Genomic DNA, 72,089 nt, shown 5'->3' with positions numbered 1-72,089 from the left:
TGATTTTCGTTTCGTATATCGATTTAATTTATTTGACTCATTGTCTGGATTGTTGAAACCAAAATAATACTCAACACAGATGCTTGTATACTATCTTTAGTAGGTCAAAAGGAACAACAGAACAAGGTACCACAATCACAAAACACGACTTACAACGGTTTGTCGACAAAATTCTCACGTTCAACTTGCACACAGAGACACGACTTTCGTCCAAGCAGGCCTGGAAAGAATATCCTCAGCCCACGTGCTGACACGCGGCCGAGCGTCAAACAAACTCTTCACCTTCGTCCCCATCAAGATATACGTATTCGGCAGATGATGCAAATCCGCCAACGAGAACCTATCTCCACCCAAATACTTACTCTCAGTCAGCCGTTGTTCGTACACGTCAAGCAAATCCGCCAGTTTCTTCTCAAACTCTGTCACAACTGCCTCGTCAGTCGTCAACCCAAACATCGACTTGAAAAACAGCTCCCACGTCAGCTTCGAAGTAGTCGGCTCAAACTTCTGAGCTTCCACCTCCATCCACACCGTCTGGATCGCTGATTTCTTCGGATCCTTAAATACCATATCCGTCCCAGCATCTGCATAAGCCTCGGATACATACTTCGTAATCGCCCTTGATTCTGCAACAAAACAATTATAATAAAGAGGCAGGTAAACAGGCAACAAGCTGCGCATGGCTCAGGTAATTAGTAATTATTACCGAATAGCTTGAAATCACCGTCCTCGAATACTGGAACTTGACCGAATGGCTGCATATACATATATATGAATATTTGTCAGATCTAGAGAAACTTGGAGCAATCGATAGATTTATAATTAAAAAGATAAAAGATACCGTACGTTGCGAGCGAGGAAGTGAGGTGACTTGTGTTCCTGGGTTGCTAAATTGACAGTAATGAAGTCAAAGTGGAGATCCTTCTCGTAGAGAGCAGCCAAAGCACGAAAGGTTGCGGGTGAACCATTGGCCCCGTGTAATTTGAGAGTCGAGGCGGAGCAGTTTGTGATCTGCTGAAATAAGGGATAGAAGAAGATGATGATGCTGATTGGACAAATATGAAATTTGAGAGCCATGGCTGAAATCAGGGTTAGAAGGTGATTGAAAAGATATGTTGTGGAAATTGGAAAAGGATTGTATAAATAAAATTGCGATGGTGGAGGTAGGTGGTGGTTTGAATTGAATAATATTTAATTAGTATAAATATGTATTTTAATTTTATGGTTATTGTAGCCGTGTGATACGTCTATTCTAGAAAAAACTTAAGTCTCTGATTTGGTAATTTTCGCTAAATTTGGTGTTTGTTAGAAACTAGTATTTTTTCCCACGCATTGTGTCGGACAGGTTGGTAAAACTCAGGCGTTGGTAAAACCCAAGCATTGTAGGTCTCTGCTTTGAGGCGGTAAGTCGACACGAATTCGGTCAATTTTGGTTATATGCGTTATGGCATCAGAATTAAAACGAAAACAATTTAAAAACTGAGGCGTCGGTCAGTAAAGCTCGGGCTTTGGTAACACGAGTGTTGTCGATCCCGGGCGATTAGTCTACACAAATTTGGTCGGTGTCCGTCACGTTCGTTACCATACCAGAACTAAAAAAACAAAAATAAAAACAAAATTGGTATCATGTCAGTTTTCGTTACCATACCGATGCTAAAACAAAATGCGGTGATTGTACACAAACTTAGTCGATTTCACTTAACAACACAACTATCCGGTCCACGTTAAAGTAAATGTTGAAAGACAAACCATTCTACCATGCACAAAAACATAAATAACATAATAAAAAGAATAAAAATAAATAACTAGCTACAACTGGGTTTCAAACCTAGGTTGGAACTAGCACAAAGAGTTTCACTTATCAACACAACCACCCAACCAACACCAACACATGTGCTATCTTTAAAAACATTAATACATATAAAAAACAAAAAAGAATTCACTTTTTTTTGGCATAAAGTTCAAATTTGGTATTTGCTAGAAATGTGTATGGTACTGTAAAGTAATACTTTGACACATCACGTTAGGCCTGGTTACTTCTAGGAATTTTCCTTCATTTGTTAATCCTTTAAAAAGGAGTCCTTGTTAACGGATAAAGTTCTGGTATTCGGGTAAAAAGCGACCTTATACGTCCTCGATAGACAGTGTTGGATGGCCAAAGCCCATCATCTCATGTTCGGGGGGAAATCCCGCCGCTCGAATGTCCATTGCGATAAAACCCAGTTGAGATCGGATTCGAGCTTGAAAAACTTGTGAATTTCATTTGTAATTTTAATATAGATATGTTGGTTTTTATCAGTCTAATTATTGCCTTTTCATCATTGTCGGTCCCAACTAATGAACTGGCTACTGACGGTCCCAACTTTTAACGTATTTGTTCCTAATTGTCCGCGACTAACAGAATCCTAACGCCATTAGTTTTAGGTCGTCGGAAAAACGTTTTTGGCCGGAAAAGTCAAATTTGTTGCCGGAAAACACCACCTGAACACCGTAACCACCACCAATTGACTCACCGCCAACCAACTACTACCACTTGAGCACCATCAACCGATTCCGACGATGGTTCTAGGATTTCCGGCAACCTCAATAATTGGGGCTTTTACTAGAAAAAGGTACCTAAAGTTCCGATACAAAGTTACCAAGATGTTTGGGACAAAATTGTTGAGTTTTCTGGAAAAAAAATGAGTTTTCCGGCCAAAACCATTTTTCCGGCGACCTGAAACTAACGACGTTAGGATTCTGTTAGTCGCGGACCGTTAGGAACAAATACGTTAAAAGTTGGACCGACATCACCCAATTCGTTAGTTGAAACCAGTATGACCAAATGACGATAGTTTGGATTAATAAAAACCAATACACCTTTAATATAATACTTTGATATTTTTGGTGTTAAAATGCATGTTGAACGGAATTTACTTATGTTCTGCCCTTAAACTAAATACGGTACTTTTGTTCCAAGTTTTGGGGTTAATCCATAGAATATGTTGGCACAATTGTTGTTTGGCCTATGTGTAAAGCCCAACCCAAGAATTGTTAGGGTTTTTATATTTGGTAATGTCTAGACTAGCAAGTTTGGTTAGTCTATATAAGCCGATATATGGTTAGACATTAGGATAAGAGAAGTTAGGTAACCAAGTTAGGGTTCATCAAGAGTCAAACCGAGTTAGGGTTTGAGGGTTTGTAATTAGTTTTTTGAGTTATATTTTCTAATTAATATAAACGAGAGTTAGTCATTTAATTCGTGTTGATTATCGATCTGGGACTTGAATTGGTATCAGAGTCAAGTTCAAGAAATTGATAATCGGTCGACGACGCGGTGGCTTGAGGAGTAGCTATCGTTAGCGCATGGTTTTCAAATCGGGGCTTACTTGTTACGGTCAGCTGGACCTTAACAATCTGCGTTTTTTTGTGGTCCTACACAACAATAGGAGAGCAGGTGGAGTTCGTTTGGGTTGTTCTCAACTTCTCTGTGTTGGCGGTTAGTCAAAGAAAAGGAGTTATTGAGTCATTTTATTAAAAGAAAGGTGTTGAATTTCTTTTCTTGTTTTGAATCGGAACTAAGCAGGAGTTCTTTAATATTTATTTGTTGCCTTAAAGAAAATATTCAAAAGAAGTTTTTGGTGCCGACGTAACGTAGAGTTCAACGAAGAAAACAAGTTGTTTCGTTTTTTCTTCTTTATTGTTTTAACAAGTTTGGTTTAACTTGAGTTTTTTTATTTGGGTTGAACAAGACGGTTCAATTCAGAGTTTGTATTTATTGGGTTAAACGAGTTAGGTTTTAACCAAGGTTTGATACGAGCAAGTTGGTTTGGTTCTGAAAAGTTGTTCGGAATTTATTGGTTTGTATTTGATCCAACGAAGTGGAGCAAAGGGGTTCGACGTCAATGGCAGGTGATAAAGAAAGACCGGTAATCCAACCCAAAGCGAGTGGGGGGATATCGTTACATGTTCCAAAGCTAAATGGAACTAATTACATCACATGGGCGATTGTAGTGGAAGCGATATTGGATGATCAAGACCTATGGAAAGTTGTTCTACCAGAAGAGGGTGCGGTTATTGATGCGAAGAAGAATAAAACGGCAAGATCGTTTTTTTCAAGTGGTGGATGGTGATATTCTTCTTCAGATTTCTCAATTTAAGAATGTCTGGGATATATGGACGGCTTTGAAGGCACGGTATGTTGGGGCCGAGCGAGTTCAAAAGGCTCGACTGCTAACTTTGAAAAGTGAATTTGAGAAACTCAAGATGGCGGAAAACGAGACGGTTGACGAATTTGTGGGAAAAATAACGAGTATGGTTTCAAAGGCAACGACTCTAGGTTACGTTTTCGAGCAAGATGCCTTGGTGAAGAAGTTGTTGGATGCGGTTCCATATAAGTACTTTCAACTCGTAGCCTCAATCGAGCAAAGTGTTGATCTCGATAGTTTGATGTTTGAAGATGCTATTGGAAGACTTAAGGCGTTTGAGGAGCGTCTACGAGTGTTGGGCTACAATAAATGGTTTATGCTTTTATATATGTTGTTGGGCTTTCTTTTGTAAACCGAAAATGGTTTTCGGTGGGCTTGTGATTGTGTTCGGCTTAGGTATGGTATATGTCTATAAATACCATGCATTTCACCTTGTAAATGGTTGGTCATTTGTTAGTATTGAAGCCGTGACATTGTGTAACTCTTAAGGGATTAAGCACCCGACTATTATATAATAGTGTGTTTTGAAGCCTCTCTTGTGTGTTCTTATTGCTATTATCATTCACGTATTGAATCAACACGTTGTTATTTTTCACATTTCATCGTGCATTTGGTATCACATTGCAAGATCCTCCAACACGGGACTTACAATTGGTATCAGAGCCTATAGACCTATTCTAGGCTCGGTTGTGATATCAAGATTCAATTATTGGGTTCTTGGTTGATGTTTTGGTGTGTTTTCTGGAATTACAAGTGTGGTGGCTGTTGAAGTTGTGTTCATCGGAATTCTTTTGACTATTTTGAACACAAGATTGACCAAAATCAAAACTGGAATTCAAATCCCTGATTTTTAGGGATTTGAGGGTGTTTCCTTATCTAAAAACATTTCAAAAGTGGTTCTCGGGAAGACTTTGATCGTTTTTGGCCAATTTTGAACGTTTTTCGTAGGTAAAGTGAGTTATCGGCCAAGATTGAGGGTTCTCGGGATAGTTTACTGGTGCAGTGGTTCTCTGGTTCTCTGGTTGACTCAGCAGTTCTCGGGTCATTATTTGGGTTCTCGGGTAACTAATTGGGTTGTCGGATAGACGGGTTAGTTCTTGGATCATCAATTTGGTTCTCGGGTCAAGTATCTGGTTCTCAGGTCAGTCTTTGGGTTCTCTGTTTACACTTGGGTTCTATGTTGGGCCTACTGTTCATCTGGGCATGTTTGGATTGGGCTGTTTAAAGACTTTGGGTTTGTTTTGGGTTTATAATCATCATGGATCAATCCATCAATGCATCCATTAACTCAGCACTTCACCAGGAGCTAGACTCCATTATGGGTACTGCTACCCGTGTGCCCCGTCTGCTGAAGCACGAAGGCTTCTATGAATGGAAATTCAGGTTCGAAAAGTATGTCAAGATGAAAGATGCTAAGGTGTGGAGGAGCATAGTTAGAGGTCCTCAACTGATCACATATGAGACAGCCAAAGGAGAGATTGCTGTCAAGCCTATCGAATTGTATGTTGATGCTGACTATGACAAGGTAAAAGAAGATGAGAGGGCACTTGCCACTCTTACTATGGCCCTGTCACCTGAGATTGCTCAAGGATTCCGCAAGTTGCAATCAGCAAAGGCCTTATGGCAGGCACTGATAGAGGTCTATGAGGGAAACGAAGACATGAAGCGCAGTCGTCAGGACTTGCTGCGCCAAAAGTTTAATATGTTCAATCATGTTCTGGGTGAGTCCTTGGAAAGTCAGCTGCAAAGATTCGTCACACTTGTAACCGAGATGAGATCAGCCAACATACTCTTAACTCTCATTGAAACCAACAACAAGTTGATCAACTCTCTGCCACAAGGATGGGATATGAACATTGCTGTTATCAAGAAGACAAAGGATCTTTCTAGACTAACCCTATCTGAGGTGACCGCTATCATCAAGTCATGTGATATAGATGACAAACAACGAGCAATCAACCATGCAAATTCGTATACTGCTGTTGGATACGCCGTGTCATCAAACAACGCACTTATATCACAAGACAACTTCTCCATGTTCAAGTCCTCTCAGGGTGTGTACTCGCAGCCGCAGCAGCCAAATGGAAGTTTTTCCATGTTCAGATCAACTCAAAGCCAATTCACTCCACCTACACCTCAGCCACAGCCGCCTGCTTCCATATTCTATCCACAGCCATCTCCACAGTCTCAACCCCAACCCAGTGTTGCTTCTTCCAGCAAGTCTCCTGCCCAAGGACCTGCCATCTCAAAAGAAACTCAAGAGAATATTGCTCTCATGGCAGGCTTCATGAACTACTATAATGCTTTTCTTGCTGGAGACCTTGTTCAACCAGTCGGTTCTACTGAACTGGATCAGATCCATCCTGATGACGTGGAAGAGATGAACATCTCCTGGAAAATTGCCATGGCTGTATTCAGAGCGAAGAAGTTCACCAAAAGGACTGGCAGGAACAATTGGAACTTACCTGCAAACAAAAAGGTGGGTTTCAACAAGGAGAACCTCAGGTGCTACAACTGTCATGAACCAGGACACTTTGCTAGAGAATGCACAAATCCAACAAAGGAGGGAAATACTGAAAGGGCTCTGGTTCCTGTGAATGGTGCAAGGGGAGATAATGCTGTTGCTGGAAGAAACGAGCAAGGATTAGTTGCACAACAGCTTGATTGGGCTGATCAGATGGAGGCGCTCACTATTCTGGGTCAGACTGCAAACCTCACTCAAGTTGATGATGTTGAAGAAGGACATGAGACTGAAGATCAGGTGAAGAGTCTCCAATTTGCTTTCATGGCTTCTACTCCTGCTGGTTCATCTGAGGTAAACTCTAATTTATGTTCTCAAGCATGCGTCAGAAAGGTAGAGCTATGTCGTGTGCATAATAGTAATCTTGTTAGGGAAATGGAAAATATAAAACACGAAAAATATACACTTAAGAAACTTGAGAAGGGTCTTACAGAAAAACTAGAAGCATCAAACAAAGACTTTTCAAAACTGCAAAGTGATTTCAGTGTCAAGTGTTGTCACATCTTAGATGTCAATAAGAAAATTGCTGATCTAACCGCCAAACTTGAAGCATCTATTTTGGAAAACGCTAAATTAACGAATAAATTTGAAAACGCTGAGTTCAATTTTAAAAAGTTTGATGTTTCTAGTGCGGTCGTTGAGTCAATGATTGAAAAGCAATTAAGATGGAAAGAAAAGAAGGGTGAGGCAATTGGGTATAATGAGGTTCCACCTCCATACAATGATAATTATACTCCCTCTCCTTTTGTTATTGAGGAAGATAAAGATAAATCTTTGAAATATGGCAAACCTGAAATTAATGAAAAGATAATACCTGGGTTTGTCACACCAGCTCAATCAGTTGTGAAAGTGAATGATACTAATGTTTCTACTTCGCGTGCAGATGAAGTAATCATTGAGGATTGGGTGGACGATGAGGAAGATTTACTTGTTTTGCCAAATAAAGACAATTTTAATAATGCTTATTTTGAATTGTGTGATTTATCTTATGTTAAGACTAATGCTTGTGTGGGCTCTGTTTTTAAGAGCATAAACAATTGTGTGGTTGAATGTTCTAGTAGTATTAATAAGTGTGATGTATCTTTAAATACTGATGTTAAACAGGAAAATGCTAGTAAATACATACCACCAAAACCTGTTAAAGAAGTAAACACAGGCATGAAAAGTGCAAGTAACTCAACCACTAAGGTCGATGCGAGACAGCAAAATTTGCAAAGTAGATCGAGACCAGGAATTGGCCACCCAGATTTACATGTGAAGCGACAAACTTGCTTCAACTGTGGCATTCCTGGTCACATTGCTAGAAACTGCCCGCATCGTCCTTATGTCCCATATTATGGACACCGTCAGAGGAGCGTGCCTCGGAATACTTTCAACAAATCACATTCAAATAAATCAAAGTATTTCAAGGCAAGTCCTTCTGATGGAAATTGGATTTGAGACAAGGCCGATCGTGCCAAAGTTAGACAAGCAACTCCTGCCATGTCTCGAAAACACATCGGAAAACCGAGTTTGGTTTCGAGACCTTCACACGTTTCGGGCTCGAAATTAAAAAACAAATCAAATCTTTCACGGTCTTCCGATCGTAAACCCGAGACAAAGCAAATCATTTGTGTGAGCCACAAAATTTTAAAACCGAAATACAAATAGTTACCTAAGTCTCTGGTTTCCAAACCTCAGAACTCCTCATGTAGAATTCTAGATAATCGGGAAGACATTTCTTGGTTACCCGTATCTAAAATTGATAAACTTGGTGTGCTCAGAGTGACTATGGACTGGGTACCAAAATCTAACTGATCTCGCATATGTTGCAAGAATGGCTATGGAGGAATATCATCAGACCGTGGTTTGTTGATAGTGGCTGTTCCAGACACATGACAGGGGACATATCTCAACTGAACGACATTCAGGTCGTTAATGGAGGCTATGTTTCCTTTGCGGGATGGGAGAAAGGTAAAATCACGCAGAAGGGTACAGTAAGTAATGGAGTATTGAGATTCGAAAAGGTAAACTTTGTTCCTGAACTAAAACGAAGTCTGCTCAGTGTTTCGCATATCTGTGATAAAGACTTTTCAACTCATTTCACGAACAAAGAGTGCTTGATTTTAAAACCTGGTATAATTATACCAGAGGGCTGGGTTCTTGTTCGATCACAAAGAAAAGATAATGCTTACGTGATCGACATGAACAGAAATGTTCCAGAAGAAATTACATGTCTATTTTCGAAAGTATCGGAACATAATGCCATGTTGTGGCATCGTCGTCTTGGACATGCAAATGTCAAAAACTTGAACCATATTTCTAAAAACAACATTGTCCGAGGTTTGCCAATCAAAGATTTTATAACAATTGAAAAATGTGTTGCTTGCGCTTTGGGCAAACATCACCGCAAACCTCACAAGCCGAAAGTGTTTAATTCCATCTCATTTGTGTTTCAATTGCTTCACATAGATCTGTTTGGTCCAGTACACGTACTGAGTCTTTCACGTAGCTCTTATTGTTTAGTTATTACTCATGTTTTACTTGGGAATTTTTCTTGTCAAATAAGAGTGAAACTGCAGAGCTGATCAAGAGGTTCGTGGTACTAATGGAAAATCAGCTGAATCTGAAGCTCAAGAGTATTCGTTGCGACAATGGAACTGAGTTCAAGAACTCCGTGTTGAATCACTTCTGTGCTGAAAGGGGTGTGCTCAGACAATACAGTTCAGCTCGCACACCGCAACAAAATGGAGTTGCTGAGAAAATAAACCGAACTCTTATCGAGGCAGCAAGAACTATGTTGTGTGACTCAAAACTACCGCTGTTTTTCTGGGCTGAAGCTGTTAACACTGCATGTTACGTGCAGAATCGGGTTCTGATCAACAAAAGCCAGATGAAGATTCCATATGAGATCGTCTATAGACAAAAACCCACTGTTGCTCATTTTCGTGCGTTCGGATGTCCATGCACAATGTTGAACCTTAACTCGACTCCGAAATTTGGAGCAAAGGCCGATGACTGCTATTTTGTGGGTTATGCGGGTCACACTGCTTACAGGGTATACAACAAGTCCACAAAGCAAATCGTGGACTCTTACGATATTTGGTGGCTTGAGGAAAACGAGACGGATGCTAGAGTTGGACCTGACTGGTTGTTTGACTACAACGAACTATTCAAGCCATTCAATGTGCCTTCAGCCGTCGATGCTGAAACTTCTGATATACTGGGATGTGCTGATGAAGATGAAGAGTTGTTTGACATTCTTCAAAAGGGGCCGATTGCGGGTATTGATCCGCCAGAATTGTTCGACAATAGTCAACCGTCATCCTCGGGTTCTCAAGATCCTGATCCGACACTTGTCTCAGAAACAACTCCAAGTTTTCCGGTTGAGAGTGGTTTGCCTTCAACCTCAACACCTTTGGCTAATGTTCCATCAGTTGAGGGGGAGAGTCTCATCAGACAAGTTTTTAGCAGTACTCTCTTTCCAGATGCTATTCCGAATGAATACATTGCTAGTACCTCGTATCAGCATAGTACAGCAGCTTCTGGTTGGAGAAATCCTCTAATCGATTCGCTTGATGAACTCACAAATTTGCCGACCACCAACAGTGTTCCAGATCACTCCGTTCCATCAAGAATTCAGCGGGATCATCCAATCAAAAATATCATTGGTCCCTTTGAGTCGGGAGTGTCAACAAGAAGTCAAATAGGAAACATAAACAATTGTCTCTACTCCTGTTTCATTTCTCAGATCAAACCGAAATCAGTTGACATGGCACTTCAGGAACCTAGCTGGGTAGATGCAATGCATGAAGAGCTGAATCAGTTTGACAAGCTAAATGTCTGGAAATTGGTGGAACTTCCTAGCAGAAAAAAGTAACTTGACACGAGATGGGTTTTCAGAAACAAACAAGACGATACTGGGGTTATTGTCAGAAACAAGGCTCGTCTTGTAGTTCGTGGATTTCGTCAGGTAGAAGGGTTGGACTACACAGAAGTTTACGCTCCCGTAGCTCGACTTGAGGCAATTCGTATATTCTTGGCATATGCATCCTATATGGGATTTACTGTCTATCAAATGGATGTCAAGACCGCCTTTCTGTACGGGGAAGTAAAGGAAGAAATCTATGTGGATCAGCCACCAGGCTTCAGAAGTTCTAAGTATCCTGATCACGTCTACAAGCAAGACAAAGCTCTCTATGGTCTTCACCAAGCCCCTCGGGCGTGGTATGCTACGCTAACGGCTCACTTGTTGGAACATGGTTACAAGCGTGGGACCATTGATCAGACACTGTTTCTGAAAACGGTTGGAAAGAACCTCATCCTTGTTCAAATCTATGTGGATGAATCATTTTCGGTTCTACCAGCACCACTCTGTGTACTGAATTTGAGGGGGTTATGAAGAAGAGGTTTGAGATGAGTTCACTGGGAGAGATGACGACATTTTTGGGTTTACAGGTTTGTCAGAGAGCAACAGGGATTTTATTGCATCAATGGAAATATGTCGAAGACATTCTAGCAAAGTTCGAGTTCCAAGATTCCAAATCGGCAGCGACTCCACTGGCGGAAAGACCACTTCTTTCTTCTGATGCTGAAGGGAAATCCATAGATCAAACATACTATCGATCGATGATTGGATCCCTTATGTATCTCACTGCTAGTCGTCCCGACATCATGTTTATTGTTTGTCAATGCGCGCGTTTCCAGGATAACCCTAAACTCTCTCATTTAATTGCTGTAAAACGTATTTTTCGTTATCTGAAAGGGTAACCAAAGCTTGGTCTTTGGTATCCCAAAAACTCAGAATTTAATTTGTATGCTTTTGCTGACAGCAATTATGGAGGTGATGATATTGACAGGAAATCCACATCTGCGGGATGTCAATACTTGGGTGATCGCCTGATTTCGTGGCAATGCAAGAAACAACAGACGGTGTTTGCTTCTACCGCCAAGGCTGAGTATGTGGCTGCTTCCGCATGCTGCTCACAGGTTATCTGGATGCAACATCAATTGCTGGATTACGGTTTGGAATTTCTTGACACTCCCATCTTTTGTGATAATGATGCTGCTATTGCAGTTGTTAAAAATCCTGTTCAGCATTCCAAAACCAAGCACATTGACATCAGAGTCCATTTTATTCGTGACTGTTACGACCGGAAACTGATTCATCTTGAACAAGTCTACACCGATAATAACGTGGCGGACTTATTTACTAAACCGGTCGGAACAGCCAGGTTCAATGTGCTTGTGGGATTCCTTAAGATGCTTCGTTTTGATGATTGAGTCTTACGTGAGGTAAATTTGTACATAAAAGTTTTTCGGTTTTTGATAAAATTTTTGCACAAATTTAGGGGGAGAAAATTAAAAATATTCAAAAAGAGTATGCGTGTGTGTTTTCATTAAAAAAAAACGTTTTTCTTAGCATGATTAAAATTATGTCGGTCATTTAAGTCTGAAGGACATGTATCTTTACGTGTTTGGTCCTGTAGTTTACTCGTAGACAAACGGGATAGCCATTCACCTAAAGGCTGAAAGTGACCGGGGCGGCTGAGTTCTAAACTGTTTTTAGTTATTGTTTTAACATCGGAAAGTGATATAAATATTCAGTTACAAGCCTCATGAAAAGGTTTAAAATGTTTTAAATGAAAATATGATCCAACCTTTGGAAAATGATAGGAAAATCGACTTTGTGTGCCTAAAGTGTGAAGTTAATAGGCTTAAAAGGCGTTTGAACAGTCATTGTTATGTATGGTAGCTTTCCATGATGCGTAAGAGTCTAAAGTGATATAAACAAAAATTTGCAAAAACTTATTGTGGAGAGTCATTTTGAAGACATATGTATGTGTCTAGATACATCTCTCCAAATGATAGGCAGAAAGGCAATTATCCGGTCATACACAAGTCCGTCAGTGTCTTGATCACCAAAAATACTTATTGTGCATATATTAAAATATATATATATATATATATAATTTTTATATTATATCTACGTTCAAATAAATTTTAAAAGCTTTAAGGGTACAACTAGAACTACAGGAATGCAAAGCATTCCGAATGAAAGGCATATAAGTCCAACGTTCAACCTTAAATGCTTAAAAAGCTAACTCAACAATTTAATGTGTCTACCTCCGGGATAGTGACTCGGAGATGACATCTATGGATGAGAGTCAAATTTTATCAAAAACGTTTGATCAAGTACTGGGGGGTTGGAGTCAAGTTGGGGTGATCCGGAGAAAGCCAAATATGCTTTGAGAAGAGATAAGAGGCATCATAAGTTCAAAAGTGATGTTCATCTAAGATTTAAGCCTAACTGAACCTAATGCGTATCACTGAGGCAATGAAAATCATGCTAAGTTTGCAAATACCTGCTATCAACCTGCTCTCTGTCTCATAATAAGGCTGAAAATGAATCATTGTGAAAACATCCTAGTCGATATGATTCCATGTTAGGATTTTTTCTTAAAGTTTAGTCCCGCGTGAAAAACTGAAATCTGATCCCGAAATTGTTAAAAACTGCTAAAAGCCTGATCGTTGTATAAATCTTGATGTATGTGTTTTATTTTATTTTACTTAATTTTATTTTTATTTTATTTTGCGTCTCGGTTTTATCTCACGGTTACTCTCGTTAAGACGAACATGTTAAGGCATCGTTTTAATTAAACATGAATTGAAGGATGGTCATGTGTGGTCTGGTTGGTATGTGCATGGGTCTGGCCCACATGGACTTATCCATCTTGGATATGAGCATATATGTGTTCTAAGCCCAATTGTGTTCTCGGCCCAAATCTAATCACAATTGAAGTTTAAGAGGCATAATTCAGATTTTGAATTATCATTATCATCATAATCATTCAAATCCTATATCTGCTCTGCAAACACATTAGCAGAACCTTTCATCAAAGGACAATCATCTCATATACATTGTGTGTATCATCTAAATCATCAAGGTATAAGAAACCAAATCAATTAAACTATTCACGATGAACCTTAAATCGAGTTTATGGTATCTTGGACATTACACACTTTGTTGGATACATGTTTAGGATATATTGAATGGCGATTTAGGTTGGTGTGGGTGTATTTGTGGTCTTGACTGGTTTTGACTGTTTGATTAAGTTGCAGGTTTCATGGTGTTCGTGTGAGGAAGACGACACTGTTTATGGAAACCCTTGGTTTCCATAAACAGAGATCTCCGTGTTCTCGGGGTTCTGGTTGACCGAGAACGGCTGGTCAACCAGAGAACTCTGGTTTCACCAAAGATCCCATGAGTTCTCGGGAAAGGTTGACCGAGAACTCATGGTCAACCAGAGAACTCTGAGTTAATCAGAGATCTCTGGGTTCTTGATCTTGATTGCCCGAGAACAATATGTTCTCAGGTACTTAATATAATATTGACAGAGAACATGGTTCTGAACCGAGATCTTCCTTAAAACATAAGAAAATGACAATTTCTTCACAAACTTTCACCACTTGTTACTTTTGATCCACAAACTGTTTTACATGCTCAAAACTAATCAAACTCTTGATCTTATGTGGTGTTTCTGTCACCAAGCATCTAACTTGACTCGTTTATTGCAGATATGGTTGATCAAGCACCGTTGATAACAGCTGACTCTCACAATGTAGCTGGTTGTCTGTTTGATCCCCCTCCTGCTCACTAGGAGTTCAAGTCAATGATTGTTGGGCTTAATACATGCAGAAATTCACACGCCCTTTGGGGAAAATCCTGTTATATGCAAGAAGATGGTCTTGGATTTTTGGAATCATGCTTCCATCAATCAAAGGGGACCAGGGGGAGCAACGGTGATTGAATCAAATATTCAGAAGGTTCCGGTGGTCATCTCTGAGGCCATCATCCGCGAAGTACTTCTGTTTGGTGATCAACCTGATCACCCTACAGAATACCTAGTGGATGTGGTCGCAGAGATCGTCTCTCGGATGAGCTACGAACGTGCTTACCCTCCCACCATCAAGAAGCTATTCCATCCGTACTGGCGTTTCCTTATTCATACCTTCTTCACATGCATATCCAGAAGAAAGGGAGGTTCTGATGAAATAAGTCATACACAGATGTCCACGGTGGTTGCTTTGATCATGGATTGGGACTACAACTACTCCAAATTCATTTTCAATGAGATGATGAGCAACCTCAAGGGGAAGAAGAAGGAGATGTTCCTCATGTATCCGAGGTTTCTACAGATGATTTTTGATTCACATTATCCACAATTGGTGAGATCTGTAGAGACGCTTGATTTGAAGAGTTTGGGTCCTACTACTTTTGGTCTGATGAAACAATCAAGGAAGGGAACAAAGATTACATACCAGGGACTCCATCCCTTGGTAAAATTCGGGAAATTTGCTGATCTTGAAGCTGCAGCTGCACCAATCGTTGCTGAGGAGCACGTGACTCCGGTTTGAAGGCCAGCTGCACCGACCTTCGAACTATCCTCTGACGATGAACTAGACAGTCCTCCACCATCTACGGCGAGAACTGAATCTCATGTACCTCCTGAAACACCCGTACCAACATCCGCTCAGATCGAAGCAATCAAAGCAAAGCTCCAGTCAACTGCATTGAAACCTCCTCAATCAGTCACTGTGACACATGAAGAAGAGCTAGAAGAGGAAGCGGACACAGGTCTCGTACCACGTAAAAGAAGGAAGAGAGATCCTAGACCGGGTGTCCTGATAACTGAGGCTACAACTACAACAACAACACCAACAGAAACAACAACACAACCAGCAACACCAACAACAGCTCCAACTGTATCTGCTGCATCACCACCACCAATTCAATCACCACCGCCAGCTCAATCTCCACCACCTGAGCCAGTTACTCAATCTCAGGTGGCACCAAGACCTGTTCATGATCCACAACCTTCTCAAGATCTGGTATTTGTTGATATCTTTCCAGATTTTGACTTTGAAACTCATGTTGAATCCACTTATGGACCCTCGGGACCATCCGAATCGGTTAGTCAAGGGAGTTCCAGTGCGTCAGAGAAGGTGGCCCAAATTCTTGCCATGTGTAAGGCCCCGTTACCGGTAGCCCTACTTTCGTGTTGGATTTACTCATAAGCGCAGTTCTAAATATCAGAGTTAATTAAAACATTCGCGGAATATAAAAGCTTTCATAAAACATTTCATAACAAAATACGTCTTGTCTTAAAACATCATTTTGTCTTTCAAAATAAACGAAACATTAAACTTAAACGTCTTGAGTCTTCCGATGCCAGCCTCTCATTCAGTGCCACGTGTCTTCTCAAGCGAGCTGCCTCATCCTACTCACCTGCGTGCATACTAAAAGTCAGCTACGCTGAGTGAGTTCTAGTTAATCATACACTATACAATACACATAAACTTATATCCTTTCATTCATACTTTCATACTTTCTTTTGTATTAACTTGCTTTCATATCTTACGTTATAAAGAGCATTACGCCCTACATTCCTCGAGTATTATTAGGGCTCGGTACCCTCCTTCCTCGAGTATTATTAGGGCTCGGTACCCTCCTTCCTCGAGTATTATTAGGGCTCGGTACCCTCTTTCCTCGAGTATTATTAGGGCTCGGTACCCTATTTCCTCGAATATTAGTAGGGTTCGGTTCCCTAGTTCTCGAATATTAGTAGGGTTCGATTCCCTCTTCGTTACCATACAACCATACATCATACCTCGAGTAGTATTAGGGCTCGGTACCCTTTTCGTAACCATACAACCATACAACCATCATTTCCTTCTTTTATTAACTTTATCACGTTCATACATATAAGCATACATATCATACTTACCTTATACTTAGCGTTACAACCTGACAGTACGTGCAATATCCGAAGATCGTTCACGTACTAACAAGCAATCATTCATACATTTCACATCATTCATATAAGGCATACACTTATCACTTAGGATAAGTGTATTAACAAACATATAGAGTATACACACAGCCCCGAAAACATAACACATAAATGGGGCTAGAAACTCACCTGAATCCTGTTACGCTCTCCGTTAATAGTTATTCCCTTCTTGAGCTGTGCACGGCTAACTGTATAATATTTACACGTATCAATTAACTACTACTACTCATGTTGTATTTCTATCTTTATATGACCCACAACGAACGGGGGTCCGGGGGCAGCGCCCCTGGCAGCGGGGTCTAGGGGCAGCAGCCCCTAGCAGGGTCCAAGGGGCAGAGCCCCTGGCTGGGGGTCGAGCTGCATGTTAGCACATTTTCCATTAACTGTCTTAACACATTTTCCATTAGGTTTTTAATTTATTTTCTAAGCGAACTTAACTTTAGGCGAAGTTAAACCTTAAGCGAACTTAGCTTTAGGCGAAGTTAAACCTTAAGCGAACTTAGCTTTAGGCGAAGTTAAACCTTAAGCGAACTTAGCTTTAGGCGAAGTTACCAGCTAGGCGAACTTGGCCTTAGGCGAAGTTACCAGCTAGGCGAACTTGGCCTTAGGCGAAGTTACCAGCTAGGCGAACTTGCTTGCAACCGAAGTTAAGCTTGCAGGCGAAGTTATCGCTTGCAGGCGAAGTTGCCCAGCTACGCCTCTGTTCAACCTTAATCCCCCAAAATCATCATCGTTTTTATGTGAAACTCTTGGATACGATATTTAACCAACTCGCGATTAATCCTATGGTTGTTTTTGGTTATGGTTTGACCCGAAAACACGTAAAGTTTGGACCTTTAAGCTCAAAAACGTTCAATACTAGTGTTAAGGGTTCATTAACTGAGCCGTTTCCATTTTCGGGTTCATTACACTCGTATTTATCATCAAGTTTACAACTTTATGTTTCGTTTATACCCGATCTACTCTCGTTCTAAGTTTCAATGCTAAACGTTTATAAAAACGTAAACTTTAAGATCAAAACGTACCTTTTCGTGTTTGTTTGGCTTAGTCACGGACCCTAGATCTTGTATTTATCTTGCGTATTGAAGGATCTATCAAGAATCTCGTTTACTTGGTCTTGGATCCCACTCTCGCTCTCGGCCGTATATAGGTGTAGGTATGTATGTGTGTTTTTGAGTGTGTAGAGATTATGATGGAAATGAAATGAGGGTTTATGGTTTTAGGTTGGTTTAGGGGATATTTATATCCCTTAAAGCCCATGGACCTAAGGCCCATTCTCATTTAAACCATCTTAATTAATCTAAGTCCATGATCCGTTCTTTACTCGACATTAATTAATTAATAACGCGAAATCACTAAACGTAACTTTCTTTATTTAACCTTATAAATTTTAGGATGTTGCACCATGCAAGAGAAATTTCTGCAAGACAAGGGCAAGGGCATAGCATTAGAGCAAGCACCAGTTGATATACATGCTCTGCAACAGCGGATTTTTGAATTGGAGCAAGACTCGGTTGTCAAAGATGTCCGAATTCAAGAGCTAGAAGCAAGCAACTCAGACAAGGATTCCAAGATTAAAGAGCTTCAAGCTAGTATGGGAGGCCTCACTGCCCTTTACTATGATCTCCAACAAAGGCTTGTGAGTAAATTTGGAGATGAATTCAAAAGTGCTGACGAAAGCGAGAACGTTCAAACAGCTCAAGATGAGTTTCGTCCAGCTTCAGACATTGTGACTTCTGCGGGTCTACAACGATATATGTCTGCTCCACCCAGAACCGCCGAACAACAACAAAGACTTATACGAAAAACTCTGATCAGAATGTAACTTCGTCTGATCATCCGGAGAAGTTTGTTGTTGAGCTTCAAAAGGGGTTCTCTGATAAATACGGCGATCGTTCTAGGATTGTGTCGTCAGGATTTGATGTTGACAAACATATGTGGTGGGTTAAAAGGAAGTCTGGAGGACTCGAGTATTACAAGAAGATAAAGGACTTCGGTTCATGGACAAGGGTGAACTTAAGTGAATTGATCAAGGCACCTTTCCATAACCCAAGTAACGAGTCAAAGGACACTAAATTTTGGATCTACTTGAGCAATCAAGTTGAGAAAGGGTTTCCTTCGATGCCTACTGCTGAATATTTTGTGAAGAAGGCCAAAGGTGTTCTCGATCCGCGCACTAGAAAGACGATGATGAATGTAATGTGGCTACCCACCAAGAAAGCTACTTCAATTCCTCTGAACTCAAGACTACCTAATGGTGTTCTTGAAGGCATGAAGTTTTGGACTTATGACGGTGAGACCCGCAACAGTTATCATTCGTTTAAAGAAGGGATCGTTTAGATTTGTTGATCCACGAGACTTACTTCGCTTTGGTGAACAAGACATCAAGACGCTTAGTGGTTTTCAAATCACCGTTGAGCCCTTGTATGAGCCTGCTACCAAAGAATACACACATATGGTGGGATCGATAATACGTACAAAATTGTGGGCTGGAGCTTATAAGGAGGCTGATAAAGAAGCTGATGCAGAGATACTCGAACATGAAGACTAGTCAAGCAATAAACCAATAGGGAGAATGTTGGGCTACAATAAATGGTTTATGCTTTTATATATGTTGTTGGGCTTTCTTTTGCAAACCGAAAAGGGTTTTCGGTGGGCTTGTGATTGTGTTGGGCTTAGGTTTGGTATATATCTATAAATACCATGCATTTCACCTTGTAAAAGGTTGGTCATTTGTTAGTATTGAAGCCGTGACATTGTGTAACTCTTAAGGGCTTAAGCACCCGACTATTATATAATAGTGTGTTTTAAAGCCTTTCTTGTGTGTTCTTATTGCTATTATCATTCACGTATTGAATCAACACGTTGTTATTTTTCGCATTTCATCTTGCATTTGGTATCACATTGCAAGATCCTCCAACACGGGACTTACAACGAGGGAGAGAGCGCGTTTCAAATTCACAGGGTTAGTTATTTTTCAATCGGTCGGAAAGTAGTTACAAAGGCAAGATGTATGATCAGTCCGGTAGCCGAGGTAAGGGTTGGCCGAGTTCACAGGGGCGTGGAAGAGGCCGTGAATCCGGAGGTCAAGACCAAGACGATGAGGACCAAGATGGCTGCGAAAACCAAGGTGGTCAAGATCGTGGGTCAAGTCATATGGGTCAAAGAAGAGCGAATGATCGTCAAAGGGGAAGAAAGGATAGATCACAGGTTCAGTGTTACCGTTGTGATGAGTTTGGTCACTTTGCGACTATGTGCCCGGAACGTATAAATAAAAAGGAAGAATCTAATTTGAACAAAGTTGATGATTTTGATCCAACTTTATTTATGATAAAAGGTGATCAAAAGACGGTTTTACTGAATGAAGACGGTGTGATTCCAAAGCGTTTCGAAACTGAGCCGATGGAGAAAGATGTTTGGTATCTCGACAACGGAGCATCAAATCACATGACGGGTAATAAAGCGTATTTTTATGAATTGAATGAACAAGAAACGGGACCGGTGAAGTTCAGAGATGAATCTTGTATTGATATTCGGGGAAAAGGGTCGGTTTTAATTGAAGGGAAAACGAGGGAGCAGCGCCTGTTGACCGATGTCTACTACATCCCGAGCCTACAGTGCAATATCGTAAGTCTTGGTCAAGCAAGGGAAGGTGGATGCGAGATTCACATGAAACATGATTTGCTAACCATTAAAGATGATACAGGTAAGATTTTGTCAAGAAAATATTAATTAGAATTAGAAAATATTACTAAAAAAACTGATTACAATACCTCAAACCCTAACTACGTTTGACTCTTGATGAACCCTAACTCGGTTGCACTAACTTCTTATTCTAATGTTTAACCATAACTCGGCTTATATAGACTAACCAAACTTGCTAGTCAAGACATTACCAAATATAATAAACCCTAATAATTCTTGGGCTGGGCTTTACACTTGGGCCAAACAACAATTGTGCCAACACCCCCCCCCCCCCCCCAATTGTTGTATCCGACTCACCCAACTCACCCCCTAATTTCCTACTTGAAATTGGCAGGTCGTCAACTTCATGCTTGCCATCCTTTTCTAGATTCTCCCGAGGCTTGTCTTGATCTCTTGCAATATTCTTTGGGCTCCACTTAGCTTGAAGTAACACTTGCTTCGTTTGATCATTAGACACCTTCCCTTGGGCTTGAATCTCTTCCTTGACCACGGGTTTAGTTTCTTGAACACTCTTCTTTGGACTTTGAAATTTGGAACTTGGATCATTGATTGAAATCTGACTCATAACCGGCTTGTCTTCTTTCAGTTCAACACTTTGAAGATCCCGACCTGCAAAATTCTTCACTCCAATACTATTTTGTTTACCGGGACTTGCTATCTTGAGGCTAATCTTGTATAATCTGTCCTTGGTCCTTGTCACCTTCATCAAAAGCTTACATGTATCATCTTTAATGGTTAGCAAATCGTGTTTCATGTGAATCTTGCATCCACCTTCCGTTACTTGACCAAGGCTTATGATATTGCACTGTAAGCTCGGGATGTAGTAGACACTGGTCAACAGGTGCTGCTCCCCCGTCTTTCCTTCAATTAAGACTGACCCTTTTCCCCGAATATCAATGCAAGATTCATCTCCGAACTTCACCATTCCCTTTTCTTGTTCATTCAATTCATAAAAGTATGCTTTATTACCCGTCATGTGATTCAATGCTCCGTTGTCGAGATACCAAACATCTTTCTCAATCAGCTCGGTTTCGAAACGCTTTGGAATCACCCCGTCTTCATTCAGAAAAACCTTTTTCTGATCACCTTTTATCATAAACAAAGATGGTTCAAAGTCATCAACTTTGTTCAAATTAGATTCTTCCTTTTTCTTCATACGTTCCAGGCACATAGACGCAAAGTGACCAAACTCATCACAACGGTAACACTAAACCTCTGATCTATCCTTTCTTCTCCTTTGAAGATCATTGGTTCTTCTTTGTCCCTTATAACTAGGTCCACGATCTTGACCACCTCGGTTTTCACAACCATCTTGGTCCTCATCCTCTCGGTCTTGACCTCCGGTTTCACGGCCTCTTCCACGCCCTTGTGAACTCGACCAACCCTTACCTCGGCTACCGGACTGATCATACAACTTGCCTTTATAACTACCTTCTAATCGATTGAAAAGTAACTGTTCTTGTGAATTTGAAGCTCGTTCTCTCCCACGTAGACGTTCCTCAAACGCCTTAAGTCTTCCAATAGCATCTTCAAACATCAAACTATCGAGATCAACACTTTGCTCGATTGAGGCTACGAGTTGAAAGTACTTATCTGGAACCGCATCCAGTAACTTCTTCACCAAGACATCTTGCTCGAACACGTGACCTAGACTCGTTGCCTTTGAAACCATTTGTTATTTTTCCTACAAACTCATCAACAGTCTCGTTTTCTGCCAACTTGAGTTTCTCAAATTCACTTTTCAACGTTAGAAGTCGAGCCTTTTGAACTCGCTCGGCCCCAACATACCGTGCTTTTAAAGCCATCCATATATCTCGGGCATTGTTGTATTGAGAAATCTGAAGAAGAATATCACCATCCACCACTTGAAACAAAAACGATCTTGCCGTTTTATTCTTCTTCTCATCAATAACCGCACCCTCTTTCGGTTGGACAACATCCCATAGGTCTTGATCATCCAAGATCGCCTCCACCACAATCGCCCATGTGATGTAGTTAGTTCCATTCAGCTTTGGAACCTGTAGCGACATCCCCCCACTCGCTTTGGGTTGGATTACTGGTCTTTTTTCGTCACCTGACATTGATGTCGAACCTCTTTGCTTCACTTCGTTGGAACAAATACAAATAGCTCAGTCTGAACAACTTTTCAGAACCGGCCACATTTTCTCACAAAAACCCAGTTACGAATACCTCTTGAAACCGAAATTTTTGTCTACGAAACAAAACCCAAACCACCTGTTGACTTTTGTCTCCTTCAACAAAAATAAATACACTGTATTATCTTCTTTCTTTTAAATTCACTATAGCACTTGGTCAAGAACCAAACTTAAGTTTTTTTCTTCTTGAATATTTAACCCAGCCACAAAAGTCAACAATCCAAAAGAAAACATAAGTATGCTAGCTGTAACATGTGAACCCATATTCTCTATTTAATAGAAAATACAAGTCCCCGCCACAAGACTCGTTTCTCGTCTACTTCGTTCAATCAGAAAAGCAAACGCAGTGACAACAAATCAACAATCGAACCTTTTTTCTTGTTCAATCGCGAAGTAGAAATCGACAATGAGATCCCCGTGACGCGAAAAGATCGGCGACGACGACCCTATAAGCTTGGCCGTCGGTTACGGTATCTTCCCGGTGTGGCTTGGTCTCGAGGCGGGTGGCGGCAGTCTTCTTCCGTCAGCGGCTGTGTCTGACTCACACAACGGCGGTGGACTCTTCTAACGGCGGCGGCATCGATTATCGAGATCTTGAACTTGGCTCTGATACCAATTCAAGTACCAGATCGATAATCAAACACAAACACAAAGCAACGGAAGGTGGATGCGAGATTCACATGAAACATGATTTGCTAACCATTAAAGATGATACAAGTAAGCTTTTGATGAAGGTGACAAGGACCGATTATACAAGATTAGCCTCAAGATAGCAAGTCCCGGTAAATGAAATAGCATTGGAATGAAGAATTTTGCAGGTCGGGATCTTCAAAGTGTTGGACTGAAAGAAGACAAGCCGGTTACGAGTCAGATTCCAATTAAAGACTCAAGTTCCAAAATTCAAAGTCCAAAGAAGAGTGTTCAAGAAACTAAATGTATGGTCAAGAAAGTGATTCAAGCCCAAGGGGAGGCATCTAATGATCAAACGAAGCAAGTGTTACTTCAAGCTAGGTGGAGCCCAAAGAACATTGCAAGAGATCAAGAAAAGCCTCGGGAGAATCAATCTAAGGATGACAAGCGTGAAGTTTGAAGACCGGCCAATTTCGAGTAAGAAATTAGGGGGTGAGTTGGGTGAGTCGGATACAACAATTGGGGGGGGGGGGTGATTGTTGGCACAATTGTTGTTTAGCCCAAGTGTAAAGCCCAACCCAAGAATTGTTAGGGTTTTTATGTTTGGTAATGTATTGACTAGCAAGTTTGGTTAGTCTATATAAGCCGATATATGGTTAGACATTAGGATAAGAGAAGTTGGTGTAACCAAGTTAGGGTTCATCAAGAGTCAAACCGAGTTAGGGTTTGAGAGTTTGTAATCAGTTTTTTGAGTTATATTTTCTGATTAATATAAATGAGAGTTAGTCGTTTAATTCGTGTTGATTATCGATCTGGAACTTGAGAATAAAACTTTGGTTTCAGTCTTAGGGTTATGTTTAAAAGAAGTTTGATTTTCCTAAGAAGGCTAGGTAGGAGGGTATTTTAGTCTTAATACTTTAAAATCAAAACACACTTACTTTAATCTCAAAACCCACTTAAATTAATTTCAAAACACACTTACATAAAACCCACTTACATCTTCTACAACCACCACCACTCCACCGCCCATCGCCACCACAACCGTCACCCACCGCCACCACCTCGCCGGAAAAGTCCGAAAAAACACAATGGAAAACACTATGAAAAACACAATGGAAAAAAACACTATGAAAAAAAAAGACAATGATAAAAACACAATAAAAAACACAATTGTATGGCACAATGTAAAAAATACAATGGAAAAAAACACAATGAGAAAAAAAACACAATAATAAATACAATTGTATAACACAATTTTAGTAAAACACAATATGTAAAAAACCCACTAATTTTTTTTTAATTTTTATATAACAATATGGTACTCATATAAAAGATCAAAAGACATTTATTATTATGGTGAATTTGTTTTTCAATAAAAACGTCGTAAAAAAAGTTATTGACGTTTTAAAATGATGGAGGAATTTAGCATGTGCCTAGCATGTGGAGAAAGAAAGTCAACAAATGTGTTATTCCTTTTATGCCCTTCCCCTTATTTTCACACATCATTTCCACCTAAACTAATCTCAACCCTCTATCTTAAAAAGCAATGGACAAAATTACTTTCTATCCTTCCTATAAAAATTATACTTCCTATTATAACCTAACCCTTCAGTCTTAAATCATTAAAATTTAACTTAAGGGTCAAATTCAAATTAACTTATAAGATGTAGCAGTTACAGTGGTGAATCTACTCCTATATAATGGAATCCAATGAGCCAGTTTGATAGTAATTGATACAATGGATATCATAAATCACATTGTATAGTTGTATAGAACAAATTTATTGAATAAAGTTACTCTCGAACAGCGACAGCTATCCAAATACAACGACCTTCTAAACAGGCCCAAAGTTACAACAACCACAAACACGACTCTCAAACCAATTCTCACGCTTAATTTGGACGCATGACCGCGACCTTGGTCCAAGCAGGCCTGGAAAGAATATCCGAAACCCACGCGCTAACATGCGGCCGCGCGTCAAACAAACTCTTCACCTTCGTCCCCATCAACAGATACGTATTCGGTAAGTGGTGGAGATCCGCTAGCGTGAAGCTATCTCCGCCCAAATACTTGCTCTCCGCCAGCCGTTGTTCGTACACGTCAAGCACCGGCTCCAGCTTCTTCTCAAACTCAGCCACAACCGCCTCGTCGGTCGTCATTCCAAAAAGCGGCTTGAAAAACAGCTCCCAGCCCAGCTTCGAACTCGCTGGATCGAACTTCTGAGCCTCCACTTCCATCCACACTGTCTGTATTGCCGATTTCATCGGATCCTTAAATACCAGACTCGTCCCCTTATCTGCGAAAGCCTCGGCTACATACTTAGTAATCGCCCTTGATTCTGCAACAAAACGATTACAATTAGGGCCGTCCCGTGGGCCAGCGAAAACAAGTTAAGGTTTTAGGCCATTAAGCCTTCAAGTCTAAAAAAACATTATATATAGATATATTATAATGGTTATCATAAATTGAAAGTAATGTATTAGTGTTGCGATAGACGTGGTTGTTACCAAATGTAAGTTATGAGTTAAAAACTTATAGGCAGCATTATTTTTCTTAACAATTGTTATAAAAAGGCCACAAAAGCTCATTTCCGATTTAGGCGGTCTCCACATTCGCCGGCCCTAATTACAATAAATTACAATAAAATGGCAAGTAAACAGATAACAAGTTATGCCGCAGCTATAGTGATTAGTTAGAAATAGACTCAATAGTGATCTGTGATTGGTAATTACCGAATAACTTCAAATCACCATGCTCAAACACTGGAACTTGACCGAATGGCTGCACATATAAATGTTTGTATCAATTATCAGATATAGTGAAACTTAAAATGACTTCAAACTGATAGATGATATAAGTTATGATACGTTGAGTGAGAGGAAGTGAGGTGACTTGTTTTCCTTGTTGGCTAAACTGACAGGAACAAAGTCCACGTGGAGATCCTTCTCGTAGAGAGCAGCCAAAGCACGAAAGGTAGCCGGTGAACCGACGGTCCCGTGCAATATAAGAGCCATTGCAGAGCACCTGAAACAAGGGAGGGATGGTTAAGGTATGTGGTGAAACGGAGACTTATGCGGATAAGGTGGGCGAGTTTGGTATTTCATATTTAAGGCTATTTGTGTGGGGTTGTTGGTGGAGGGTCTTATGTTGAATAATAATAATTAATATGGCATGTGAAAGGAAAAAAAAGATACGATTGATGACTTTGGCTTGTCAAGGTTCGAGTCCTGATCTCATCTGGTTTTTACCGGCTCCTTGCTGTTGTGCCGTTTGACGGGCGTGAGGTCGGGTTTTATCCGGGGAATCCCTCAATAGGTGGACCGCTAGAGGCTCCGTCCGTCCGGACTCGTGACTGGCTCGGGCTATTTTAGCCAATGAGGGTCGCGTACGAAGTATCCGACGTTACTTAGTTATTCGTTTCAAAAAAGAAATTTATTTTTGTTGGTAGATGTGTGAATTTAGTTTTGCGTGCACACGTCAAAACACACCGATGATTAAGCCATAGATCGGGAATAAAATAGAGAAAGGAAATAAACACGAGGTGACGCGTGAGCTACGTGGGGTGGCACATGTCATCAACTACAATAGCATGGTCATATTATATTACGCCCACTTTCTAGACGTGAAACACCATTATATTATTATATATATATATATATATATAAAGGAGAGATATTTTGAGAACAATGTTAAATTTTAAAAACTTAAGAACTTAATTCTTAGCCACACATTTAATTAAATGGATTGAAATATATGGTTGAAATTAAATTTGACAAAAAAGTCAATGTAGGAGAGAGATTAAAGATGTAAGTTGTTACACTAATTTTTACGTCCGTTACACATGTGTAAAAAGCCGGCTCGGTGCGTAAAAAATTATGTATTTTTTTACGTGTATGTAACCTACATATATTACGCATGTGTAAAATAAATTCGAAAAAAAAAATCGTTACACTTAGTTCTTTCGAGTTCTTAAAACTCAAAGGGGTTCTTATTTGAAATCTCTCATATATATATATATATATGGGTGGGATCTAGAGAGAACTCCTCTTAAAGAGAGAACTAATAAAGAAATATTTTTAATTTAATTAAAAAAAATATTTTTAGTATTTTTTTTAATTATGAATAATGGCAAAAACAGAAATTTAAAAATATTTTTTTAATTAAATTAAAAATATTTCTTTATTAGTTCTCTAGTTCTCTTTTTAAGGAGTTCTCTCTTGATCCTCTCCCTATACATACATATATATATATATGGGAAGTATAGAATAAAAACCCATTTGAGTTGTGAAAACCCTATGTAACATTGTTTTTTTTTTGCACACGTAATATATGTTGTAACATTTAATACAAAACATCGGAACATAAAAAAAATTGTTGCTATTTTTAACATTTTTTTACTAATTTTTTATATGTTTTCAGGAGAGAGAAAATGTTATATTTATGTTTACATTTTTTATTAACTTTAATTGTGGACCACATGATTCAAATTTTAATTAAAAACATGTGATGAGAATGAGTTTTTAGAGTTTACACAACTCAAGTGGGTTTTTATTTTAACCTTACCCTATATATATATATATATATATATATATGGGATGGATCATGCGAGAAGTGATATTATAGCGAGAAGTGAATTTAAACCATTCATTACGCAAATCAATGGTTGTAGTTACACGATGGCATTTTTGTAAATAATTTGAAAGTTATATCAGATGTTTTATGTTGCAAAGGGCAGATTCGTCAATAGTGATTAGGATTATAAGTAGTAACGTATGTATCCTTGCTTTCACTCCCAAACTGTTGATATAAACTCTCACCTCGAAATTAGTCTCCCCTCTTTCAATTGATACACAAAATCGACTACTATAAAGTAGATTGATTGTGTTTGGTTGGGTATAAGAAGCAATAAGTCGTCCTTGATGTTTATCGGTATGGTTAGAGGCGGAATTGGGGTTTTACACAGATTGAAGGTATGTAGTATAATTTTTGGTGTTTTTTTAATTCCAGGTAACATATAAACTAACTTATGCATATAGATGGACTTAATTTAGCTTCAGTTCTTCGTATTGCCCTAAACCTACTAATTAGGTTTAATTATGTTGTTTTTGTTAAATATGGGGTTAATATGGGTGAAATAGAACCTGAAGAGATTGCCGACATTTGGTTCATGTGTAATTGTGTTGTATAGTGAGTAATAATTGTGTTAGCTGCTTAATTATTGAGGAACATTCTTCTTGTGTAAGGTTAGTAGTTGGTATTTATGTTTGAATGTAGGTATGTAGGTGTAAGTTTAAGTAGTTGGTATGCATGTTCAGTTGCACAGGTATGTAGGTATGTATGTAACTATGAAGGTATGTAGGATAGTATAATATTTAGTGTGTCTGATTTGTAATTGATAATCATTATAATGTATGTTATGCTGTCATGCTTTAGTACACTTGCAAAGTCTGTACATGCTTTAGTGAGTCGAGTATTTGTTTGAGCATGTACACTGATGAGTCCAGAATGTAGTTGTTATTAAATGTTGTAGATGTTGGTGGTTACACACAATAATTTAATACTTTAATGTTATATCTATTTGTAGGTCAATCTCTTTCACACTATCCGGTAGTAAGTTGAACCTTATGTTGACTTTTAGTGTTTATTGAGTACAGTGTATTGTAGCGTGGTGTTCTTGTCAAGCATTATTTGGGATTTTATCGAAGTGTCGGCCAATGAAGATTCAAAACAGAATCAAGTAATCGCGGTATGCCGTTTACTTTCTGATTTTTTTCCAATCAAGTTTAATATAATTAATCCACAACATTAAATAGATGCCTATATTTGGATCTGTCAGTAAGAGTATTCGATCAAAAAATTATGACTTTTTTTATTGGATTGATTTGTAAAGATGTAGCAACATAATGTTCACCACACACATCGAAACTATACTACACATACATATGGATTATATGTAGGATATCATGTTGTAGGTATTTTTAATAAAAAGAAAATGTTATATACATCTTTATTTTATTGTGTAAGTAGTAATTAATATTTACTATTTATGGCTTAAAGAGAACTTTAACATCTCAGTTGTTCTCATGTTTTATGAGTTTAAATAAGTAAATACATAACCCATGTTTTACCTACGTGGCTACATAGGTAGATTGTATAATCAATTCATGACTTTTTTTATATGAAAAACAAAATTGGGTTTTATAGTGGTGTAAACTCGTGTAGGGTGTGTAGGATGAGATTTTTTTCATTCACTGTGTAACGTGTGTAGGATAAGTTTTTATTTTACTGTGTAGGGTGTGTAGGATATCATTGTTAACAATTGAGATTGAATGTATAGGATGTGTAGGATAGATATGTTTACTTTGTATGATCCGTATATGTCAATTTCTGGGTAGGATAAGCATGTTTAATGTGTAGTGTATACTGAATAAATATGTTACCTCGATGGATATAGTATTTTGCTACATGTGTAGGGTGTGTAGGATAAGTTTTTTTTTTTTTTTGTTTTTTTGTTTTTTTGTTTTTGTAATGTAGGTTGTGTACGATAAGTTTTTTCACTATGTAGGGTGTCTAGGATATTATTGTTAACGATTTAATAATAGCCATTTTGTATTTAATATGAATATATTTTTCAATACAATATTCTAGTTGATCTTAGTTGTTATGATGATGTTTAAAATTGTGGATTTGTGGATAGGATCAATGAATCAATTTCAAAATTTTTAATTTGAATTATAAATAATTAAAAGAACATAAATAAATATAAAAAATATTTTGATTTGAAACTCCTAAAACAATTTAATAGTTACCAAAATAAAGCAATTGAAAATTTTACCAATATAACCCTTATATATAATTTAAAGGAAAATCAAAAGAAAATATATGATTGGTTGTAACTACTTCTCGCGCTTCTCGCACTAAGAATACTTCTGAAATGAACTTAATCCTATATATATATATATTAAAAAGAGGATTCCAACCCCCTCACAAAATTACTATTTATTTTACTATTTAATATTTTAATATTTTATTAATTATAGCATTAAATCACTAATCAAATTTTATAAATAAAAATCAATAGAAATGATGGTTTTTATTTTCCTTATTTTATTTTTTGTTTAAACTAATTAAAATATTTAACAAACTATATTTTTAAACAATAAACTTGAGCGAGTGTCAGCTTTACATGTTTTATTTGTCGGTTAAATGATTTTCTTAAATTTTGCTTTCATAGTGTTTATAGTCCGTCTTTACAATGACCGAAACTTTTTTCATGATTTAAAAATATCTCGTCGTCGCATGGTTTTATATTCGCGTTTCAACGTTTAATACCCCACCTTTAAAATATTTTTTGGCTTATTAATTATGTTTACGAATTTGTGTTGGTACCGCTGATACCAACCGAATTTGTGTTGGTTCGCAGTTCCAGCGTGCCGGTTTTTTGGTTCTACATATGATATAATTTGTTGTATTTTGTCATTAACGGATTTATTTCTTTTGTTTAATTTCGATGTCGTAACTTGATACGACTTCGCGTCGACTTGCAACGAGTTTATAGTTTATATAATTTGTTGTATTTTGACATTGACGGACTTTTTACTTATGTGTTTTTGTTCGAGTTAACAGTCCAGCGCGGGCCCAAATCCTAGTTACTATACATATAAAGAGAAATGTGAAACACCATTATACTATCAATAATATATATAAACGAACCCCCTAAAATCCTACGTGTCGCGATATGGTCACTCCCCCCCCTTATGGAAGCCACCAGATTGCTTGATTTTTAAATGGAGACCTCTCATTGATTTAACCCAAATTCATGGGTATGGGTCTTATCAAAACCAGATAGCTCTTAAACGGGTTATCGCATCTCATTAAGTTAAAAATTAATCTTACCAATTATTTGATATGAAAATCTTATAAAATAGGGATATACTAAAATTTAATATCCAATTCAAAAAGAAAAGGATATTATTTATAATTAATAAATAATTTTATAATAAAAACATAAGCGGGTCATGGGTAACCAAATCCAGATAGCTTTTAAACGGGTTATAACATATCATTTATTTATGAAACCCTTTCATCATCAAACACTAAGTATATAATTAACTTTCTTACAATAAAGAAAATTAAAATCCAAAAAATAAATATTAAAAAACGAAAAATGTAAAAAATCATTCTCTCAAGCCATCAGATTGATTTATTTGTAAATGAAAGTTTCTCACGCATTTGACCCGAATTCACAGGTAAAGGTCTCACCAAACCCAGATAACTCTTAAACGGGTTATAACATGATCTCATTATATTAAAAATTAATCTCATAAAATATTTGATATGAAAATCCTGTAAAATAGGGATATACTAAAAATTAATATCCTATTTTATTTAAAAAAGATATTATTTATAATTAAGAAACAATTTTATAATAAAGAAAATAAACGGGTAATGTGTATCACCAAACCCAGATAGCTTTTAAACCGGATTATAACATATCATTTATTTGTGAAACCATTTTATCATCAAACCTCAAGTATATTAATTATTAACTTTCTTACAATAAATAAAATTAAAATCCAAATATGCATATATAAATATTAAAAACGAATAATGTAAAACAGCCCCCATAATACGGGGGATAAAATCTAGTACTATATCTATAATATATATAAACAAAACCCCTAAAATCCTACGTGTCGCGATGTGGTCACTCCCTCCTTTTATGGAAGCCACCAGATTGCTTGATTTTTAAATGGAGACCTCTCATTGATCTAACCCAAATTAATGGGTATGCATCTTACCAAAACCAGATAGCTCTTAAACGGGTTATAACATCTCATTAAATTAAAAATTAATCTTACCAATTATTTGATATGAAAATCCTATAAAATAGGGATATACTAAAATTTAATGTCTATTTATAATTAATAAACAATTTTATATTAAAAAATATAAGCGGGTCATGGGTCACTAAATCCATATAGCTTTTAAACGGGTTATAACATATCATTTATTTATGAAACCCTTTAATCATCAAACCCTAAGTATATTATTAACTTTCTTACAATAAAGAAAATTAAAATCCAAAAACTAAATATTAAAAAACAAAAAATGTAAAATAACCATTCTTTCAAGCAATCAGATTGTAAATGAAGGCTTCTCAAGCATTTAACCCGAATTCACGGGTAAAGGTTTCACCAAACCTAGATAGCTTTTAAACGGGTTATAACATCTCATTATATTAGAAATTAATCTGATCAAATAGTTTATATGAAAATACTATAAAATAAGGATATATTAAAAATTAATATCCTATTTTATTTAAAAAAGATATTATTTATAATTAAAAAACAATTTTATAATAAAGAAAATAAACGGGTAATGGGTATCACCAAACCCAGATAGCTTTTAAACCGGATTATAACATATCATTTATTTGTGAAACCATTTTATCATCAAACCTCAAATATATTATTTATTAATTTTCTTACAATAAATACCAAATATACATATATAAATATTAAAAATGAATAATGTAAAACAACCACCGTAACATATGGGATAAAATCTAGTATAAATATACAGAGGTCAGTTAAAGAGAGAGATGAAATTGTGACACTAAACTTTGTTTACTTTTCAGTTAAAGAGAGAGATGAAATTGTGACACTAAACTTTGTTTACTTTTCAGTTAAATATTTTAGTTTATTTGCTAAACTTTTCAACTTTACACTTTAGGTCTCTAAATTTACATGGTTTTCATTTGTCTCTGGCATTTGTTTACCTTGCCACATACTATATTTTATTATTTATATAAGTTAACGATTATTTTACAATGTTTAACATGATATTAATTTTTAAATTTTTGATTATGTTATACATGTTTATGTTTATCTATATCAGTCGTTAAAATGGAGTTGTATTCGTAATAGAATATCTTTTTATGCATCATAATAAGTTATATAACAAGTGTTGGCACAACATTAATTCATATCGTAATGAGCTGAGCCGATACTGACCAAATTCTTTTAATATTTAGATCAAGTTTTTTTTGTCGAAGTGACTGTCGTTACGATGTGTCTATATATCCACAATCTAATATTCGGGCCCGTGATCAACTTTCCCATCCAACGTGCGTGGCTAGCATGGTAGTTACATTTAAGGAAGAGGGACGTCAAAGGCGTAAGAGTGTTAAGGCAAGGGCATACGGCAGAGGCGAGGTGTGGGGACAAGTTTATTTCTAACTAACTATCCACTCACATTTTTTATTAAATATAGTTTACGTTCTTTGTTAAATCATTGCGTGCTTTTGAAGGATCAGTTAGTGAGGGTCCCCATACTACGTGACAATGACTTAATGGACCGTTATTCACCTTTTAGTTAAATCATTACACGTGTTTAAAGGATCAATAGTTCAATTTATAAAATTTGTAAAGAGCAGCTGGCTAAATAAGTGTAAAGTTTTAATAAATGGACTAATGATTCTCATCAAAAGTCATATTTTCTTATTTATTTCTTACTCTTTTTGTAGCAGAAAAAACAAAATCATATAAACTATTTAAGCGTGGTGAGTGTAATTGTGTAATTATGGATGCGGACATGTTCGTATGAGGTGTGGGGTCAATCAATCATCGAATCTTCAGATTTATAACAAGTTGCATTTATGTTTTAAACCCTTGTGTTATGATAGGAAGATAATGAGAACTCGGTTGGTAAAGTCAGCTCTTTTATGTATGTAGAGTGAAAGAAATGTGTGTTTACCATCGACAATGCGGTGGACTTCGGTTGGTATGGCTTAGGTACCATATTAAGAACATGGATTACCATCTTAAAACTTAAGGAGTTGTTTGCATAATTATTATATATATTACAATTGTAAACTTTTGTTGCTTTAACCTTTTGTACATGGTGTTATTTGAGTTGTAACATGGGTTATCAACTTCCTTTCTACATGATGCTATTTGACTTGCAACTTAGCCTTTCTTTAATTTTTAGGTTTTTCATTATTTTTTCCTTTGTAAGCCACTCGGTATATTATATTGCATGTGTAGTTCGTCTTCTGGTTCAATAGAATGAAATGTTGGTTAAAACTTAGAATTTTAAGGTCTCAAGTTCGAAAACTAACTTACGAGGGTTTTTTCACAATGGTGGGTTTCCTCCTTGATGGTGTTCTTAAGTGAGTCAGACCTGGAACGTCAAAGTCAGTATGGACGGTTGACATCCCATCTCAAAAAGTCTAACTCGAATATTGGGCGTGATTCCAAATATTATTAAAAAAAAGCAACTTAAGCATGCATCAAGGTTTGTACCTTGGCCTTTAGTGGGTCGAATCTATTTTCATTTTTTTTAACTTCAATACCTTTATATCCTTTAGAATTTAACCCCAACACTTTTCACTTTCAACTTTGATACCATATGCTTTTCAACGTTTACAAATTTTTCATTTTACGTGTTTGTCTAAACTTTGCGGGTTAACACGTTGCAATGTAGTAGTTCAATGTTTTTACACCTATATTTTTCCCGTTTAACGGCCCCATCACAATGTGCGGGTCCTTCATCAACTTAGTTACTGTTTTCTATGTTTTACGTTTTCCGTGCACGGTTCAACATGTTTACGTCTATTTTTCATTCGGCCTTATTTTTTTTTGTGTTTTTTAGAGTTTTCCGGTGTTGATGGTCGTTGAAGGTGGTGTGACATGGGTGCTATTTGGCAGAATTTTACGCCCCCGCCGCAACGCGGGGCTTAATACTAGTTTAATATAACTTGAGAGTTGTCATGTAAAAAGTTTTATGATGGAAGTAAAGTGCAAAACAAAGTTTCACAAAAAGTGGGAGACCCACAGAATAAAAAATAAAGAATTAAGTCCAGGCCCATGGGTTCTAAACAATTAAACACAATGTACAACTGGGCTAGACATAAGTTTTGTTTTAATACGAATCACATCTAACTAAAGTGAAACAAAGTTTAAAAAGGGAAAAAGAAAGAAATGCTAACCCAAGGGGTAGAATCTGGATCCCCTAGGTTGTAAACATCTAATCAACTGGGCTAGATACGAGTTTTCTTTAGGTGCGAAACACGTTTAGAGCATGTTTGGGATTGAGTTTGAAAAATGCTTATTGATTTATTGGTATTTTCAAAAAGCAAATAAGTTAAAATGTGTTTGGCAATCACAAAAGTCAAAGCAGTTTTAATAAAGGCTCAAATCCTGACTTTTCAAAATGGTTTTTTAAAAAAGACAATTAGCCAATAAATATTTTTCAAACCCAATCTTTTGAGAAAAAAAAAGTATTCCAGAATTCAGAACTCTCCTTTTAACATGTTATTATGCATCTTATACTTTCTTTCAATCAACCTTTGAGATTCTTGAAATATTGACACTTATTTTGAAACTATGACAAAATCAATATCCATTTGAAAAACAAAAATTAAGTATTTAAATACTTCACTTTTTATTTCAATGGTTTTTGAATGACATGTTTTCTTGGATTTGATTACCTTAAAACTTCATTAAGGTGTTCTTATTTTTCTTTTTTGAAGAACATATATTATATATTACCATAATACTAGCGAGAAGCTAGCCTTGGAGAGAAAAATAAACATTAGGCTATGGGTTATACACTAACCCCCAACATAAGTTAAGATGATATGACATTTTAAATATGCATTAAACTTCTCACTAGTGTTAAGTTTGTTAAAAAAGCCCATGGATTATGCTTTTAACGGGTTAAAAGGAACAATGTGTATCAATTACTAATTGATTTGTTATTAATTATGGATTAAATAATTTCCTTTGGGTGAGATTGAGGGAAAGAGAGAAAAACGATAGATGTGGTGCTTATGTGGAGTTAAGAGGAGTTAGAGTATACCTCATGGCCTTACAAAAGCATCAACGGGTTTGTTAACCAACCCGTCCATTTAATGCTACTTATGGAGTTTCTATTCGCAAACCACAAAGGTATACATAATGGAATCAGCAATCAAGCCACTCCTGATCATTACAATGAAACACTAACTAATCAAAGCCAATTTAAAAAATTAGAGATGTTAATGTTAAATAATCGTTATATGAGAGGTCAGCTAACTAGTATATAATAGTTAGGCTTGATATATGCATACATTGACAAACATATATAGATACGACACTTGCAATACATCGATGGACGTATATATAGATACCACACTAGCGTAAAACTGGTTTCATGAAAGTTTCACCTAGAATCATCTGTCAACCTATTATATCGTTTTTTAATGGCGCGTATTTCTATCATTAGATAACTTAAACTCAAGACCTCCTAAACTCTTAGATGTTTTAAAGACTTTGTCTTACCAACGAGCCACCAACCCAATCTATCTATCAACCTATTACATATCTCAACCCTTTCAAATACAACATACTTTCACATCTTTTAAAATACCTTTTAAAGGCAAATTTCTTGTATTTCCGATACTCGAACCCGGGACCTTGGAAACCCAATTTACGAGCAGAATCATCTCTTGTAAGTCTGTAACTGTCTGGTTAATGGAACTTTTGTGGTGTTTGTGAATTATGATTTTTTAGAACCATAAAGCCCTAATTTTTTTAATAACATGGTTTGGCCGGTCTTAACACAAACAAAAAAAGATGCATAATTGCACAAATTTACTAGCAAACAACAATAATTGTTAAAATATATTCATTTTATTCAGGCCAAAAGGTCCACAAATCACAAACACTACGTAAAATCAATTCTCACCTTCACTTTGGAAACATGGACGTAACCTTCACCCAGGCAGGCCTGGAAAGGATATCAGAAGCCCACTCACTGACACGAGGCCGCGCATCAAACAGACTCCTAACTCTCGTCCCCATCAAGATATGCATGTTGGGCATGTGGTGAAGATCCGCCAGCGTGAAGCTATCTCCGCCCAAATACTTGCTCTCCGTCAGCCGGTGTTCATACACGTCAAGCAAATCCGCTAGCTTCTTCTCGAACTCAGTCACAACCGCCTCGTCAGTGGTCAATCCAAATATCTGCTTAAAATGTAGCTCCCAGGTAAGCCTCGTCGACGTTGGATCAAACTTCTGACCTTCCACTTCCATCCACACTGTCTGTATAGCCGATTTCTTCGAATCCTTAAATACGAGACTCGTCCCAATATCTGCGTAAGCCTCGGCTACGTACTTAGTAATCGCCCTTGATTCTGCAACAAATTACAATATATTGAGCTCTAGAAATTAAACTGAGACTGTGTGACTCTGACACAAAATTGTAATTACCGAATAGCTTGAAATCACCATCCTCAAACACGGGAACTTGACCGAATGGCTGCATGGACATTAAATCGAGAAAATTTCAAACAAATAACAGATTCATTAATAAGAATGGAGTGAGAGAGATTACGGTACGTTTAGAGCTAGGAACTGAGGTGTCTTCTGTTCACGGGTGGCAAATTCGACTGGAACGAACTCGAAATCAAGATCCTTCTCAAAGAGAGCTACCATGGCACGTAGCGCTGGTGGTGAACGAATGAGTCCGTGCAACTTGATCGTCATGGTAGCTGATTTAACTGTAATAATCGTTTGTTAGATGATGCATAATATTAATGCAGAAAATAGCATATAGAAATATGTGAGTGAGTGAGTGAGTGAGTGAGTGGGAGTACGTATATACGATGGTTCCTAGTGTATAGTTTTTGGCATTTTTCAATTTTGTGTAAATAACAATGTTTTGAAGTTATGAAACCGGGTAATATAAGAAAACCGTCGATATATTCGAAAAGTTGAATAGTTTGACCGGTCTAATTAGACAGCCGAATAACTTAAGAATATTCCAACAATGACATGATTACAAAAATTATCTTTTATCTTTATATATATTTTTAGTGGTTGTTCTTTTATCTTTAAAACTGATATATTTTGTACTTTACGTTTCCAAATGCTACATCGTTTGTCTTTTAGCCCTAACTCAGTTAGTTTTTATCGTTAAGTCTGGTCATGTACCTTGCACATAAGGATAAATTGGTCATGTCACCCACTTATTAAAAAAACATTTAAAAAAAATAAAAGAATACATACAAATATATATATATATATACCTACCTATTCTAATAAAGTAAAATAATTGTAGACACTTATCATTTTTTTGGTTAATTCTTACAATTATTTTCTCTCCAAAACTAAGATGTTAATTGATTCTAATATATGTAATAGATCAATAATTATTCACTTTTCTTTTATACTCTATTTATATTATATCTATACATTTTTATAAAGATAAATATTAACATATTGTTTTACTATATATTTCAAAATACTTGGTGAAATCCAAAAATCAACAACAAACCATGTTTGTCAAAGATTGAAAAGAACATAGTTTCAAATGTTATCATTTAACATATTGGACTATGTATATTATAGAAAATTATAAAGAAAAACAAAACTCGAATATGCTTTCATTTTACAAAGTAATTTTTTATTATTAAATTATAAATATATGCTTAAAAGTCGATCCATTTTTTAAAAATCAATCAATTTATCTATTATTATTATTATTATTGTAAATTGCCAATATAAATTTATAAATTTAAATATGCTTTAAATCTATCCATTTATTGTTCGGTTAATTTAGTTAACTACATATATATATACATATATATATATATATATATATTTAGATGTAAGGATTGGTATATACCAATCACTTTCAGACATAATAAAGCTTATCATGATTAAGTTCTTAGTTTTTTTTATCAAATAGTGTTTTGGATTTTTTGTGAAACTTAAATTTGATTTTTATGGGTCAAAAGTTGGTAAATAGGTTGTTTGGTATAAGTTAACTGCATTTAGATCAAAATTTATTACTGGTCAAAAACGGAAAATCTGAGTATTTTTAAAAGTTTGAGAACGCAAATAGATTTATCATTAAATTTGTTACGGGTTCAAAGTGTTGACATGAAAATGTCAAACGGATGAAGTTAGAATTTTAAATATGATTCGGGTTTCAAAATTATTTTCAAAGGCATTTTTGGAAATAACCAAAAGGTTCCGGATTTGAAAATTGACTACTTTTCCCTCGACTATTAAAAATTTAAGAAAAGATTGCGAACACCTCCGACATGCCACCTCTAGACCTATCAATGCTTCTAACTTTTATCAAATTTGAAATATTTGTGTAAGCATTAACTTTTCCTTCAATGGTGATCCAAACGTTGTATGGGAATCATGCGATGCAAAACTATGCTCAAATGAAGCAAAATTCACAAAACTGAATGAGTTAACATGTTATTTTTTATGTTATCATTATGACAAAGTCGAGAAGCTCTATGAAATTTATCAAAATCTTTTTCATGGTGTAGCTCAGAAAAACATAGTTCTTGAAGAACGTCCATCGTTACAATTTAATGTTCTCCTTTCCTTCGATAAGTGGTAAATTGATAAATATATCAATAAAGGTAACACTTATTCTGTATTTAGGCTGAGTGGTTAGAACTACTATTGTATGAGAAGTTTTATTCCCAAAATTGGTTAATAACCAAAATTCTTTCAATTACACATATTTAACCACACTAAGAATAAAACTTTCAATATAAAAAGCATTACGAGTACGTCTTTGCACATGCATTTTTTTATTAAGTTCATTTAAAAAATCTCATTTTGTGATATAAATAAAATTAATTTATATACACATAGTATAGATACAAGCATAGATGTAATACATTTTTTCATATATGTTATATAATTATTTTCTTTACTTGTAATTTTATAATTTGGATCATCCCGTGTGTGACACGGGCTTTAAAGCTAATATTTTAATAAAGTAAAATAATTGTAAACACTTGTCATCTTTTAGTTAATTCTTACAATTCTTTTCCCTCCAAAACTAATATCTTAATCAATCCTAATATATGCAATAGATCAAAAGTTATTCACTTTTATTTTATACTCAATTTATATTATATCTATACATTTTTATTAAAATAAATATTAACACATTATTTTACTATATATTCCAAAAATAATTGGTGAAATCCAAAAATCAACAACAAACCATGTTTGTCGAAGATGGAAAGGAATATAATTTCAAATGTTATCATTAACATATTGTATTATCTATAATATATATAAATAAAAACCCTAAAATCCTATGTGTCGCGATGTGGTCGCTCCCCCCTTTTATGGAATGCACCAGATTTCTTGACTTTTAAATGGAGGTCTCTCATTGATTTAACCCAAATTCATGTGTTTGGGTCTTACCAAAACCAGATAGCTCTTAAACGGGTTATAACAGCTCTTTAAATTAAAAATTAATCTTACCAATTATTTGATATTAAAATCCTATAAAATAGGGATATACTAAAATTTAATATCCAATTTAAAAAGAAAAAGATATTATTTATAGTTAATAAAAAATTTTATAGTAAAAAACATAAGCGGGTCAAGGGTCACCAAATCCAGCTAGCTTTTAAACAGGTTATAACATATCATTTATTTATGAAACCCTTTCATCATCAAACTCTAAGTATATTATTAACTTTCTTACAATAAATGAAAATTAAAATCCAAAAAGTAAATATTAAAAAACGAAAAATGTAAAACAACCATTCTCTCAAGTCATCAGATTGCTTTATTTGTAAATGAAGGCTTCTCACACATTTGACCCGAATTCACGTGTAAATGTCTCACCAAACCTAGATAGCTCTTAAACGGGTTATAACATCTCATTATATTAAAAATTAATCTCATCAAATATTTGATATAAATATCCTATAAAATAGGATATACTAAAAATTAATATCCTATTTTATTTACAAAAAAAGATATTATTTATAATTAAGAAATACTTTTATAATAAAGAAAATAAACGGGTAATGTGTATCACCAAACCCAGATAGCTTTTAAACAGGATTATACCAGATCAACCTCAAGTATATTAATTATTAAATTTCTTATAATAAATAAAATTAAAATACAAATATACATATATAAATATTAAAAACAAATAATGTAAAAGAACACCCGTAATACAGGGGATAAAATCTAGTGATATATATAAATGAAACCTTTAAAAGCTTTTTGGTTACTCCCTAAATTCTCTCAAGCCACCAGATTATTTTATTTGTAAATGAAGATTTCTCATGCATTTGACCCGAATTTATAGGTATGGGTCTCACCAAACCCAGATAGCTCTTAAACGGATTATAACATCTTATTAAATTAAAATTTAATCTCACCAAATATTTAGTGTGAAAATCCTATAAAATAGGGATATACTAAAAATTAATATATGATTTTTTTTTTTAAAATACATTATTTATAATTAAGAACAATTTTATACTAAAAAGTAAAAATAAGCGGGTCTTGGGTCTTACCAAACCCAGATAACTTTTAAACCGGGTTTTAACATCTCCTTTGTTCATGAAACTCTTTTATAATCAAACCCTAAGTAATTATCAACTTTCTTACAATAAATAAAATTAGAATTCAAAAAATATATAAATATTATAAGCGAATAATGTAAAACAACACCCGTAATACGGGGATAAATTAAATTGAAAATTAATCTTACCAAATATTTGATATGAAAATCATATAAAATAGAGGTATACTAAAAATTAATATCCGATTTTTTTATAAAAAATATTATTTATAATTAAGAAACAATTTTATAGTAAAAGAAAATAAGCAGGCCGTGTGTCACCAAACCCAAATAGCTTTTAAACGGGTTATAACATATCATTTATTTGTTGAGCCCTTTAATCATCAAACCCTACGTATATTAACAACTTTCTTACAATAAAGAAAATTAAAATCCAAAAGATAAATAATAAAAAACGAAAAATGTAAAACAACCCCCGTAATACGGGGGATAAAACCTAGTATATACATACATACATACATAATATAAATGAAAAAAAATCTCTCTCTTCTCCCATTCATACACCATCACCAACCCACCACCACCACCACCACCCCACCCCAACACCACCGCCATCCAACCTCTAACTGCCATCTCTACAAACACCATCCCTGCCTCCCCTCTACTCCTTTGTATGGTCTTTTCATCGCTATTGATAAAAAGATGAAGCCGCCCCGCCACCACTATTGAAGATCTAGAATATTTAGGGTTGAAGGCGAGGCCCTAATCGGTCACTGAAAGACAGTGAATGGTCTTTGATTAAGGTTTTGATTTAGCGATAAATGGTTGAATGGACTTCGATCAGGCTTCTGATTTGGTCGGAAGATGATGAATGAGATCCGATTTTGCCAGAATACGATGAATGAACTTTGATTAGGGTTTCAATTTGGCTTGAAAACGATGAATGGGAGTCGATTTAAGTTTGCTACCTTCTTCTGTTTAAATTAGAGTGACGGTGAAGAGGGTTGCGGGGGTGGTGGGTCAGAGAAAGAGAAAACGGTGTTTGCTTTCTTCACCGACACGGCGGCATGGATAATATTCATATTTGGGTTTAATTTCTTTTTATTGATAGTATTTTCAGTTGATTTCTCTTTAAAACTGCGAGAAATTGGATGATTATGTTGTTCTAGGGGTACGGTAAATGTTAATTTGATCAAGCATGAGAAAATTAGGTGCGATGGACCGATGGTACGTACCCTTTTATAAACTATTTGTTTATTTCTAGGTTAAATTGGACGACTATTAGGTGTTAGCTCGCAGATTGAAGATGTATTTGAAATTTAGATATTATGATGGTGTTGTAAAGATGGTTGTGGTGGTGGCTGGGAGAAAGAGAGAGGTGGAGAGAGAGAGAGAGAGAGAGAGAGAGATAGAGAAATGGTGGGTAGGCTAGCCCTAGAGGTGGGCTTGAGTGCCTGTTGGTGGCTCGTCAGAGAAGACGGTGGTGGTGATGGGTTGGTGGTGGTGTATGAACGGAATAGAGTGAGAGAGAGAGTTTTTTTTTTCATTTTTTATATATATATATATAGGGAGAGGATCAAGAGAAAACTCACCTTTAGAGAGAAAACTAAAAAACTCCTAAAGAATTATTTTTAATTAAAAATAAAAAAATATTTTCAAAATTCTGTTTTAGCCATTATTCTTATATTTTCTTATATTTCACTCGAAAAAAATAAAAAAAACCCGCTGTAATGCACATACGTATTGTTGTACGATACCGTTGTATTACACATGTGTATTACAATGTATTTTTGAGTTTAATAGTGTTTTATTGCATATATTCAATATTTGTGTATTGTATATGTGTAATAGTGTTGTATTATATGGAAAAAAAATAATAATAAAATAAAAGTCGATGTGGTGCACATGTGCGTTAATGTTGTATTACACATATGTACTAATGTGTATTCGATGTGTGTATTAGTCTTATATTGCATATATACAATAGTGTGTATCAAATATGTGCAATATTGTTGTATTCTATGCAATACAAACACTTTTACATATATGCAATGCACACTATTACACATGCGCACTATACCGACGATGTTACCAACAAGTTTTTTTTTTTGAACCAATAACAACATATAAGAATAATGGAAAAAAAAGAAACTTCAAAAAAGATTTAAAAAAAAAGTTAAAAATAGTTTTTTAGAAGTTTTTAGGAGTTTTTAAGTTTTCTCTTTAAGAGGAGTTTTCACTAGAACCCACCCATATATATATATATGGGTAAAATGACCAATTTGTCCTCATGTTCAAGGCATATGACCAGAATTAACGATAAAACCTAACTAAGTTAGGGTCAAAGGACAAACAGTGTAACATTTGGAAACGTAAAGTACAAAATATGTTAGTTTTAAAGATAAATGACAACTGAAATTTAGTGCAAACATAAAGGACAATTTCTATAAATCTGTCTTCCAAAAACATTATTATACCTAAAGGAAAACTTTATTAATTTGACCGGTCTTAGAAAACCAGATAAATCTATATATATTCTAATAAAATAAAATAACTAGCAACACATGTCACTTGTAGATTTATTTCTAGCATAAATTTTCCGCTCAAACTACCATTCTATTTTTAATTTAAACTGTCAGTTTAATCTAAAATATCAACCAATCATTTAATCAGATAACCAATTACCTAAATCATAGGGATTCAAAATATGCAGGTATTTATATCAATATAATCAAAATATTATATATTTAATGAAATGATATTTGCTTTTTTTTATTATTATTAAATCAAATCATTTAATATACAGCATATAAGCGATGAATGCGTGAAAGATGATAAAAACAAGAATAAACTATGAATGAATATCAATTTTATTTTCATATATTAATTAAACCTCCATTGATTTATACAATTTTTATCTATCTTTTTCGAAACTGTAATTTATTCATGCTAATTTTACGTATGATGTTTTTATATCATTTATAATGAAACATTTTGCCATGTTATACCTGGCGGCCAAGAGTACCCTTAACCTTGGATTAGGACCATTAATAATTGATCTTTTAAAAATAGGTGTATGAAATATGAATGACTAACTTACTAATTGTTAACCCTCTCACGTTTTGCCTATTAATAGACTTTGGGCCAAATGGCTCATCCGTAAATCCTTTAGTGCTTTTAAGAGTAAATCACTATCTAACTAATATATTAAAGCAAAACCAATTTGTTTACTTGGCATTCTCTTAGGGTGTTCACCTAATGTTGCATGTAATCCACTTTCCGTGCTTATAATTTCCACATAATTAATCAATTAATTTTAATCCTATTGTTAATCTTCTTACTATATATACTATTAAAGCAAAACAAGATATCCATAGGGCCTTCAAATATGATGTCCGCATAAGCTTACAAGGTTTCCATCTCTAGAATTGCCACATAATTCACTAATTAATATTTTCTAGAATCATAACCTCACTAATTAATGTTTTTTATAATCATAACCAACCATTTCCTTTCAAATGATTTAAAAACAGATTTTGACTACAATTAATTTTTTATAACAAATTTTTGCTACTCTTTTTAGTATGAATATTACTTTAGCAATTTAATGATTTGTATATTTATGCAGTTTCTCATTCATACCATTTATACATATATTTCCTACATCTTGTGGTTTTGCAGAAAATAATGTAAATAATTCTTATGATAGCTATATGTGTGTGTGTGTGTGTGTGTGTGTATAGTTTGAAAACCCTTTTGAGTTGAGAAAACCCGTGAAAACCCTATGTAACATTTTTTTTGTTACATGTAATATAAGTTGTTACATTTAATACAAAACATCGAAAACATAAAAAAAATGTTTTGCTATTTTTTTAGTAATTTTTATATATGTTTTCAGAAGAGAGAAAATGTAAATAAACTTTTACATTTTTTATTAACTTTAATTGTGAACCAAAAGATTTAATCTTTAATTAAAAACATGTGATTGAGAATGAGTTTCTAGAGTTTTCACAACTCAAATGAGTTTTTATTCTAATCTAACCCTATATATATATATATATATATATATATATATATATATATATATATATATATATATATATATGACACAGACCACTATCCTAATTAAATATTAAAATAACATGCGACTTAGAGCTAATTTAAATAACATCGTTCTAAAACTTTCAAATTAGAGCCAATATATATATATATATATATATATATATATATCTTTAGACTCTTCTATGTAATAATAAGTATAATATAGATGAATAAATAGAGAAGTAGAAAACAGCAAAAGCACGACTACATTATGTAGGACTTCCATCTTAATAGTCCTGTCAGGTGTAGATGACTAAATTGAATCTATTGGATCCATGAAATTTATTAATATGCAATGGGTTTATGAGATTGCATTAGGGTTTTATTGTATTTGATAATGTGTTGACTAGCAAGTTAGGTTAGTCTATATAAACCGAGTGATGGTTAGACATTATAGAATATGTTAGATGCAACCGAGTTAGGGTTCATCTAGAAACACACACGAGATGCAACCGAGTTAAGGTTCATCTAGAGAAAACACGAGTTATGTATAATAGGGATTTTTGAGTTATATTTTCTCCATATTATATTGAGAGTTATTCACTATTAATAATTGTGTGTGTACGTTTTGGTGAATTATATCAATTCGCCCTTCAATTGGTATCAGAGCGGTTATGCTCTTGAAGCTTATTGATCAAAGACCTGAAGATAACTGATAAGGAGGGTTTGGTTGAGTCTGCGATCAAGAATATGTTCTCGTCGTTATTCAAAATTTTTTTTTTCTTTATTCCAAAGTCGTGGTTGGGGTTGGTACGTTACGGTGATTTGGGTGGTTCTTTTAAGAGGTGAATTTGGTTGAACGAGTAGGTTGGTTGTTTTGACTTTTGGTGATTTATGTGGTTGCATCGAAATCGAAAGTAGAAAAAGAAGTTACTGTGGTGCTAAATTTATATTGATTGTTTTTTTTTTTTGTCACGAGGAATTCGAAGTGAGGATAAAAACAAAAGTTGGTTTGTTTATCTTTGTTGCTTGTTCTTCGTTAGTTGACTAAACAAGTTGGATTGATCATTATTAGTGAGGCTTTATTTATTTATTATTTTTTTTTATTTTGGGTTGGGCAAGTCGGTTTAATTCAAAGCTTGTTTTTTTATAAGGATTAAACAAGTTAGGCTTAGTCAAGGTTGATTTAAATGATGTTCTCGTGTTTTAATTCGGGAACAAAAGAAGATCAAGGAAGATTGATGTTCGTTCGATTAGATGACCGGAATCGTAGCCAGAGCAGTGGATATGCGTGTTCATACAACCGAATGAATGGTCGGGGACAGGATCACGGAAGTAGTCGAGTTTGAGAGAGCTGGAATATAACACATCTATGGATCAAGAGGAATTTCTAGATGTCAAGACCGATATGATGAAGACCAAGGCGATGAGGGCCAAGAGGGTTACGAAAGCCGAGATGGTCAAGATCATAAGTCAAGTCACACAGGTCAATGGAGGCAAGTTTAAATCAAAGACCACCTACTTCAAGACGGAAAATAGGGGTGACTGCTGGACGTAATTTCCGTCTTAGCAGGCCTGTCACGTGTAGGTGACCAAGTTGAACCTGTTAGGCCCATTGGATTCATTAATATGTAATGGGTTTATGGAATTGCAATTAGCGCTTTATTATATTTGGTAATGTCTTGAAGCTAGTTAGGTTATACTATATAAACCGAGTTATTGTTAGACACTATAGAACATGTGAGATGCAACCGAGTTAGGGTTCATCTAGAAAAACACATGAGATGCAACCGAGTTAGGGTCCATCTAGAAAAACATGAGTTACGTGTAATAGGGGTTTTTGAGTTATATTTCCTCTATACAATATTGAGAGTCATTCAATATTAATTATTGTGTGTTTACGTTTTGGTGAATTATATCAATTCGTCCTTCACATTGAATACTTTATAATAGAGAAAATACATAAAGAACGAAGGTACGCCTCTATACTGGGACTCATATTCAACGCTCTACATTTTGTATATTTATCGTGAGCGTATGAGATTATGTTTACCATAAAACAAGACTTTGTGCATTGAAAATTTTAATTGTTGATTTTGTCATTTTTTATTTATCTTTAATGCAGACTAAACTGGTTTAGGGTCTGTTTGGTAGCCTCTTAACTGTCATTAAAAGATACCTCTTAATAACTTATAACCTCTTAATGGTTAAAAGGTAACCTTAAATCTGAATGGTTAAGAAGTTACCAATCATCAAGACTTAAGACTACCTCTTAATCATTAAGGGGTTATGAACAATTAAAAAATAGCCTCTTAATCACTGTTAAGAGCCTACTAAACAACCCGTTAATCAAACATTGAACTGACCAAGAATGGTAAATACGGAAATACCAAATACATATTCAAACGTCCAAAATCCAACCAACCATTGGATTTGGAGTACAGTCACAATTGCACACCGTACGACTCTCAATGCGATTTTCATCAAGCATAACCTTCACTCTTAAGCATGGAAACAATTTTCATCCAGGCAGGCCTGGAAAGGATATCCGCAGCCCACGCGCAGACATGTGGCCGAGCTTCAAACAGCCACTTCACCTTCGTAGCCATCAGAGAGTTGAGATTCGGCAAATGGTGGAGATCCGCCAGCGTAAAGCTATCTCCGCCTAAATACTTGCTCTCCGTAAGCCGTTGTTCGTACACGTCAAGCACATCCGCAAGCTTCCTCTCGAACTCCGCCACTAACGCCTCATTAGCCTCCCGCCCTCGGTGGAGCACATTAAAATATAGCTCAATAGCCAATTTATTAGACGGTAAATCGAATTTTTTAGATTCAACTTCCATCCACACGGATTGTATCGCCAGCTTCTTTGGATCCTTCATCATTAGATTCGTTCCTTTATTCTCGTAAGTGCCACATATTGTGTTATCGCCCTTGATTCTGCCACAAATTTGCAAATATTAAACCGAAAGTACGTAGCAAATGCATGCAACAAATTATGTTGAAATCAACATTACCGAATACTGTGATATCACCGTCCTCTAACACCGGAACTTGGCCGAACGGCTACATATTATCAATACCAAACAAAATTAAAATTTAATCATATACACATGTATTGATTTAATATCGGACTATGTATACATACGTTGCGTGAAAGGAACTCAGGTGTTTTGTGTTCCCGGTTGGCCACGCGCACCTTCACGAATTCGACGTCTATATCCTTCTCGAAGAGGCTGGCGAGAGCCCTAAGTGTCGCGTTTGAAGGTACGAATCCGTATAATTTAACTGCCATTGCTGTCGGTATATATGCTGTTAGATAATAATACTGAATTATATACTATATAGAGATAGATCATAATAATATATTCCAACTAGTGAACCAGTAAGAAAATATTTACAAACCAGGAGGATTATGATATAAAATAAATCTGGGAGAGCCTTAATATGCAGATAGATAGTATGACTGTATGAGTAGTGAACAAGTAGATAAAAATGAGACTGAATATGCCCGATACATATATAATATAACGTCAATTTGCACTTAGCCTCCTTGAGTCACAAACTCTCACATCCAGCCCTCATAGAATCATCAATTTACAGAACCAGCCCCTTTACAACTTTGACTTCATGTTTTAACAATGGACCCACAAATTATAATATGAATGACATTTTTTTCTTTCATGGTTAACGCATCCCAACCACTCGGGTGGAGTAAGGTCACCTATGCCCATGATCACATATTCACATGCAAATATAGTACTGGTCTGGTGACCTGGTTGTAATTAATTTCAAAATGAATCCATTGCGGCAACTATGGTAAAACCCTCGACTCAAGCATAACATTTTTGTCATGAACAAGACTCGAACCGACGACTTTTTCTAATGAAATTCACCGGAATACTGCTAAAGACAAATAGGAAATAGCCATCATGAAAGTAGAAATTAATAAAACTAAAACTATAGTAAATTACACGATGATCCGGATATACCAAAACTTTATGCTTGCTCCCTAATTTTTTAAAATAATAAGTATGATCCGATTATTGAAGGGTATGGGTGTTTGCATGGGATAGTATGATTGTTAACACTAAAAGTCCTTAGAAGTCATAATGTGCCAAGGAGGATACAAAAAGTATTCCCATATGTATAACGAGTTGTTTATTAATTTATACTAATTAGTCATATATATTTATTAATTTTCAACAAAACAAAACCTAATCGACCATTATATCAAATCAAAAGCCTATACCACCGAATAACTAATACAAGCTTTTGTCTAACACGCTTGATACTATATAAATCAGTAATTGAAGCCTTTCAAATCTGCCTAATAAGATAAACACATTGTACAACATTCATAAATATAGCGTACATCATCAATGCCTAGCTCGAAACAAGTTAAATAGTTTAAAATTAAGAATGCTCGGTATAACTTATTTGTTAACATCGTCATTTTGTCATTTATTTTCTTTTTTTAATCGAGGCTAACTTGCTAATTAATATGTTGTTTGGTAGCCTCTTAATGGTTGTTAAGAAGCTATATTTCATTGGTTCATAGTCTTAACCATGCATTAAGAAGCTATGAACCATGTGAGATGCAACCGAGTTAGGGTTCATTTAGAAACACACACGAGATACAACCGAGTTAAGGTTTATCTAGAGAAACACAAGTTATGTGTAACAGGGTTTTTGAGTTATATTTCCTTTATATAATATTGAGAGTTATTCAATATTAATTATTGTGTGCTTGCGTTTTGATGAGTTTTATCAATTCGTCCTTAAATTACTATCAGAGCAGTTACGCTCTTGCAGTTTATCGATCAAAGCCATGATTGATAACTGATAAGGAGGGTTCGGTTGAGTCGGCGATCAAGAATACGTTCCCATCGTTATTCAAAAGCTCTTTTTCTTTGTTCCATAGTCGTGATTGGGGTTGTTGGTACGTTACAGTACGTGATTTGGGCGGTTCTTTTAAGAGGTGATTTTGGTTGAACAACAAGGTTGGTTATTTGACTTTTGGTGATTTTTGTGGCTGCAATGAAATCGAAAGTAGAAAAAGAAGTTATTGTGGTGGTAAATTTATATTGATTGCTTTTTTTTTGTCACGAGTAATTCAAAGTGAGGATAAAAACAAAAGTTAATTTGTTTTTTCTTTGTTGCTTGTTCTTCGTTTGTTGACTAAACAAGTTGGATTGATCATTGTTAGTGAGCTTTATTTTTTATTTTGGGTTGGACAAGTCGGTTTAATTCAAAGCTGGTTTTTTTATACGAGTTGAGCGAGTTAGGTTTTAATCAAGGTTTTGATTTGAATGATGTGCTCGTGTTTCGATTCGGGAACAAAAGATCAAGGAAGATTGATGTTTGCTCGATTAGATGACCGGAATCGTAGCCAGAGGAGTGGATATGTGTGTTCATACAACCGAATGAATGGTCGAGGACAGGATCACAGAAGTAGTCGAGTTCGGGAGAGCCGAAAGAACACGTCTATGGATCAAGAGGAGTTTCTAGATGTCAAGACCAATATGATGAAGAACAAGATGATGAGAACCAAGAGGGTTGCGAAAGCCGAGATGGTCAAGATCATAAGTCAAGTCACACGGGTCAAAGGAGGCAAGTTTAAATCAAAGACCACCTACTTCAAGACAGAAATTAAGGGGTGATTGTTGGACATAATTTCCGTCTTAACAGGCAGGGCCGACTCTTGGGTGGTGCAACCCGGACAACCGGCCGGGGCAACTACTTTTTCGGGGAACAATTTTTTTATATATTTTTTTTGTGTATATATATATTTTTAAATTTTTTATAGAATAGAAATAAATGTAACATCACGAAAATTTTGGTACAAATTTGACAAACTAATAAAACTTAAGGACTAAAAATATTCATGGAAAAAGTAAAGAGAAAAATAAGACAAAGAATGGAAGTAGCTTATGTTAAGGAATGAAGTAAGGAGACTCCATCCCACATCGGAGAAAGAAAGAAAAGTTAAGCACTTTATAAGGAGAGAATATTCCATGGAAATGTTCTTATGTGGTCAACCACTTTCCCTAGTCCTAGCGAAGGGTGCGAAGCACCCGACGCGCAAGGGCGATGGGCACTTTGATGGCGCACGCTCGCATCGCCGCGAGCCGCTTAAGAGCCGCCTTTGTATTTTTGGATGATGATGAGACGAAATCAAGATATGGCAAGTTACCAAAAGATCAGGGACTAAAAATGAACAGATTCGAAGTTCTGCATCTTCGCGATACGCGAAGAATCCGGGATTTGCATCTTCGCGATATGCGAAGATGCAGGACATGTGGCGACACGTGGCAAGCCTACGCGGCGACTCAGCGAAGCTAGTGCACCTTCGCGATACGTGAAACAGCTTCGTGATACGCAAAGATGCAGGAAAACTTCTATAAATAGTCCGGCCATGGGGGTGGTCCTCACTCATCTAAAACACTCCAAAAACACCTACATTACCTCGATAAGCATGCCACGACCCCGATATGGCGATATCCCGACAAGTCTTACCTCGAAATGGGTGCCATAACCCTACCTAAATACTCTCTCAACCTTCTTCCAAAGTGCGGTCCAAGTAGAAGTACGGTCCAAATTGAAGTACGGTTCAAGTAGAGTATAAGCATTTCGAGTAATAATCCATTCAAGGTAGGGGTTTCGCCCGATTATTATATTATAAATGGCTTAGACCCTAGTCAGGGATATAGCCTGTACCTTGATTTTATAAAGTGGAAATAAGATTCCATAAAGTCGAGATTATAGATAAAATAATAATTCTTTATTATATATAAAGATTTTATTAAGTACTTTTTATAATAAAAGAAAGTTGAAATATATGTTTCTTCACGAAGAAGAAACAAAGGTTTATAAGTGATTAACAAGAAAGGGCTAGAGGTCCTTATATTTATAAAGAGATAAAATGTCAAGGTAAAGGTTATGCAATCGGACTAAAGGTCTGAAGCTAGATCGTTGATCTAGTACTTATAAAATGTTATTCTCGGACTATAGGTCCGAGGTAACGAGACAAATTGGTGAGAAACACCAACCAAGAAGAAAGGTGAATACGTCCAACTTTTTATAAAACAAAGTCTTGAATGTTTGCATGGGATTATATCCCTAAAACTTTATAAACAAAAGTAATGTTGGTCCTCAGGCTATTGTATACGTTTGTCTGGATCCTTACATATGTGGGTAGACGGTGGGCACACCGCACCACACTTGCTAATACCTCCGCCACGTTGGGCCGGACCTAAGTAATGTTCGAGAGGGGATTATCTCGTGTATATTGAATAGTTGCTAAGACCTCGATGCTGCGGTATCGCTGAGAGGTTTCAAGTATAACTGGAGGTTTATAATAGTGTATTTAACTTGGTTGTTTCCTAAGCCACGATGGGCTGGTTCATAAGATACCCGAGGGGATAACTAAGTAACTTAAATGTTTTGTGTCAGCGTGTTCACCAGCATGTGTTGCTGACGTATTTTTATAACTGTTTTACAGGTAATGGAGAATAGGTGTTTGGAGAAGAAGGGTAGCCGTTAGACGATCTGATGGCTCAATAGATGTTTTATAAATAAATAATGTGAAACATGGTTTTGTAATCCAAACACTTATGTACAAATTAACGGGTGTTTTAAAATCCTGTCTTTTAACTATAATAATATTTTAATAAAGTCTTCCGCTTTACAACCCTAAACTCTGATATATTTACAAAACAGGTACCAACGTTGGGTGTCACGTCAAGGCCCTGAGCCAGGGTGTGACAAGTGTTGGTATCAGAGCCATCGATCTTAGCGAATTAGGTATATAAGTATACCTAAGCTTTGATCAGAGATAAGTTTCAATATTTATTATTTTATTATAAAAGGATAAGATAGGTTGGTATTCTTTCCTATCCCTTATCATTCTAATCTTTTCTATCCCTTGTCATTCTTATCCTCATAGATGTCGATATTCAAGAAGATGATAGAATCCTTTTACGAAGAAATGAGACAAGCAGGCCATCCAGAACCCATCGTTCCTCCCGATGGTCAAAGTGATGAATACTATGCTAACTTTTTCGACCAGGACAGACCCCTCACACCAGTGGTCCCATATGGGAATCAACCCATTTACTTCCCAGGCACATATCAATTGCCTATCAATATTCCAAGTGATCCGCCATCCCCGAAGAATCATCCTTCCAATAACATGGAGGTTGACGAACCAGTTAAGTCCAATCCCAAGGAGGGTACCCCAAGTTGGATGCAGATTTACTCTGACCCAAGAACCCCAGTCTACAACCCCACAGATTTTCCTCATTCTATTTCAGGTCAATAAAGGAGACCTAAGATGAGAGTAATGCAACCGAAGACCATTCGGATTGAGGTGAATCAAAGTAATGTGGAAGTTGAACCAGAAGAAGACCCCAAGGAAGAAGTTGAAGAGGAGTCGGAAGAAGAACCAGAAGAAGAATCGGAAGAAGACCCGGAAGAACCAGAGGAAGAGGTTTCAAAGGAGATGAGCATTGATAAGAGGAACCCTGAGGTGCAAAACCACTCAGGATGTGACTGTCCACCGAGTATGGGCTGCCAGCAACCATTGTTTCACCTATCCCCTCATTATGATCCACAAGACCCATATGTCCAGGCACTTACAGGTAGTTTTCCACCCTTAGCAGGTGTCGTTCCAACAATCTCGGAACAAGCAGGGGAAATCAGGCAGCAAGAAGAGGCTGCAGAAGTCTTTCACAACATGCCAGTTGAATCCAGTCCACCACCGCCGTATCCAAGAAACCATTATGACATAGTCATGATGGGGTATCGTGATCCACCGCCCTAGTATGGATATCCAAGTCTCATCCCTCAGTCCCAAGAAGAGCATTTGAATCGGGCACTGCATGAGACGGATGAATTGCTGAAAAAGTTGGCTACTGAGAGTGGCAAGAAGAAGAAAATGGAAAGGAAGTTACTACACAAGTGTAGTAAGTTGAAGAAGATAATCAAGAAATACGTGAAGGATTGAAGATTCCGTTCTGTTGTGACCGTATCGTTGTTTCCTGCTCTGTTGTGGTCTATCGTTTGTTCCTTGTTCCGTTGTTGTAGTATCGGTGGTTTCTAGAATAAGTCCGTAGTATTTGTAATGGTATCGTTGTTCCTAGAGTTCATGGTAATAGGAGTTGTCATAATGTACTCTTATTTGTGAGATAAATAAAAACTTTTAAGTAATGAGTCAATTTCCTTATAATTTCAGAATGTCGAAACAAAGTAATCCATCCTAAAATAAGGAAGCTTCAAATGCTAAAAGCAACCAATCGAAAAATGAGCCACCTCAAGGAAACCATGAGCATTTGATAACTAAAATGCAAGAAATGATTAATGCCATGAATACCTTATTACCCGCTATGAAAGAAAAATCTGTCCATCAAAGTGAAAACCGAAAACCCAGTAAGTCTGTCAAATCCAAATCCCGTCCTAATTCTACCCCTCAAAATGAAGGAAGTGATCAAGGATCAACTAATGATGAAAAGATCCACCAAACCTTTAAGAAGAAGTTACGAATCGAAGGTTGTTTGTTCAAATATTTCAAAAATTGTGGACCAAAAGAATTTTATGTCGACAAGGGTGCCATAGCCGCCATAAGATGGCTCGAAGAGATGGAATCAATTGTTATTATAAGCAAATGTACTGAGGATGAAAAGATTCATTACATGGCACAGATGTTCAAAGGGGAAGCCTTAGAGTGGTGGAACACTCAATTGATGGCAAGAGGAAGGAGGACCATGTATCAGTTGACATGGGAAGAGTTTAAAGATCTGGTTATGCAAAAGTATTTCCAATGCATGAAACTGATTTAGTTCAAACCAAGTTTTTGAATCACAAGGTTGTTGGGACCAATCTGAGAGAATACAATACCAAGTTCCAAGACTATTGTAGGCTTGTGCCACAATTGGTAACACCTGAATCGAACAAGGTAACTCGCTACATATGGGGTTTACTGAGAGAGATAAGAGACAGACAGCCGAATCCGCCATGGAACTGGCTGGTTATTTGATGAATGGTTTGACCCGCAACGAAGAAGAAGACAAGAAGGAATATTCGACAAATGACAGGAAAGGAAAAGGAAATAATCGTTTCAAAGAAAAAGATGTGGATAGGAGGAGAGGTGGTTTCAATTCCAACTACCCGTTGTGCAAAATTTGTAAGAGGCAGCATTTGGGTCGATGCCGGTTCGCGGTGTCTACATCTGTTATCTGTGACACATGCAAGAAACCAGAACATGCCACTGCTGATTGTTGGAAGAACAAGATGACTTGCTTCAACTGCAAGGAGATGGGGCATCTTAGCTTTGAATGTCCTAAAAAGAATGTTACGGGGAGTGGAAGTGCTGGAGGTGCTGGAGGAAGCGGCACCAAGAACGAAGGAAAGAAGGGGAATGCTCGAGTCTTTGTACTCGACACCAAGAAGGCCTCAGACATACCGGAAACCATCACCGGTACGTTCCTAGTTAATAACGTTTATGCGAGAGTTTTATTTGATTCTGGTGCAAATCAAAGTTTTATTGATTATAAATTTTGTAGTCTATTAAACGAACCTCTAAGGAAATTAAATAAAACCATAAACGTTGAGACGACCAGTGGTGAGATAGTTAAAATTTCCGAGACCTTAGAAAATGGAAAGATCTTGTTAGCAGGCTACGTCATCCCTGTACAATTACTGCCTATGACCTTAGCGGGCTTTCATATAGTTCTAGGTATGGATTGGTTATCTGACAACCATGCTCATATCATTTGCAATAAGAAAACCATAGAACTTCAAGCCCCTGACAAGCGAATAATTCAAATAGCGGGCGACAAAGACGCTGGTCATGTTAGCATAATCTCCATGATAAAAGCTAACAAATGCTTAAATCAAAGATGTTTAGCATTTATGGCTTATATGACGGAAGAATCAAAACCGAAGGAAATCAAAGATGTGCCCATAGTATCCGAATTTTCGGATGTCTTTCCAGATGAACTTCGAGGAATCCCACCAAATCGAGAAGTCGAATTCAGAAATGACTTAATGCCGGGAATAGCTCCAATAGCCAAATCCCCCCTATCGTTTGGCTCCGACGAAAATGAAGGAATTAAAGAAACAATTGGATGAGTTGTTAGAAAAAGGGTTTATTCGTCCAAGTTCATCATCTTAGGGAGCTCCGATTTTATTCGTCAAAAATAAATATGGTTCCATGAGAATGTGTATCTATTATAGAGTCTTGAACAAAGTTACTATTAAGAATCGATATCCGCTACCTAGAATTGATGACTTATTCGATCAATTGCAAGGAGCGAGTTTCTTTTCAAAAATAGATTTACGTTCCGGATACCATCAGTTGAAAGTTCAAGAAGAAGATATCCCAAAGACGGCGTTTCGAACAAGGTACGGACATTACGAGTTCAACGTGATGCCATTTGGACTCACTAATGCCCCAGCCGCTTTTATGGACTTGATGAACAGAGTTTGCAAGCCTTATTTAGATAAATTTGTAATCGTATTCATCAACGATATACTTATTTACTCTAAATCAGAAGAAGATCACAAAGTTCATCTTAGGATCTTACTTAAGATACTCCGAAACCAGAAATTGTATGCAAAATTCTCTAAGTGCAAATTCTGGTTACATGAAGTACAATTTCTTGGCCACGTTATCAATGCAAATGGAATTCAAGTGGACCCCGCAAAGATTGAAGCAATAGCTAAATGGGAGATTCCTAGATCGCCAACCGAGGTCCGAAGTTTCCTGGGTTTGGCTGGATATTATAGAAGGTTCATCAAAAATTTCTCCCGTATAGCAGTTCCCTTATCTTCATTAACCCGGAAGAATGTTAAGTATGAATGGGGAACCAAGAAACAAGAAGCATTTGATTTACTTAAACAAAAGCTCACAAATGCCCCTATACTGGCTTTGCCAGAGGGTACAGAAGATTTCGTCGTATTCAGTGACGCATCTCATTCAGGTTTGGGTTGCGTACTAATGCAAAGAAAGAAAGTAATAACTTATGCTTCTCGTCAATTGAAAGTGCACGAAAAGAATTATACGACTCACGATCTAGAGTTGGGTGCCATAATCTTTTCCTTAAAGTTATGGAGACACTATCTCTATGGAGTCAAGTTTATCGTGTACACTGATCATAAGAGCTTAAAGCATATATTTGATCAGAAGGAACTTAACATGCGTCAAAGAAGATGGATGGAAACTTTAAACGATTACGATTGTGAAATCATCTATCATGAAGGAAAGAAAATGTTGTAGTTGACGCATTGAGCCGAAAGGAACGTGAGAGACCCAAAAGGGTTCGAGCTTTGAGATTAGAACTACAAATAGATCTAATCGAAAAAATCTAGAAAGCTCAGAAACAAGCAATTGAAGAAAACCATATCTCCGAAGAAAAGCGTAACGACACCATTGATTCTTTAGTAAAAGGAGACGACGACATACTCAGACTTGGGAACCGAATCTGGGTACCAATTGTTGGTGATTTGCGCGAAAGGATCATGAATGAAGCTCATAAATCAAAGTATATGATGGATCCCGGTAGTGATAAAATATATCAAAATCTTAAACCAAACTACTGGTGAATGGGATGAAGAGAGATATTGCTTTATATGTTGCTAAGTGCTTAACATGTTTACAAGTCAAGGCAGAACATTAAAAGCCTTCAGGTTTACTCCAACAACCTGAACTCCCTGTATGGAAATGGGAGATGATAACAATGGATTTCATTACAAAACTCCCTAAAACTACCCGACAACACAATGCTATATGGGTAATCGTTGATAGGTTAATTAAATCCGCTCATTTCTTACCTATCAATGAATCTTACTCTATGGATAGATTAGCACGGATTTACGTGAACAACATCGTTGCATTACATGGTGTGCCATTATCTATCATATCCGATCGAGACATTAGATTTATGTCTCATTTCTGGAATAGTTTCCAGCAATCGTTAGGAACTAAGTTGAATCTTAGCACTACTTATCATCCTCAAACTGATGGGCAGAGCGAAAGAACAATTCAAACGCTTGAGGACATGCTTCGAGCTTGTGTGATCGATTTAGGTGGATGTTGGGATGATCACCTTCCTCTGATGGAATTCTCGTATAATAATAGTTACCACACAAGTATTCAAGCTACACCGTTTGAAGCTTTGTATGGATGGAAATGTAGAACGCCTGCATGTTGGTCCGAAACAGGAGATAATCAAATATCTGGACCCGAAGTAGTCCAAGAAACCACAGATAAAGTGTTGCAAATCCGTGAACGACTTAAGGCGGCAAGAGACCGACAAAAGAGCTATGCAAACGTCCGCCGTAAGCAGTTGGAATTTCAAGTAGGCGATAAGGTTTTACTAAAAGTATCACCATGGAAAGGAGTTGTACGATTCGGCAAGAAAGGAAAGTTAAGTCCTCGTTTCGTGGGACCATTTGAAGTACTAGAACGAATCGGTACTGTTGCTTATCGCTTACGATTGCCAGAAGAGATGAAAGGAATACACGATGTATTTCACGTCTCTAACTTACGTAAATGTTTAGCTGACGAAACTTTAGCCATGCCCTTAAAGGATGTCGAAGTCAATAAAAATCTAAAATTAGTAGAACAACCCCTACAAGTTGAAGATTTTCAAGTCAAGCAACTTAAACGTCGAAGACTAAAATTAGTCAAGATATGATGTATTTCTCGAAAAGTACCCGAGTTTACTTGAGAGTTAGAGTCAGAAATGAGAAGGAAATACCCGCATCTGTTCTAAGCGAATCTCGAGGACGAGATTCATTCAAAGGTGGGGAGGATGTAACATCACGAAAATTTTGGTCCAAATTTGACAAACTAATAAAACTTAAGGACTAAAAATATTCATGGCAAAAGTAAAGAGAAAAATAAGACAAAGAATGGAAGTAGCTTATGTTAAGGAATGGAGTAAGGAGACTCCATCCCACATCAGAGAAAGAAAGAGAAATTAAGCACTTTATAAGGAGAGAACATTCCATGGAAATGTTCTTATGTGGTCAACCACTCTCCCTAGTCCTAGCGGAGGGTGCGAAGCACCCGACGCGCACGGGCACAGGCGCGGGCGCGGGCACGGGCTCGGGCGATGGGCGTAATGTGGCGCTTTGATGGCGCACGCTCGCATCGCCACGAGCCGCTTAAGAGCCGTATTTGTATTTTTGGATGATGATGATGAGACGAAATCAAGATACGGCAAGTTACCAAAAGATCAGGGACTAAAAATGAACAGATTCAAAGTTTTGCATCTTCGCGATACGCGAAGAATCCAGGATTTGCATCTTCGCGATACACGAAGATGCAGGACACATGGCGACACGTGGCAAGCCTACGCGGCGACTCAGCGAAGCTAGTGCACCTTCGCGATACGTGAAGCAGCTTCGTGATACGCGAAGCTGTAGGAAAATTTCTATAAATAGGCCGGCCATAGGGGTGGTCCTCACTCATCCAACACACTCCAAAAGTACCTACATTACCTCGATAAGCGTGCCACAACCCCGATATGGCGATATCCCGACAAGTCTTACCTCGAAATGTGTGCCATAACCCTACCTAAATACTCTCTCAACCTTCTTCCAAAGTGCGGTCCAAGTAGAAGTACGGTCCAAATAGAAGTACGGTTCAAGTAGAGTATAAGCATTTCGAGTAATAAGCCATTCAAGGTAGGGGTTTTGCCCGATTATTATATTATAAATGGCTTAGACCCTATTCAGGGATATAGCCTGTACCTTGATTTTATAAAGTGGAAATAAGATTCCATAAAGTCGAAATTATAGATAAAATAATACTTCTTTATTATATGTATAAAGATTTATTAAGTATTTCTTATAATATAAGAAAGTTGAAATATATGTTTCTTCACGAAGAAGAAACAAAGGTTTATAAGTGATTAACAAGAAATGACTAGAGGTCCTTATATTTATAAAGAGATAAAATGTCAAGGTAAAGGTTATGCAATCGGACTAAAGGTCTGAAGCTAGATCGTTGATCTAGTACTTATAAAATGTTATTCTCGGACTATAGGTCCGAGGTAACGAGACAAATTGGTGAGAAACACCAACCAAGAAGAAAGGTGAATACGTCCAATTTTTTATAAAATAAAGTCTTGAATGTTTGCATGGGATTATATCCCTAAAACTTTATAAACAAAAGTAATGCTGGCCCTCAGGCTATTGTATACATTTGTCTGGATCCTTACATATGTGGGTAGACGGTGGGCATACCGCACCACACTTGCTAATACCTCCGCCACGTTGGGCCGAACCTAGTAATGTTCGAGAGGGGATTATCTCGTGTATATTGAATAGTTGCTAAGACCTCGATGCTGCGGTATCGCTGAGAGGTTTCAAGTATAACTGGAGGTTTATAATAGTATATTTAACTCGGTTGTTTCCTAAGCCACGGTGGGCCGGGTCATAAGATACCCGAGGGGATAACTAAGTAACTTAAATGTTTTGTGTCAGCGTGTTCACCAGCATCTGTTGCTGACGTATTTTTATAACTGTTTTACAAGTAATGGAAAATAGGTGTTTGGAGAAGAAGGGTAGCCGTTAGACGATCTGATGGCTCAATAGACGTTTTATAAATAAAATAATGTGAAACATGGTTTTGTAATCCGAACACTTATGTATAAATTAACGAGTGTTTTAAAATCCCGTCTTTTAACTATAACAATATTTTATTAAAGTCTTCCGCTTTACAACCCTAAACTCTGATATATTTACAAAACAGGTACCAACGTTGGGTGTCACGCCCAGGCCCTGAGCCGGGTTGTGACAATAAATATTAATCCTTTTATTGCATATTGGGCCTAATTTTTGTGTTATCATAATCCATTGGTGGTATTGGGCCAAATTAATTAAAAAAATAAAAAAAAAACTATAATAACTATGAACTGATGCGGCGATTGAATTCCAAAACGAGTAGCCGGCAGATAAACGAAGCAAAAGGCCGACGGACGGACTAACGAAGACACTGTCGAGTAGCCTGCGGGCAAAAATATGAAACCTAATTGACTAATTGTGACCAACCTGATTGTGAAGAAGGGAAGACACAGACTCACGGGGACGGACGGCAGGAGACCCTCTGACACGGAGTCACGGAGTGACCGGAGACCGGTGAGGCGGTGACGGAAGGACGTAGTGACAGACAAGGTCCTGAAGAGTTAGGTAGGTATGAAATCACTATGCTGTGTCTTGATTTATATAACTATTATAGTATTATTCATTAGTTATTTAGTTATATAATATATTGATTTCTTTAATATTTTAATATAGATTTGTCATATTCATATGTATATATATAAGTACAAATGTATAATTGTGTATTATACTATTATGTATAATGTATAATTGAGTATAATTAATAATTTTGCTTTGAAATATCAAATAATAGGAATATGCCTCCTAAACAATTATCTGGTGCTCAAAAGCGTAAAAAAAGAAAACGAGATGATGCAATAAAAAAAGTCTCAAGCCAGTGCTATGCATAAATTTATACAAAACCGGCAGTTGAAAAGCCTATTGAATAGCAAGATGTTGAAGAGCAAGAACATGCTAATGAACAAGATCATGTGGAAGTAGTACTTGAAGAGCCGAAAGAGGAAGAGCATGTTGAGGCTAATATAAATGAAGAGCATGTCAAGCATAACCATGTTGATATATTTGATCCAAGAAGGTGGGAAGGACTTAATTCTGATGAGATTAAACTTTTGGTTGAGAAATGTCCTAAAAGAGATAATAATATAGTAAATAGTCAGTATGATAAACATAAAAGAAGATTTTCATCAGCTTTATATACAAGAACTTTATCAAATTTGGAGAAATGCGATTGCCCATGGCTAGTATATTCGATAGAGGTAGACAAGATATTTTGTTTTCGTTGTAAAGTGTTTAGAAAAGGGCTTCCGAATGGTAATTTGGATGGGGAAGGTTATTACAATTGGCACCATGCTTCCACTAGTGTCAAAAACCACGAAGTTTCCTTGGATCATCTCACAAATATGAATAGTTGGTTTGATATGCGCAAAAGATTAAAGTTGAACGAAACAATTGATAAAACTCAGTACGAGCAATTTAATAAAGAAAGAGACTATTGGATACAAGTCCTTTTAAGAATCGTTGCATTAGTCAAGTTTCTTGCTAAAAATAATTTAGCATTTCGTGGTACAAAAAGAAAAGCTGTATCAAAAAGGTAATGGTAAATTGTTTTTTTTTTACTTCAGTCAAATTGTAACTATTGTTACTTCTTATTTGAATTTGTTTTTAATAGGTAATGGAAATTTCTTGGGTTTTGTTGAAATGTTGGAAGAGTTTGACCCGGCTATCAAAGAGCATGTCCGACATATCATAAATGATGAGGTTCATGTTCATTATCTTGGACACAACATCCAAAACGAGTTAATTTTTATGATAGCTCAAGAAATTAAAAAAGAAATCATAAAGCAGATAAAGGAAGCAAAGTATTATTCAATCATATTGGATTGCACTCCAGATTCAAGTCACTAGGAACAGATGACTATAATTGCGAAGTATTTAAAGTTCTCTTCTAATTCGGTTACTGTCGAGGAGTCCTTTTTAGGGTTTTTGGATGTTAATGATACCACGGGGAAAGGATTATTTGATATTACAGTTAAGGAGTTAAAGTCTCTTGGTTTAGAACTGGATGATATGCATGGTCAAGGTTATGACAATGGAGTAAACATGAAAGGAAAACACCAAGGAGTGCAAACGAGATTTTTAAATGAGAATCCTAGAGCATTTTACACTCCTTGTGGTTGCCATTCTCTTAATCTTACATTATATAATATGGCTACCATTTCTGCTAAAGGAAAGAGTTTTTTTGGAAAGATCTAACGTATGTATACTATCTTTGCAAATTCTAATAATCGATGGAAAATTTTGAAAAACAATGTTAAATCTCGGAGTCTTAAGTCTTTGTCTCAAACGCGTTGGGAAAGTCGTGTCGAAAGTGTTAAAGCTATTAAATTGCAACTTGTTGATGTACGAGAGGCTTTACTTGAAGTTGGAGAAAAAGATGGTGATCTTGCAATTGCAGATGAAGCAACTACAATAGCAGAAAATATTGGTTTTGACTTTTTGATATCAATTATCATCTGGTATGAAGTGTTAGCTAAGGTGAATATAGTGAGCAAAAGGTTACAATCGAAAGATATGCACCTAAAGATTGCTATTAAAGAAATAAAGAGATTGATTGACTTCTTCAAGGAATTTAGAGAAAATGGTTTTTCAAAAGCAGTAGATGACTGAGAAGATTGCTTTTGAAATGGGCATCGACCCGATATTTGCACAAAAACGTGTAATTAAAAGGAAAAAACAAAGTGATGAGTATTCAAGTAGCCAAGAAGCTTCATTTACTCCTCAAGAGAATTTTAGAGTAAATTATTTTTTATATATTATTGATCAAGCTATTACTTCTCTTGAGACAAGATTTGATCAATTCAAAAATTATGAGAAATTATTTGGATTTTTGTTTCCACAAAACTTGAGAAGAATTGAAAATGAAATTCTAAAGTTATCCTGTAATTTACTTGAAAAAGCACTAAAGTTTGAAGAAAGATTGGATATAGATGGTGAGGAGCTTTATATGGAGTTAAGCTCATTAGACACATTATATACCATGGAATTTAGTAGTCCTATTGAAGTTTTGAAACATTTGAACGAGACCCAAGAAAATTTCCCAAATGCAAGGATTGTATATAGAATATTGTTAACCGTTCCAGTCACAGTGACATCCGTAGAAAGAAGTTTTTCAAAGTTGAAGTTATTAAAATCTTATTTACAATCCACAATATCCCAAGAAAGACTTAATGGATTGGCGACGATAGACATCGAGAGCGAAATCTTAGATGGTATAAACTACGAAGAGGTGATCAAACAGTTTGCTGTCAAGAATGCTAGGAGAGCTTCACAAATCATCGGTAGAGGTTAGCTACTATTGTATTTGAGTTTATTACTATATATTTGCTATTTTTATTGTTATAACGTTAATGTCGTTTAAAAAAACTATCTTATGTATTTCGTTACTCGTTAGGGCCTATGTGCCTTTTTTTTATGTTCGGTCTAGGTATTTGAATTCTCAGAGACGACCCAGGCCTCATCAGCCTCCCATCCTCGACGGAGGACATTAAAATGCAGCTCAATAGTCAGCTTATGAGATGGTATATCGTATTTCTGAGATTCAACTTCCATCCATACTGATTTTATCGCCAGCTTCTTCGGATCCTTCATCATCAGATCCGCTCCTTTATCGGCGTAAGCACATGCTACGTATTGCGTTATCGCTCTTGATTCTGGAACAATTTTGTAAATGTTGAAGGTGAAACCCTAGAAACGGAAGCTAATGTTAGATTTGAAGGTAAGTAAAGTTTTGTTACCGAATATTGTGATGTCATCTTCTTCTAGCACCGGAATTTGGCCGAACGGCTGCATGGTGAAAGCTAGAAATTAACAAAAGATATATGGATTGAAAATTTGGATGATAAAGGAAAAGGAGGATGATTACGTTACGTGAAAGGAATTGAGGCATTTTGTGTTCGTCGTTGGCAACACGCACGTTTATGAATTCGACGTCTAGGTCCTTCTCAAAGAGGCTGGCGAGAGCGCGAAATGTGGCGTTTGAAGGGACGTGGTCACGCAACGGTGACATGGTGCCTGCCACATGTCACGCCACGTGGCATAGCTAGGGCTGACTTGGCAACCCTATGATTACTTCGCGCGACGCGAAGTATTTGTTGGTGTTAGTTCCAGCTACGCTTGACCCAGTTTCAACTACAAATAGGTTGGAATCCAGACATTCATTCCTCGTCCCAAAATTTCATTCTTTCTCACTTTTTCTTATATAAGAGTGTTGGTATAATACCCAAGTAGTTGTAACGGTACCTCTCCGATTGAAAGAAACTTTTATACGCGAATCCAAAAGCTCTGCTTGAACAACATAAGACATTGTGCCCTCGTGTAAAGTTTCTAGTCTCGTGATTATCGTTATGATTATGGGATTTATACTAACTTAAATATACTACATTGTGCTTAACCCATGTGCTTAATATCAGGAGGCTTGTTAATTTACACCAATTGACTCACCGCCAACTAACTACCACCACTTGATCACCATCAACCGATTCCGACGATGATTCTAGGGTTTCCGAGGACCTCAATAATTGGGGCTTTTAATAGAAAAAGATTCCTAAAGGTACGATACAAAGTTACCAAGATGTTTGGGACGAAAATGTTGGGTTTTCGGGGAAAAATTTTTTTGACTTTTCCAGCCAAAAATATTTTTCCGGCGACCTGAAACTAACGGCGTTAAGACTCTGCTAGTCGCGGACCATTAGGAACAAATACGTTAAAAGTTAGGACTGTATGTAGGAAATTCATTAGTTGGGACCGACAATAACCAAAAGATAATAGTTGGATTAATAAAAACCAATATAGCTATAGAAAATATATAGAGAACTAAGGTGTGCCTCTATACAGTGACTCATATTCAACGCTCTATATTTTGTATATTCTATCGTGAGCATATGAGATTATGTTTGCTGTAAAAGCAAGACTTTGTGCATAGAAATTTTTTTGGGAAAATTACCAAAAGAGTCATTTTTGACCAAGCTTTTTCAAGTATAACCCAAGATCAAAACTAATTCCCAATATAGCTAGACTATTCCGCCAGATCCGGTGAAAACCATTCTTAATCCAACAGAATTTTTAGCTTATCCCGACACGCCATGTATCATGTTTTTCCGTCAGAACCGACGTTATAAGGTTTTGGCCGACCGATTAGCCGGACGAACCGTCGAAGGAAAAGATAGTCGACTCCGACATCTAAACAGTCGGATCCGACTGTTTTTTACTCTGTTGGAATATAGTTTTTTTTATTTTATTATTTTTTTATAATATATTTTTGGTTTGTTTATTTATTTGCATATTTATTTTGTTGAGAAATTAATGTAATTTTTTATATTTTGTTGAGATTATTTGATATTTAAAATTTACAACTTTGATTAATAAAATGTTGTATAAAGTATCGTCATAACTTATAAAGAAAACATAAACGCTAGCATTTCATTGATAAAAACTTGCAAGGACATTAAATTTAAGTGATAATATGGACATTACATTTCAGAAGAAACAATAATATTACTTCTTGGAATAAGACCAAACACTATTAGTTGAATTCCAGTTTTTATGAAGTCTCAAATGCTCTTTTGGGTATGCAATTTGTTGACCAGCGTATTCGAAATCCACCAAGTAATTGGATCCCTCTCTACCAATAATCTTATCAATCAACCACCCGTCGTTGTCATACGCATCCACCTCATCTCCATTACCAAAATCGTTAACCTGTATGTCTAGTGGCACCGAACGTATGTCTAAGGACTAAATTTGTTTATCCTTCCATCTTGCATGCTATCCTTTTTGGTTGTCGTTCAGGAACGCAAATTTCTTCAATGGTCCTTCGATCCACGGAAGATGATGATTCAGAGTTGTTTTTTGGGCGCCTCCACTTCTGCAAGACCCACGTGATGTCTTCGGTGAGGTTGAGAATTGTACTCGTCCGATATGTGTTCTTATAGAAAGAATGATGATCACATATATGGAGATAAAAGAAAAGATGAGGATGATAAACTAAAAGGAAAAGATAGATGTATAAAAAAATAATGAAACCGATGAGATTTTTTAATTTCCGATGGAGTAAAAGACAGTCGGGTCCTACTCATACATTGTTTTCGTCAGAGCTGACTGTCTTTTCCTCCGTCGGTTCGTCCGGCTAATCGGTCGGCCGAAACCTTAAAATGTCGGTTCTGACAGAAAAGCATGATATGTGGCGCGTCAGGATGATAGGCTAAAACTTCCGTCGGATCATGAATGATTTACGTTGGATCTGACGAAATAGTCTGGCTGTTCTAAGAATTAGTTTTGGTCCTGAAATATAATTGAAAAATCTTGGTCAAATCGGCTATTTTTAGAATTTTCCAAATTTTAATTGTTGACACTGTCATTTTCCATTTTTCTTTAATGAAGGCCAACTGGCTTAGTCAAACATTGAACTATGACCAAGAATGGTAAATAACTAAATACCAGATACATACTTATTCAAACCCAAACGTCCAAATCCAACAAACCATTGGATTTGAGTACAAACACAATTGCACATTGTACAACTCTCAATGCGATTTTCATCAAACATAACCTTCACTCTTAAGCATGGAAACAATTTTCATCCAGGCAGGCCTGGAAAGGATATCCGCAGCCCACGCGCAGACATGTGGCCGAGCTTCAAACAGCCACTTCACCTTCGTAGCCATCAGAGAGTTGAGATTCGGCAAATGGTGGAGATCCGCCAGCGTAAAGCTATCTCCGCCTAAATACTTGCTCTCCGTAAGCCGTTGCTCGTACACGTCAAGCACATCCACAAGCTTCCTCTCGAACTCCGCCACTAACGCCATATTAGCCTCCCGCCCTCGGTGGAGCACATTAATATATAGCTCAACAGCCAATTTATGAGATGGTAAATCGAATTTTGAGATTCAAGTTCCATCCACACGGATTGTATCGCCAGCTTCTTCGGATCCTTCATCATCAGATCCGTTCCTTTATCGGCGTAAACACGTGCTACGTATTGCGTTATCGCTCTTGATTCTGGAACAGTTTTGTAAATGTTGAAGGTGAAACCCTAGAAACCGAAACAAATGTAAGAGTAGAAGGTAAGTCGAGTTTTGTTACCGAATATTGTGATGTCATCGTCTTCTAGCACTGGAACTTGACCGAACGGCTGCATGGTGAAAGCTAGAAATTAATAAAACATATATGGATTGAAAATTTGGATGATAAAGGAAGATGATTACGTTGCGTGAAAGGAATTGAGGCGTTTTGTGTTCGCCGTTGGCAACACGCACGTTTATGAATTCGACGTCTAGGTCCTTCTCAAAGAGGCTGGCGAGAGCGCGAAATGTGGCGTTTGAAGGGACGAATCCATATAATTTAAGGACCATTGTTGGTTGCCGATAGTAAATTGGAAGATGATGATGCTGTAGAGGCAGATATATATAAGTTGGTATTGTGTCATGTGTGATTAATTGTTCAAAGAGTGACGGGGTCATATGTATGAAATTAAAAGGCATTTGGCCCGACAGCAATAGTATTTGATGTAGATGAATTCAGGAATTTCTTTCGAGGTGTACAGTTTTTAGTTGCTTTAATTCATATAGTTGAATATACAAAAATTCGGGTCGGTTTGATGATTGAGTAAGGTTCATGACGTGCTATTTCTTTATGTTGAAAATTCATTATATATTTGTTTAGCTATACTAAAGCTAACGCTAAGATCGGGGCCTTCTCATGGCATTACTATCAGTTTCTCAACAACTAATTAATCACCTTTATCTTAATCTAATCCTAGTATGGGTCAAATGGTGTAAATAATAAAAACAATTGCATAAAACATATTTAGAAATTGAGCCAAGTCGTGCTTCACAGTCGAAAAACAGTCTGAAAAACCATTAATGTTCTTGAGAAAATCTAGTTGTGTTTGTGCCCATGTCATGTAGAAAAATATGTATGTGTGTGTATAGTGCTGATTTCTTGTTAGAACCACTTTGAGTTTTAAGAACTTGAAAGAACATAACGTAACAAATCTTTTTTTTTTATTTTTTTACACGTATGTAATATACGTAGGTTACTTGTACGTGAAAAATTACAACATTTTTTAATCACCGAATCGACTTTTTACATAGGTGTAACGGACGTTTAAATTGGTGTAATCACTGTAAATTTTCATTCTCTCTCCTACTTAATTTTTTAATCAGATTTAATCTCAATCACGTAATCTAACCCATTTAATTAAATGTGTGATTAAAAATGAGATTTCTTAAAGCATTCTTAATCCATTCTCCATCTCCATCTCTATAATTACATTAAAAACACCATCTTTTCTCTCTCATTTTCACTTAAATAATATTTTTTTATCATTACCTTTTCTCTCTCATTCACTCACAACTACTTTCAAAATATAAAAAAATTATAGAGATGAACAGCACATTTCTCCAAATTTAACCATGAACAGTAACAATTTCTCTCTCTTCCTCACACAACCACACTTTTAACCATCTCTAAAAAATAGAGAACCCCTTCACATAATTTGGAGAATCCATTGGGAATGCTTTTAAAACTCAACCAAATTCTTAAATTATCCTCCCTATATATATGTGTGTGTGTGCGCGCGCGCGCACACCATCTTATTCTCCAAAAAATACCTGCTTCATCTCCATATTTCCAATCTTTCAAACAAAAATACCAGTTCTTCTTCAAAAATACATACGAAAATGAATCCTAGAAACAACCCGAACTATCCGTGGCTCGGTTTTGGGCAATACGCTCCTCCGCGCAACCAACAAACCAACTCCCCGAACACCCGAAATCAAACGAACCTAAACTACCCATTTTCTTTTACCGACCCAAACACCCAGCCATTGGCGAACCCAGGATTTTTGTTCAAAGGGTCCCATTTTTTCGATGTTTGGATTTTTCGGGTCAGTCGTTGTCCGTGTCGAGTCAAGGAACATAACAAAAATCAATATCATAAGAAAAAAATATGATCATTACTCATAATAAATACAAAAATACAGTGTCATTATAAACGAAAAAAACGCTACATGTTTTTAAAGTTGTTTAGTATGAGGTTTCTTCTTTTTGAAAACAAACCTACATCTTCGACCAAAATGTTGGCAAGAAGTTCCGTTTCAATAACAAATGCTAACAGCAACCGTTTATATAATTATCACCAAGAACGAATAATGCATGTCCATTAATTTAACAAAAACTCTTATTACGTCATTTTTTGTAGAATAATAAATGTTCATTAAATTAACAAAAACTGGAAATAGAAATTGAAGAAACACTAAGTGACCCCGACAGATTACGGATAATCTTAGGGTTAAGTAGATGTTTCCCACGAGGGTTAGGTCCGGCAAAGATGGTTATTCTTCTGATGACCTGCAAAACAGACACCGTGAGCTCGTCACCGAGAATGGGGGGTACCTCCTTTTGACCACCCTCCGGCGTGAGAATCAGACTAGATTGCTCTGAATATAAATGTATATTAAGAGAAATAGCTAGAGCAGATAAGATATGTGATGGTATAAGATAAGATGATGATACCGTTCCAAGGTGTTGGAGTATTTATAGCCGAAGGTAGGTTTCCAAGCAGGTACAGCCAGCTGTATAATATTCCTTTTCTACCAACTGTGGGCTACGCACGTGCCGTGCTGGTGGTTGGTGGGTAGGCAGCGGCTGATAGTGACATGGCCGGCTGTGTACTATTCCTTTTCCACCAACTGCAGGCTATGTACGTGCTACGATGAGGGTTGGTGAGTAGGCAGCGGCTGATAGTGACATTTTGTACTAGAGCGTGCTCCTCGTCGTACTGTTGTCAGTGAGCTGTCACCCTGTGATGGGCTGCTTTGGTCAGATCTTGTCTATTTTGTCCATACCTTGGCAGGTATAGTACAAAAGATCCTCCAGAAGCGTACGGACTGGCTCATTTGGGCGGGAGTATTCTCGCCTTGCTCATTCCTTCTTCAGGTGACATTACTGAATTATTGAGAGTTAGTGCCTTGTGCGTGTAGCCTTACTATTAGTGCGGGTAGCCTTCCCTGATGGCTTGTATCCGCAGCTGCGGGAACAGGCGGGGTACTTCACCATTGGGAGGCTTTTCCTGCGGGAACAGCTGGCGTACTGCGCGTAAGGTCTTCATCTCTCTGAGCATGGTGGGTCCTGCGGAACCAGTTGGTCTTTGCGCAGACGTCCCTCTTCAAGGTGAGTCTTGCGAGTCCAACTGGGCTCTGCTGGGACCTACCTCTTCAAGTCCCCCCAGTCCAATGTTCTTCTCATGAATTGTTAATAAGTGAGGTGAACTTTTGGACTTAAGCAAGGGGTTTTGAAAAGGGTTTTTAGTTTTAAGGTTTTCCGTGGGGATTCTTCCCGCGGTTTCCCTAATGTCACGTGCAGAAATTCCCGACTTTTCTGCTTGATCTTTGGGTATGATGCGGGTAGGTGTGTAACTTCCTCGCAAGTCAGGAGCGTTGAGTTTCACTTGGGTAGATTCTCCACGAGGTTTTGGTAGTTTTAGACATAGTGATCAATTATGTTAAACAACCAATTCCATCTTGGAGCTTCAAACAATCTAGTTCTCAACGTTCCCGCTATGCGAGGATGTTATTTCCCTTTCCACAAGCATGGCCCAGAAGATCCTTCTTGGTTTTAATTCCCTGCAAGTGCTAAGTATGTGAAGGGTTTCGCCTTGACACTGTACCCGCACTCGTCTTATAGTTACTTGACTTCCAAGGTATTCTTGGCTTCAATTCCCTGCATGTGCTAAGTATGTGAAGGGTTTCGCCTTGACACTGTACCCGCACTTGTCTACGGTTTCTTGGTTACCAAGGTATTCTTGGCTTCAATTCCCTGCAGGTGCTAAGTATGTGAAGGGTTTTGCCTTGACACTGTACCCGCACTTGTCTTACGGTTTCTTGGTTACCAAGGTAAGGGGGTATAGTCCCTCTTATTTTTGAATCTTTTTGAATCTTTTTGAATCTTTTTGAAATATAAATGTTTGTGCGGG

General features: G+C 36.6%; 3 protein-coding genes and 4 pseudogenes across 5 annotated transcripts; 1 reads left to right on the top strand and 6 right to left on the bottom strand.

Annotated features, from left to right (window-relative positions):
• Positions 1–180: 180 nt before the first annotated feature.
• LOC143581592 (glutathione S-transferase pseudogene) lies at positions 181–1,077 on the bottom strand (annotated as a pseudogene). Its single transcript, XR_013143857.1, has 3 exons — positions 847–1,077; positions 707–755; positions 181–626 (listed from the first exon to the last, which is right to left on the bottom strand). The product of XR_013143857.1 is annotated as a glutathione S-transferase pseudogene (transcript).
• A 23,847-nt stretch (positions 1,078–24,924) lies between these two features.
• On the bottom strand, positions 24,925–26,046 carry LOC143581599 (glutathione S-transferase-like). The gene is made up of 3 exons (XM_077064353.1): positions 25,900–26,046; positions 25,765–25,813; positions 24,925–25,370 (listed from the first exon to the last, which is right to left on the bottom strand). Exons 1-3 carry the CDS (start codon positions 26,044–26,046, stop codon positions 24,925–24,927), a joined length of 642 nt encoding a protein of 213 aa, XP_076920468.1.
• Positions 26,047–36,701: 10,655 nt separating this feature from the next.
• On the bottom strand, positions 36,702–37,566 carry LOC143581598 (glutathione S-transferase PARB-like). Its single transcript, XM_077064352.1, has 3 exons — positions 37,417–37,566; positions 37,288–37,336; positions 36,702–37,211 (listed from the first exon to the last, which is right to left on the bottom strand). The coding sequence occupies exons 1-3, from the start codon at positions 37,561–37,563 to the stop codon at positions 36,766–36,768; spliced, it is 642 nt and encodes a 213-aa protein (XP_076920467.1). The 5' UTR covers positions 37,564–37,566; the 3' UTR covers positions 36,702–36,765.
• Positions 37,567–47,845: 10,279 nt separating this feature from the next.
• Positions 47,846–48,722, bottom strand: LOC143581597 (glutathione S-transferase-like; annotated as a pseudogene).
• Positions 48,723–63,740: 15,018 nt separating this feature from the next.
• On the top strand, positions 63,741–64,406 carry LOC143581591 (uncharacterized). The gene has a single exon (XM_077064348.1). The coding sequence runs from the start codon at positions 63,741–63,743 to the stop codon at positions 64,404–64,406; it is 666 nt and encodes a 221-aa protein (XP_076920463.1).
• Positions 64,407–64,537: 131 nt separating this feature from the next.
• On the bottom strand, positions 64,538–65,123 carry LOC143581595 (glutathione S-transferase pseudogene; annotated as a pseudogene).
• A 2,492-nt stretch (positions 65,124–67,615) lies between these two features.
• Positions 67,616–68,466, bottom strand: LOC143581596 (glutathione S-transferase-like; annotated as a pseudogene). The gene is made up of 3 exons (XR_013143858.1): positions 68,320–68,466; positions 68,198–68,246; positions 67,616–68,113 (listed from the first exon to the last, which is right to left on the bottom strand). The product of XR_013143858.1 is annotated as a glutathione S-transferase-like (transcript).
• Between the last annotated feature and the right edge of the window lie 3,623 nt (positions 68,467–72,089).

The sequence above is a fragment of the Bidens hawaiensis genome, unplaced genomic scaffold (genome assembly GCF_021521415.1).
Source record: "Bidens hawaiensis isolate Kalapana, Puna unplaced genomic scaffold, B.hawaiensis_p1.1 tig00031109_1, whole genome shotgun sequence".
NCBI classification, from domain to species: domain Eukaryota; kingdom Viridiplantae; phylum Streptophyta; class Magnoliopsida; order Asterales; family Asteraceae; genus Bidens; species Bidens hawaiensis.
Note: the sequence above shows the minus strand (reverse complement) of the source record. Positions and strands in the feature narration are given on the sequence as shown.

What these genes read in the sequence shown, in the direction of transcription:
- LOC143581598 (XM_077064352.1), bottom strand. Translation starts at nt 37,563, where the DNA reads ATGACGATCAAGTTGCACGGACTCATTCGTTCACCACCAGCGCTACGT. An exon ending in CTCAGTTCCTAGCTCTAAAC is followed by an intron (nt 37,337 to 37,416) that starts GTACCGTAATCT and finishes ATGTCCATGCAG; the next exon opens with CCATTCGGTCAAGTTCCCGT. An exon ending in TGGTGATTTCAAGCTATTCG is followed by an intron (nt 37,212 to 37,287) that starts GTAATTACAATT and finishes AATTTGTTGCAG; the next exon opens with AATCAAGGGCGATTACTAAG.
- LOC143581591 (XM_077064348.1), top strand. Translation starts at nt 63,741, where the DNA reads ATGGGCATCGACCCGATATTTGCACAAAAACGTGTAATTAAAAGGAAA.
- LOC143581599 (XM_077064353.1), bottom strand. Translation starts at nt 26,046, where the DNA reads ATGGCTCTTATATTGCACGGGACCGTCGGTTCACCGGCTACCTTTCGT. An exon ending in CTCACTTCCTCTCACTCAAC is followed by an intron (nt 25,814 to 25,899) that starts GTATCATAACTT and finishes TTATATGTGCAG; the next exon opens with CCATTCGGTCAAGTTCCAGT. An exon ending in TGGTGATTTGAAGTTATTCG is followed by an intron (nt 25,371 to 25,764) that starts GTAATTACCAAT and finishes GTTTTGTTGCAG; the next exon opens with AATCAAGGGCGATTACTAAG.